Raw genomic sequence first — 72,089 nt, 5'->3', positions numbered from 1 at the left:
ATTTTCTTTCTTAAAACGAGTAAACTAATCATTATTTTACTAACAATAAGAAAAGTTTCCCTTACACATTTTATGCATACTGCCCCTTCAGTACCATAAACAGAATTCTTAAGCCCAGAACTATCCAAACATGTGTTTTGATCTGTTACAAAGGAAAAGAAAAAAAAATGACTCTAACTCAAAGAAAGAAAATCTGTGACTTTAAGGTGACAAGTAGTTCCAGGTTTTACTGTAAGGTAGATGTTTAACATTAAACCTGTAATTCTAATGAAAAATTAAATTTGCTCATTTTCAAGTATTCATACAGCCAATGCGACTTAATGATGTCCCAGCTTGTAGGAAAATATAATTACTGATTCTGCTTTTCTTCTGGTTTTCTCTCCCTCTCCTTTTCACAGCTTTGTCCATTTTATCTGCTCAGAAAAATAAGCCCAAGAGCTTACATACACAAAGAAAAGATAAAATGTCACCTCCAGAGCTTTCATCAAAGGCAGACTCAAACTAGATATCCTAACAAAAGGTAAAGGAACAATGAACTAAAACATGGTAACAAATATGTAATGAGCTGTAAAAAAAATAAATCGATAATTGCACTTGAGATCTGTCAAAATTTTACTGTCCCTGATCCAACCAAGGGACTCTTCTGCTGCAGTATTTTGTGAACATAGCTCTCTTGTGGGATCGGGCTGCAGAGGACATTTTAGTGGGAGGACGAGCGCAATAGGATGAGGGGTATGATTCATGTTCAGCATCTCAAGTGGAGGATGGAGTGCAAACCTTGAATAATGAAACAAAGAGAAGATATTCCGCATGCCAGGAAGGTTACTGTTAGAGAGCTGTTAGAATTATTTAAAAAGGTTAGTCTATGAATAAACATGCTTCATCAAGGTCTCTTACACATGCAAAGAGAGATGCTAATGAATAATAAAAGAGTAATGGGGACTGGAGAAGAAATGAATGTTAATCTTATCCAAAGCAGATACAAATTAATATTGGAGCAACATTTTTGTAATCACTTCTCAAGGCAAAAATTCAATTAATGTGACTCTATCAATATTTCAAATCAGTCCCTTGAAAATATACTTGTCGCTCTGCATATAAGCTCTGTGAATGGCTGTAACTCACCTTGTCAATGCTTGGGGAGACTCCTAAATGGTACAGTTGGAGGAAATTGGGACTAGTTTTATAAATCACAGGCCTATGATGCAGAATTGCCTGAGGACGCATTTCAGTTAGGAAGCTCACTAAAGAGTAATTTTCCTATAGAAAATAGATTATACGAGTCCAGAATAGCTTACCTTACTTCATGATTTTATTTTCTGCTATATATATACACACACACATATATGTTCTATATACACACACACACACATATATTCACACTCACACGTGGGAGTGTGGTTTCTGGAGAACAGGTAACCCTATGTACATGCTTACAGTCACAGAATAGATGTCTATATATTATATAATATATATGCATATTCACACCTATAATATATGTATTTAAATAACATCATGTCAAATGGACTAGCACAGGAGTCTATATACCACCACCAAAAGGAGACTAGTTCTACCAGTGGGAAAATAGTCATGTAAAACACAGCTGAAAAAAATGCTCAATTTTATCTTTTGTCATGGCCTGCTTTGGAGATAGGAAAAGGAAATTGAATATTTTCTTCAGAATTATTAATATATCTGATTTTTTCACTAGAGATTTATCTCGTATCTTCTTTCTTTTGTTGGTAGTCACTAGATACATTTTATATAGTGAGCTATTCCTCCTGTTTGGCATACAATATAAATGCCTGTCATAGTTTGTTTAAGGTGTCAGAGACTGAGAAAAAGTTTATGAAACTAAATGGACTCCTTGAATAAGTGTTTTGCAGCTGGGCAGAATGTGTTGTTTGTGTTGTAATGCCCTGACAGGTTTATATAATAAGAGGTGCTAACGCCACCATCCTATGATAGATTGGACTTATTTGAAGCATGGTGCTGTAGACAAATACACTTACATGCTGTGGTGTGCAAAACCCAATGCCGATCCAAAGTGAGTCACCCTATTAAACTAACTGTCGGGACAATCTCATTTCTGTACTTTTAATAGACAGCATATCATTCCCATAATGAAAGAAACATGAAATAGTTTCCATACGGAATGAGTTCCCTAGAGGGGCTGGGATTTGTCTCATTATACAAAGCTTTTCTATCACCATTCCAATACCTCTTCTCATCTTTGCTTCTCATCCGAGTAGAGAATTTTCTGTCAACAGCTTTAGTCTGGCTAAACCTTCATAACACAGGAGAGAAATATACTGGAGATAAGATTACTTTTTTCCATTTATGTAGAAAATTATATCCAGTATTCCTGCCTGAAAAGGATTACTCTCTGATGTGGACAGCATTCTGCGCTCTCATTAAAAAGAAGGCAGTCTGCAATTTTATTTTCTTTTTTAAAGAAGTTGGATGTGGTAGGAAAGACTATCAGAGATTTCATGCTGTGAAATTCACCAGGGGGAGAAAATTACTACTTGTGTATTCTCCTCGGATACCTTTGGGAGCTAACAGCCCTGTGCTGTACCAAGAGCATCCCGTGGCCAGCAATCCGACCACCTGCCTCAGTAATTTTGATGGGAGGAAGAAGGTTAATATGATGGAATAAAATGAACTTTGTCAAGTAATATTAAAGTTCAGTCAGTAGCTGTCAATTCCAAGGGTTTTCTGAGAAAGGATGTTCCTGTGCTGTGATTCTCCCTGACTTTCTGTTGCTTCTCTTTGCTTTCGTTCAGGTAGGTGCTTTGAGCAGCCTTTACCTCACAGCAGAGGGGTTTCTTCTTGCCCTCTTGTGCTCCTTCATATCCTCCCCACCGCCATCCTCATCATCTCAACCTCCTGCACTCCTCATCTTCATCATCACCAGTTAAGTACTTAAAACATATGTCAATATAATTTCATCATCAAAAATGCTTCTGTGTATTTTTATGCTCATTTCACATGAAAAAAAGTCACTTAGAGTAATTAACTTCTTCTAAATCACAAAGTCATAGATGGAAGAAATAAGATCCAAACCCATGTTTGAAACCAAAGATGAGGCTCAACAATGATGTTCCAATACCATTACTCTTCGAGCATACTTCTTCCAGGAATGTACCCAAATATCAAGTGCTGTTGTTAAGTTGCCAGGCTTGGGTACAGCTCCTTGAGATACAAATACATTACTTAACAAAGCACCTCTTGGACATCAGGCTTATGGAAAAATATCTCATGATTTAACATTAAGTAATAAGAACAAAGGGGCTTCCCTGGTGGCTCAGATGGTAAAGAAGCTGTCTGCAATGCAGGAAACCCAGGTTTGATCACTGGGTTTATTCTTTGACAAGTACTCAAGTGGCTTAACTTGATATTGATTTTCAACTGGTCATTCTGGACATATATTTAAAGGCAAGTATAGCAATGAAATGAAGCTTGCTTTTTTGTTGTTGTTATTTTGTCACATAGCAATGTAATATTTTCCTAGTATTTGTAAAAAGTAATTTAAGTTGTTATGGGAAAGGTCAAAATATGTTGTCCCATTATTGCTTTTAATAGAAGAACTGGATTAAACAGACTGAGGTAAGATAAATGGAATAAAAAAAAAAATCAAAGAACTTAACTCCTCAGTAAAGAAGGGAATTACTGAAAAACCATCAATAGCTAACCAAATCTGTAGTAAGTACTGTTATAGGTGAAAGCTGGAAGAAGGTATTCCTAAGACTTGTAGATAAACTTCATCAGCTAAATAAACACCCTCTCCAATGTACTTTAAATTAGTCCATATTACGTTTTATGGATTATCTTCTAGACCCTATTCTATGGATGAAATAAATATTTGTAAGATCAATATTGAAAATTGAAGCTATACAACCTACCAGTAGAAGTCAGCAGATGACTTTTTCTGTTATTTCCATGGATGTTTTTAGTTCTGTGGTTTCCCATCATCCATCTTCTTGGGGAGAATTATCTCCTCATGTCAAGCAGTAATAGTTGGACTATAATCTAAGGCATATATTGGGTCTCACTATACAGTTGAAAAGGTCCTTGAAAGTTCCTTTAACAAGTCCTTTCTTTTCAGCTCCATTATTGTGAAAGAATGTATAATCAGACCCCCTTTTGGGACACCAAATCTTGAGTGAATAATGCAAAGATGGAAAAAATCACAGAGTTTTATTTTAACTATGGTACCCCAGTAACTGGAGGGGGGAATCCTGCTCTAAAAATTTCTGGAACTTCCAGAACTCTCCCAAACTTAGATTACCTCTGTAATAGTGATATCTCTTGTATCTTTCCAATTAATTATGTGCTTATTTAAATAGGGTCACTTTCTACTGCTTGTATCCAGAACAGTAAAAGGATAAAATTCAAAAGGCTGAATATAAATAGCTTAATTTCACTGGTAAGCTGAATTTATGTTTCGTTAAAGACAATTCCATGCCAAACCATCACATACTGTTAAGGTGAAGGAAGACTAATTTGATTATCATCTTTTTTTTAATTAATTTATTTTTTATTGAAGGTTAATTGCTTTACAAAATTTTACTGTTTTCTGTCAAACCTCATCATGAATCAGCCATAGATATATATATGTCCTCTCCCTTCTGAACCTCCCTCCCTCCCCATGCCACCCCTTAGGTTGACACAGAGCCCCTGTTTGAGTTTCCTGAGCCATACAGCAAATTCTCGTTGGCTATCTATTTCACATATGGTAATGTAAGTTTCATGCGAAGAGTTGACTCATTGGAAAAGACTCTGATGCTGGGAGGGATTGGGGGCAGGAGGAGAAGGGGACGAAAGACGATGACATGGCTGAATGGCATCACTGACTCAATGGACATGAGTTTGGGTGAACTCCGAGAGTTGGTGATGGACGGGGAGGCCTGGCGTGCTGCAATTATGGGGTTGCAAAGAGTCAGACATGACTGAGAGACTGAACTGAACTGAACTGAACTGAATGTAAGTTTCCATGTTACTCTTTCCGTACATCTCACCCTCTCCTCCTCTCTCTCCATGTTAAAGGTAATTTACTTCCCCTGTCTAATCAGCCAGCAAAATCATGGTCCACACTCCCCAAACGAGTCTCCCCCAGATGCTTCCATCGTGACTTCCAGCACCTTTATCCACGGCAGTGTCTTCTCTCTGTGGCCCAGATGTCATCCGTTTTTATTTGCTCTTCACTTTTTGCTCTACTCCAATCTAACATCCACCTAGCACCCAAGGAAATACTTTAGAAACATAAATTCAATCATTTCACTTTGCTGTTAGACTTCTTTGATAGCTGACTATTAGGCTTCACATAGAGTCCAAACTGCTATGCTTTGCAAGGCCCTGGATGATCCAGTCAATGGCCCGCTATAAAACTCCATCTCATATCATACTGTTTCATGAGCCACTTGTACTTTCTTTGAGATCTCAGCAATTTTAAAACCGGGCCCCACCTCAGCTTCTCAATCTCTCACCTTAAGTACTGTCTCCTCAGAAAATTCTTCCCTAGCAATCTCTTTTTACTTACTTGCCCTTGGCTGCTTGCTTCGATGTCTTATATTTTTAAGTATATACTTTGTGTTTGTCACTCGTTTATTGTTTGTGTATTCACTGGAATGTAAGATCTTTGAGGGCAAATTGATTCACAAATGCATCCCCAGTGGGATAGAGCCCACTGTGGCCTCTCAAATATTTTGTGAAAAAATAAATGCATGTGTTCTATGTACATTAACACTGAATTGCTTTTCTTGTAAGAACCCAGCTTATTATCCTCTTTTCCTTAAAATCAAATAGCTTTATGTTTTAATTCCACGTTTCAGGGCTTGAAAATGTCGCACATTTATGTAAGCTTGTCTTTTATAGGATATAAAACGAATAGCATTTTGAACTGTTAATGTCTATTTCCTTTGTTTTGTATAACAGTAATGAGACTCCAGTACTCTTACCTGGAAAATCCCATGGACGGAGGAGCCTGGTAGGCTGCAGCCCATGGGGTCGCTAAGAGTCGGACACGACTGAGCGACTTCACTTTCACTTTTCACTTTCATGCATTGGAGAAGGCAATGGCAGCCCACTCCAGTGTTCTTGCCTGGAAAATCCCATGGACAGAGGAGCCTGGTGGGCTGCAGTCCATGGGGTTGCTAAGAGTTGGACACGACTGAGCAACTTCACTTTCACTTTTCACTTTCATGCACTGGAGAAGGAAATGGCAACCCACTCCAGTGTTCTTGCCTGGAGAGTCCCAGTGACAGCGGAGCCTGGCGGGCTGCCGTCTCTGGGGTCGCACAGAGTCGGACACAACTGAAGCAACTTAGCAACAATGAGATTAAAATGAATATAGTATAAGCAGGAGATCTAAAATCTCACCAGAGAAGAAGCTTATAAAATACTCCTGGTATCAGGGGAAACCTAACAAATCTTTCCTCTACCTGTAAACTGTTTTTCATCAACACGAGATTCCAAGAACTCCTATAGACAGTGGAATGATACATTTGAACTACTGTGTGCTGTATCAGTCAGAAAAACTTTGGTTTTCTTTTCTGAACAATACACTCAGAGAAACTCTCGTGGAAATGGTTATTGAGTTAGAAGGAGAAGGAGCACAACACCTTGAGGGAAAATTTTCACTTTGAGAGAAAATATCCAATTTCTTCCATTTTGGAGCAATTATGATAGTGATGAGAAATTTGTAAGACCTATCTTTTCTATGGAAATGTCAACAGATTTCATATTAAAAATAGTATGAGGTGTGCTATGCTTCTTTTTTCTTCATATTCCAGCAATATTTATCCATCCAGTGAAGAAGGAATAGAAGTTAAATGGGAATGTGTGAAGAACTGAGCTTGCAAGAAAATAATGTCCTAAGGGGGGGGGAAAGAAGTTCACTCTGATTTCCATTTGAGATATAATTTTCACATATAAGTTGCAACAAAGTGTCAAATATGATACTGGACACCATTTTTGGATCAAGTCTGGGCAAGAAGATTAACACAGACAAAGTGTATTAGTCTGGGATCTCTCTTTTTTAGAGAATTATGGTGAAGATATTTCTGTGAAGCAAACCTGCAACATTTCACTATTAGAAAGGGAAGTAGAGAACATGACAAACTCTGTTTTGTTTTTTTTTTTCAGATCATAGCATTTGATCAGAAATATCACTAATTTTAGATTTAAATGATCAAGTTTAAAAAGGTGCTACAAATGGTTAGGTTTCATGTGAATGAGACCAACGTTTGAAATTCAATTTAATAAGCATTATTACATATTTTCTATTGAGAAAACACTAGGTAGTGAAGTTTTTCAAAGGTGTGCAGACTTTTCTCAAGTCTCAATTTACTAGGACATATAAGACCTGCACAAACTGGGGGAGAAATCCAGTTTTCTCAAAGATTAATGATGATTATCTCTGGAAGGTCATGGTACAATGCAGCTTCTGTTTCCTTAGATTTACTGTGGAATCTAGAATCTGCATTCCTAATAAACTCCAAAGTAATGCCGATTTTTGCTGTTATATGGACCAAACTTTGAAGAGTGAAGTTATAAAAGATAACTGTCTGAAGTGGGTCTCAAAAAGTGAGCCTTCCCTTGACCATAAAATTGCACTTATAATACTTGTGAGATACTGATTGGAGATATTTGAGAAACAAGAAAAACATGTAAGTAAAGGAGTGAAAATTTACAATAGAAAATTTACTATTTTGGATGGAAATTGATCATTATGATGGCTTTTTTGAAGTGAAGGGTGTTAGTCACCTGTTATGTGCCAAGTCATGTGCAAGATTTTACTATATATAGTGGTTACATTTCAATATTTACTACTCATTAGTGAAAATGTTTCTTTTTGAAAGTAAAAAATCAGAAACACTGTCTTCTCAGGAAAATGAATCTTTTTCCAGGGTTCTTTTTCCTAGTACACCTGAGAATCCCCAAAGACACTTTCATATGTAACTACTAGATCACTTTGTGATGTTGTATCGAAAATGTAATTATCACCATCTGTCTCTTTTGTTCTATAAGCTCTTTCCTCTTTTCTTGTGGCTGGAAGGCAAGTATTCCCTAATTCCTGTGGTCAGTCAAACAAAAGGTATTTCAGAGCAGAGATATTAGGACCTTCACTCTGTGAAATTTCATTTCTCAGAGTAAACAGAACCTGGGGATGAGAACAGGAGCAGGTGGATCTTGAGTTTGAATGGTCAGGTGTATCCCTTATGAGTGATAAGTCACTTCAGTCATCTCCTGCTCTCTGTGACTCTATGGACTGTAGTCCACCAGGCTCTCTGTCCATGGGATTCTCCAGTCAAGGACACTGGAGTGGATTGCCATGTCCTCCATCAGGGAATCTTCCTGACTCAGGGATTGAAACTACCTCTCTTGCATCTCCTGCATTGGCAGGCGGGTTCTTTACCACTAGTGCAACCTGGGAAGTCCATATCCCTTATATGTCAACTGTAATCATTCTAGGTCCTGCTGCTCTGCTGGGCGTTTCTTCTAGACATCTCTCACATGTTATTCCCATATTATTTTCTCACTTATGGACAGCTATGCTAGAGAACACACCTGACTCCTTATTGCATCTATTTCTTTAGCTCTAATCTGTGTGCTCTGTTGCCTGTGCTTAGTCACAATGGCCCTGCAGCTTTGTCTAGTCAATCAGTAAGAGAATGTTGTCAGCAGCCTGAAATATACAGAATGGCCCATGCTCAGGGTTCTGATAATTAAAGTATAAAACTTTTCCATTTGTTATAGAGACTAAAAGATGCAGCACACAAAATAGCAATTTTCTTGTTGGAAGCTTATAGGGACACTGACCAGATCTACTTGGACAGCTGCAAGAACAAAGGATTCCAACACCAAGAAGTTTCAAACAACCAGACCCATGCCCTCCCCTTTTCGTACAAAAGAAACCTGAATTATCACACGGACGAGAAGACTCTTAGGGACACTAGTCCACCACTTCCTGGATCTGCTGGCTTTGTGAATAAAGTTGCCATTTTTGTGAATGGCAATATTAGTGAACTCCTTGCCCTAACAACTTATTGGAAGTAAAGTCCGATGATGTAAAAAGCAATATTGCATAGGAATCTGGAATGTAGCTTCATGAATAAAGGTAAATTAGAAATGGTCAAACAAGAGATAGCAAGACTGAATATTGACATTTCAGGAATCAGTGAGCTAAATTGGATTGGAATGAGTGAATTTAACTCAGATGATGATTATATCTACTAATGTGGGCAAGAATACCTTAAAAGAAATGGAGTAGCCCTCATAGTCAACAAAAGAGTCTGAAATGCAGTACTTGGATGCAATCTCAAAAATGACAAAATAATTTATGTTCATTTCCAAGACAAACCATTCAATATCACAGTTATCCAAGTCTGTGCCCTGACCAGTAATGCTGAAGAAGCTGAAGGTAAATGGTTCTATGAAGACCTACAAGACCTTCTAGAACTAACACCCCAAAAAAGATGGCTTTTACATCATAGAGGACTGGAATGCAAAAGTAGGAAGTCAAGAGATACATGGAGTAATAGGCAAATTTGGCCTTGGAGTACAAAACAAAGCATGGCAAAGGCTAACAAAGTTTTGTCAAGAGAACAGACTGCTCATAGAAAACACCCTCTTCCAACAACACAAGCGAAGACTCTACACATGGACATCACCAGATGGTCAATACTGAAATCAGATTGATTATATTCTTTGCAGCCAAAGATGAAGTTCTACAGAGTCAGCAAAAACAAGACCAGGAGCTGACTGTCAGACAGGCCATGAACTCCTTATTGTCAAATGCAGACTGAAATTGAAGAAAGTAGGGAAAACCACTAGATCATTCAGGTATGACCTAAATCAAATCTCTTACATTATACAATGGAGGTGAAAAATAAATTCAAGGGATTAGATCTGATAAGCAGAGTGCCTGAAGAGCTATGGATGGAGGTTCCTGACATTGTACAGTAGGCAGTGATCAAGACCATCCCCAAGAAAAAGAAAGGCAAAATGATTCTCTGAGGAGTCTTTACAAAGAGCCATGAAAAGAAGAGAAGGTAAAGACAAAGGAGAAAAGGAAAGATATACCCATTTAAATGCAGAGTTCCAAAGAATAGCACAGAGAGATAAGAAAGCCTTCCTTAGTGATCAATGCAAAGAAATACAGGAAAGCAATAGAATGGGAAAGACTAGAGATCTCATCTCTTCAAGAAAATTAGAGATACCAAGGGAATATTTCATGAAAAGATGGGCTCAATAAAGGACAGAAATGGTATGGACCTAACACAAGCAGAAGATATTAAGAAGAGGTGGCAAGAATACACAGAAGAACTGTACAAAAAAAGATCTTCATGATCCAGATAACCACGATGGTGTGATCACTCACCTAGAGCCAGACATCCTGAAATGCAAAGTCAAGTGGACCTTAGGAAGCATCACTATGAACAAAGCTAGTGAAGGTGATGGAATTCCAGTTGAGTTATTTCAAATCCTAAAAGATGATGCTGTGAAAGTGCTGCACCCAATATGCCAGTCTTTTCATACTGTTCTACTTCATACAATAACCTCAGATATGCAGATGACACCACTCTTATGGCAGAAAGTGAAGAGGAACTAAAAAGCCTCTTGATGAAAGTGAAAGTGAAGAGTGAAAAAGTTGGCTTAAAGCTCAACATTCAGAAAATGAAGATCATGGCATCCGGTCCCATCACTTCATGGGAAATAGATGGGGAAACGTGTCAGACTTTATTTTTGGGGCTCCAAAATCACTGCAGATGGTGACTGCAGCCATGAAATTAAAAGACACTTACTCCTTGGAAGAAAAGTTATGACCAACCTAGGTAGCATATTCAAAAGCAGAGACATTACTTTGCCAACAAAGGTCCATCTAGTCAAGGCTATGGTTTTTCCAGTGGTCATGTATGGATGTGAGAGTTGGACCGTGAAGAAAGCTGAGCACCAAAGAATTGATGCTTTTGAACTGTGGTGTTGGAGAAGACTCTTGAGAGTCCCTTGGACTGCAAGGAGATCCAAGCAGTCCATTCTGAAGGAGATCAGCCCTGGGATTTCTTTGGAAGGAATGATGCTAAAGCTGAAACTCCAGTACTTTGGCCACCTCATGCAAAGAGTTGACTCATTGGAAAAGACTCTGATGCTGGGAGGGATTAGGGGCAGGAGGAGAAAGGATGACAGAGGATGAGATGGCTGGATGGCATCACTGACTCGATGGACCTGAGTCTGAGTGAACTCTGGGAGTTGGTGATGGACAGGGAGGCCTGGCGTGCTGCGATTCATGGGGTCACAAAGAGTCGGACGTGACTGAGCAACTGAACTGAACTGAACTGAATATGCCAGCAAATTTGGACAACTCAGCAGTTTTCCACAGGACTGGAAAGGGTAAGTTTTCATTCCAATCCCAAGAAGGACAATGCCAAAGAATGTTCAGACTACCGCACAATTGCATTTATCTCACACACTAGCAAAGTAATTCTCAAAATTCTCCAAGCCAGGCTTCAACAGTACATGAACCATGAACTTCCAGATATTCAAGCTGTATTTAGAAAAGGCAGAGGAACAAGAAATCAAATTTCCAACATCTGTTGGAGCATCAAAAAAGCAAGAGAATTCCAGGAAAACATCTACTTCATTTTATTGATTATGCCAAAATCTTTGATTATGTAGATTACACTAAACTGTGGAAAATTCTTCAAGAGATGGGAATACCAGACCACCTTACCTGCCTCTGAGAAATCTGTATGCAGGTCAGAAAGCAACAGTTAGAACTGGAGATGGAAAAACAGACTGGTTCCAAATCAGGAAAGGAGTGTATCAAGGCTGTATATTGTCACCATGCTTTTTAACTTATATACACAGTACATTATGTGAAATTCCAAGCTGGCTGATGCACCAGCTAGAATCAAGATTTCTGGGAGAAATGTAAATAACCTCAGATACACATGTGACACCACCCTTATGGCAGAAAGTGAAGAGGAACTAGATTGCCTCTTGATTAAAGTGAAAGAGGAGAGTGAAAAGTTGGCTTAAAGCTCAACATTCAAAAAACTAAGATCATGGCTTCTCGTCCCATCACTTCATGGCAAATAGATGGAAAAACAATGGAAACAGTCAAAGACTTTATTTTCTTGGGTTCCCAAATCACTGCAGATGGTGACTGCAGCCATGAAATTAAAAGATGCTTACTCCTTGGAAGTAAAGTTATGACCAACCTAGATGGCATATTAAAAAGCAGAGACAATACTTTGCCAAAAAAGGTCCATCTATTCAAAGCTGTGGTTTTTCCTGTAGTTATGTATGGATGTGAGAATTGGACTCTAAAGAAAGCTGAGCATCAAAGAATTGATGCTTTTGAACTGTGGTTTTGGAGAAGACTCTTGAGAGTCCCTTGGATTGCAAGGATATCCAACCAATCCAGCCTAAAGGAAATCAGACCTGAATATGCATTGGAAGGACTCATGGTGAAGCTGAAACTCCAATACTGTGGCCACCTGATGCAAAGAACTGACTCATTGGAAAACAACCTGATGCTGGGAAAGATTGAAGGCAGGAGGATAAGGGGACAATATAGGATGAGATGGTTGGATGGCATCACCAACTCAATGGTCATGAGTTTGAGCAAGCTCTGGGAGTTGGTGATGGACAAGGAAGCCTGGCACCCTCAGTCCATGGGGTCGCAAAGAATCAGACACGACTGAGCAACTGAACTGAATAAGTGGTCTCCTAATCTATTGGCTTACCTTTCGGTGAGCAGTATGAATTTGGACTCAGTAACACTCCTTATTCTTTTCCTTCATCTGACTTCCTTCAATAGTTCATTGGATAAGTCTATTGAAAAGAAGGTTTAAAAAAAAAAAAAACAGAACAAAGGACAAATTCACCTTCTTTTTATGCTGTCCTCCTAGACCCTGTAAAAACTGAAAGTGTGGCTGGGTGATATTTTAGTAAAAGTACACAGTCCATGACATTTTAATGAAATAATAGAACTTTGTATTTCATTCAAGTGGTTGGTCTATACGGAGGACTAAGGGAACTTCTAAGAATTAGTCATTGTGGATGACATGCACTAGTCTGTCTAAGTCTCAGTTCTGACTCAAACATATGAATGTGTTAAGAATGAACTGTCATTTATCCTATCAACCACCTTACAAGTTAGACATTATCTCCATTTCAAGCAACATTTTGAGCACAAAAAGCAACTCATGAAGCAATCTCAAGAAGGTTGATTAACTTTTACATAGTCAGAGAGCTAATATGATGATCAAGCCAAAAGGATAAAGCCAAATCCACCCACTTGGATTTGGAAGATAACTGTGGACCAGTGAAATAATAACTAGTATTCTTATTTGCTCTAGGCCAGTGTTATAAACACTTGAGATATGCTAACTAGTTTATTCCTTACAACAAGCCAAGAGTTTTATAGAAGAGGCCATTGAAACACAGAGATTCATTCCAAAGTCACATAGAAAGTAAGTAGAAGAACTGAGATTTGAACTCAGGCATCATGGCCCTAAAGCTACATTTTTAACCACTAATTCATTAAAGCTATATTAGAGTACTCTGAGAACAAAGATACAAGATTAGGGTAATAGATAATTACTGAAATGTAGCCTAAAAAAATGCACTAGGTGATGGCAACTATGGTAAGAATCAGCTGATTACAGGTACTTGACCACTGTGCAAATCTTTTCTTTTTCTTTCTTTTTTAAAATATAAATTTATTTAATTGGAGGTTAATTACTTTACAATATTGTATTGGTTTTGCCATACATCGACATGAATCAGCCACAGGTGTACTCGTGTTCCCCATCCTGAAACCCCCTCCCCTCTCCCTCCCCATACCGTCCCTCTGGGTCATCCCAGTGCACCAGCCCCGAGCATCCTGTATCATGCATCGAACCTGGACTGGCGATATGTTTCACATATGATAATACACATGTTTCAATGCCATTCTCCCAAATCATCCCACCCTCACCCTCTCCCACAGAATCCAAAAGACTGTTCTATACATCCCTGTCTCTTTTGCTGTCTCGCATACAAGGTTATCATTACCATCATTCTAAATTCCATATATATGCGTTAGTATACTGTATTGGTGTTTTTCTTTCTGGCTTACTTCACTCTGTATAATAGGCTCCAGTTTCATCCACCTCATTAGAACTGATTCAAATGTTTTCTTTTTAATGGCTGAGTAATATTCCATTGTGTATATGTACCACAGCTTTCTTATCCATTCATCTCCTGATGGACATCTAGGTTGCTTCCATGTCCTGGCTATTGCAAACAGTGCTGCAATGAACATTGGGGTGCACGTGTCTCTTTCAATTCTGGGTTCCTCGGTGTGTATGCCCAGCACTGGGATTGCTGGGTCATATGGCAGTGGTATTTCCAGTTTTTTAAGCAATCTCCACACTGTTCTCCATAATGGCTGTACTAGTTTGCATTCCCACCAACAGTGTAAGAGGGTTCCCTTTCCTCCACATCCTCTCCAGCATTTATTGCGTGTAAACTTTTGGATCGCAGCCATTCTGACTGGTGTGAAATGGTACCTCATTGTGGTTTTGATTTGCATTTCTCTGATAATGAGTGATGTTGAGCATCTTTTCATGTGTTTGTTAGCCATCTATATGTCTTCCTTGGAGAAATATCTGTTTAGGTCTTTGGCCCATTTTTTAATTGGGTCATTTATTTTTCTGAAATTGAGCTGCAGGAGTTGCCTGTATATTTTTGAGATTAATTCTTTGTCAGTTGCTTCATTTGCTATTCTTTTCTCCCATTCTGAAGGCTGTATTTTCACCTTGCTTATAGTTTACTTTGTTGTGCAGAAGCTTTTAAGTTTAATTAGGTCCCACTTGTTTATTTTTGCTTTTATTTCCAATATTCTGGGAGATGGGTCATAGACGATCCTGCTGTGATTTATGTCATAGAGTGATTTGCCTATGTTCTCTTCTAGGAGTTTTATAGTTTCTGTCTTATGTTTAGATCTTTAATCCATTTTGAGTTTATTTTTGTGTATGGTGTTAGAAAGTGTTCTAGTTTCATTCTTTTACAAGTGGTTGACCAGTTTTCCCAGCACCACTTGTTAAAGAGATTATCTTTAATCCATTGTATATTATTGCCTCCTTTGTCAAAGATAAGGTGTCCATAGGTGTGTGGGTTTATCTCTGGGCTTTCTATTTTGTTCCATTGATCTATATTTCTCTCTTTGTGCCAGTACTATACTGTCTTGATGATTGTGGCTTTGTAGTAAAGCCTGAAGTCAGGCAGCTTGATTCCTCCAGTTCTATTCTTCTTTCTCAAGATTGCTTTGGCTATTCGAGGTTTTTTGTATTTCCATACAAATTGTGAAATTGTTTGTTCTAGCTCTGTGAAAAATACCATTGCTAGCTTGATAGGTAGTATACTCATTTTCACTATATTGATTCTTCCAATCCATGAACATGGTACATTTCTCCATCTATTAGTGTCCTCTTTGATTTCTTTAACCAGTGTTTTATAGTTTTCTATATATAGGTCTTCTGTTTCTTTAGGTAGATATATTCCTAAGTATTTTATTCTTTTTGTTGCAATGGTGAATGGAATTGTTAAAATCTTTCTTAGGAGGTAGAGAGGAGGTCAACGCCAGTCCCTTAAACTGAATACACAGAAGTCTGGGAAACAAAGAAAGGTAATGGAGCAAGACTAGGTTGAGAGAATCTTGGGGAAGGATGTGAACTGATAAAGCTAAAGACAGCTTATCAAAAATAATTCTTCTGACTGTAGAATATTGGAGACTATAAATATTGGGTGATAGTATGCAGTCAAAGTTAATCTATTCCAACTAGGGTGTGGACCCACTGCAAGCTTCAGTTCTTGCTTCTCAGAATTTCCTTCTTGATAATTTAAAAGAAAGAATTGTTTATATTGAAGATAGGGCTTCCCTGGTGGCTCGGATGGTAAAGAATCTGCCTGTAATGTGGAAGACCTGGGTTCAATCCCTGGGTTGGGAAGATCCCCTGTAGGAAGGCTTGGCAACCCACTGTAGTAATCTTGCCTACAGAATCTCCATGGACAGAGGAGCCTGTTGGGCTACAGTCCATGGGATCATTAAGAGTTGGACATGACTAAGTGACTAAGCACAGCACATATTGAAGATGTATAACATAATGATTTGATATATATATATATATATATATATATATATATGACTGCAGTCAATTTAATAAACCTGTCCACTGCCTCTCATAGTTACATTTGGATGTATGTGTGGTGAGAATCTGAAATCCATTCTCTTATCAAATTTCCAGTGTTCAATGGATTAGAGAATAAAAATCTGATTTCAAAATCTGCTATCCCATGAAATAGGCCAAATGAGAGGAAGTCAAGGTGTGAACTGCTATACAGTATATGGAAGAAGAGAAGCTCATAAACATGAGCAGCAGAATGTGGGGAAAGGAAAAGTTGGTGTGATTTCTCATGTGAGGCCTCATTCCGCATGTAGTGAGACAGAGAGATGAGTTGAAGGTGGAGATACACATTTCATCCACTGATTCAAACTCCTACCATCAGAGTTATTCTACCTGATTTGGTGCTACACCTAACTTTTCCACTAACTGTTTGTGCCAGTTAGTAAAGAATATCAGATTTAACCCACTATTCAGTAATCTGTGATGCTGGCGCTGAAACAGCCAACCACATTTTTGTTTTCCCACTTGGCTCCTTTTTGTGCTCAGCCAGCGAGGGACCCTGGAGGGGAATGGAAGAAAACAACTTGTTCCTTTATCATGTCAGGATTCTTCTAGCAACGTGTCTTCACTTGGAAATAGCAGTTCATTTTAGTTGGCAGTAGCTGAATCCAGTTTAAAGTTTTTCCCAACATTTGCAGAAACCGTGTCCTTGCTCTCTTGCCTTGGAGATATTAATACAAGCACAAGCCAACAATCCCAGCTAATGTTTCCATGAGTTTCCTGTTCTGGATTTATAGACATCAGTACAGACTTAATGGCATCTTCTGTGTAGCAGTTTGTGCTTCAGAGTCACAAAATTCTTCCTCGTGTCTTCTAAATTTCAATAATTTCAGACTCTTTCAGCCTCTTATCTGCCTCAGGGGTTGAAGCTTCCACCTCCCCCCACCTCACCCCGCCCCAATTACTACCTCTGGAGAGATATATATATATATGTATATATATATTTGTACTCATCTCACACGCTAGGAAAGTAATGCTCAAAATTCTCCAAGCCAGGCTTCAGCAATATGTGAACTGTGAACTTCCTGATGTTCAAGCTGGTTTTAGAAAAGGCAGAGGAACCAGAGATCAAATTGCCAACATCTGCTGGATCATAGAAAAAGCAAGAGGGTTCCAGAAAAAACATCTATTTCTGCTTTATTGACTATGCCAAAGCCTTTGACTGTGTGGATCACAATAAACTGTGGAAAATTCTGCAAGAGATGGGAATACCAGACCACCTGATCTGCCTCTTGAGAAATTTGTATGCAGGTCAGGAAGCAACAGTTAGAACTGGACATGGAACAACAGCCTGGTTCCAAATAGCAAAAGGAGTTCATCAAGGCTGTATATTGTCATCCTGTTTATTTAACTTATATGCAGAGTACATCATGAGAAACGATGGACTGGAAAAAACACAAACTGGAATCAAGATTGCCGGGAGAAATATCAATAACCTCAGATATGCAGATGACACCACCCTTATGGCAGAAAGTGAAGAGGAACTCAAAAGCCTCTTGATGAAAGTGAAAGTGGAGAGTGAAAAAGTTGGCTTAAAACTCAACATTCAGAAAACGAAGATCATGGCTTCCGGTCCCACCACTTCATGGGAAATAGATGGGGAAACAGTGGAAACAGTGTCAGACTTTATTTTTCTGGGATCCAAAATCACTGCAGATGGTGACTGCAGCCATGAAATTAAAAGATGCTTACTCCTTGGAAGGAAAGTTATGACCAACCTAGATAGCATATTCAAAAGCAGAGACATTACTTTGCCAACAAAGTTTCATCTAGTCAAGGCTATGATTTTTCCTGTGGTCATGTATGGATGTGAGAGTTGGACTGTGAAGAAGGCTGAGCGCCGAAGAATTGATGCTTTTGAACTGTAGTGTTGGAGAAGACTCTTGAGAGTCCCTTGGACTGCAAGGAGATCCTACCAGTCCATTCTGAAGGAGATCAGCCCTGGGATTTCTTTGGAAGGAATGATGCTAAAGCTGAAACTCCAGTACTTTGGCCACCTCATGCGAAGAGTTGACTCATTGGAAAAGACTCTGATGCTGGGAGGGATTGGGGGCATTAGGAGAAGGGGACGACAGAGGATGAGATGGCTAGATGGCATCACTGACTTGATGGACGTGAGTCTGAGTGAACTCCAGGAGTTGGTGATGGACAGGGAGGCCTGGCGTGCTGCAATTCACGGGGTCGCAAAGAGTCGACAAGACTGAGCGACTGATCTGATCTGATAGAGAGAGAGAGAGAGAGAGTTTCTCTCTCCTAACTAAACTCAAACTGATATACCACATTTATCACCTCAAAAAGTTTCTGAGACTTAATTATTTCATTATCAAAAAGCTATGTTTCTGCTGGATAAAAACCAATTACCTGCAAGTTCTATGATTGCTTGTACGGCCTTTGGAATTTCTTTCTTAAAATATGTGCTCACTGCCAAACTGGGTAAAAGAAAATATCTGCAGCTTTTACTTGGCTTTTTACTTACTATTGTCTTTACAAGGATTATCCATCTAGCTAATAGTCCCATCAAATACACTAAACATCTTGGCTCATGAGGATAATACAAAGTCACAGTAGATTTCACTGAAATTCAGAGGAACAAATGCTAGATGCATTCAGTGTTGGCACAGAGACTGAAAAGCTATCTGGGGAATGGACCACAAGTCAGGACATAGTAAGTAGAGAATAAGAAAGCAATCATTACTATTATTGTTATTTATTGAACACAGACTTGATACCTGACACATGGTTAATTTTTTCAAATATGTTTAATCCATCCTACAGTCCTACATATTGTGGTGGTGCTTTTTATTAACCTCTTATTACCAGGGAGAAAATCAAGGCTCAAAAATGTTATATGACTTACCCATCCTCCTTAATAAGAAAAAAGGGGGTATAGATTCTAATGCTAAACTATGCGGCTGCAAGGCCCACTCTCTTAATCTTTATACTAATTTCCTATGGTGAAGTGTTGGGCCAAAGGGGAAGTGTGGCCATTAACAGGGCCAAAAGATGGATCGTAAGAGAAAGATAATGCTGGTAGAAATGTTAACATATGTCAACTTCTGGTTCTCAATACATCTTTATTGCCACTTTTCTACTTGAATGAGTTACATTATCTTTGACCAATTCTGGTTTATCTGTTTTTATGTTCTCAGGTACAAATTTTCTATCAATGACCATGTCTAAGCCCTAGAAACAATTGCCCGGAAACACTACCAAGGTAGGTCCAGAACCTAAAATACATAGTGTTGTATGAATTTCTTTGTTTCTAAATGCTAAAGGTTCATAATTTATATTCACATGTGAACTTGCTGATGATCTGTTAAATTTTGATTCATGTATATTAACATCCTGTGTAAGTGGGTCCTGCAGACAAAGCTGAGTTTATTGGGAAACTCCAAAAAGAGGCTGATTTAGACAAAATTTTTACACTTTAGTCTGAGATAATGATTAATGGACAGAAACCAGTACTTCTAATTAACGAGCAAAGTATCATGAAATTTTGTCTCAATCAATGACCTATTTTTTACAAAGAAACTAATAGAGATAATAAGGTCATACTGTTTAAATTTTGAGTTTGTTTATAATACTATATTTTTGCACAGTAAAGCAGACGCTGTAGTGATGAGAATGAATCAGAACAAGTCTCTAAACTTTTCAATCCCTCATCTAAAAACTCCTCATCTAAAAATTCAGGATGATAGAAAAAGATTATATTAGGGAAGTTACTGGGTTCGGTGGGTTGGCATCTATGAAGTGCTCAGAGTTGAAGAAACCAGTCTGCATAATCATCAGTTATTACTATTATTATAAAGCAACAAATGGTCCTGGGCATGTGGTTAGCCTACTATGAAACTTGGTGTTAAAAAGCAGCAAAAAAAAAAAAAAGAGAGAGAGAGAGCAAGAAAAGAAGGGGGGGGGAAATAATTTTAACAAAATGAAAAAAAATGCTGTTATAAGAATTAGTTAGAACTAAAAGTCAAAAGATAGATATTTATAGGTTATTGGTGAATGCTGCTCTTTCTCCTTTGAGCTCTTCTGGTTCCTGTGCAAATGGGCTGGAAATCTAATGAGGACCATCTTCCTCACAACATATCAAATACCCCACCCTGAGACAGCGCCAAAAATACCACACAAAAGAACAGCCCTTCTCAGAGTATCCCAGCCTTCCTTTTCCAGATGGATGGTATAATAAAAATATTCCTCCAATTATTTCAGGGCTTTAAAAGAGAAAAAGAGAAGATACAGCTTAAGTTCGATCCTGAAAAGGCATGAAGCTGTCAGGGAAGCTATTTCTGAGCAGGTTGGCCCTTCCTAGTAAAGATTCTTTAAAAAAAATTTCTGTCTTGTTTAAAAAAACTATTAGAGGTAAGGTAGAAGAGTCACCTCCTTATATCTTAGTAGTCACAGCAGAAATACAGTGTGGAAGTTTGTGAAGCCATTTAAAATCCTGAGATTCTCAGACAAAAGACACAAGGTAAATACAGGAATATACAGGAATACTGAGCTCAATTTGGCAGCAGCATGAAAGGCACTTGCTTGTAAGATTTCTTCAGACAACCTATCTAAGGGAGTAACTGCTAAGGATATTCCTTCTTAATTTCTCTTTCCAGAACACACAACCTCCACTTGTGCAAAGTCTCCTCACAATGTGAGTCCATGTAAATGTCTATCAGAAGTAAGTAATAGAGTATCAGTACCAAGGACCAAGCTGAACCTGTGGAGGGTGCCCCCAGTGTAGACGGTACTCCCATCCAGTTCTCCGTCCTCTAACAAGTGAACTTGCAAAGGTCACTGTGTCCTCAGTCTGCATAGAGAGACTCCTCTTCTACAGTACATATCTTCTCTGAATACAAATTCCCTTAAGTAGAGTAATGCTGCTCATAACTGTATTATAGAGAAGTTCTATTTTCTAAAATTAAATCCAAAAATGAAAAGGAAGTTAAGGGGATTAACTTAGTAGACTATTGCAACAGAGACTGCATTGGCCCTGGAAAAACACTCATCTTTTCCATGCAACTGACACTTATGATTAAATGGGACAATTCCATTTTATCTCTGGATAGATGCAGAGCAAAATCCTGTGATCATTCATGACAGAGTAAAGACACACGAGACAGTTTATTTGATACTTAGTGTTCAGAACCAAATTTAATAGTTCTGAGTGTTTATTCTGGCTACAGTTAGTACATGATTAGCAATCAAGAAGAGATGCAATCCTTTTCAATTAGAATAATCTTCTGAAAGGAGTTTCCATCAATCTTTTAGCCTCAGAGGAATTTCTCTTGAAAATTATTAAAAACTACCTAAGAAGTAAGGGTTCTCTGATTCTGTGTGGCATATGTGCAATTTATTTATTCAAATGCATTATTCTTTGTTATGAACACACCCCTGGTCTGCATTTAGGACCCTAAGCCTTATTTAGCATTTACATGGTGCTTCCCTGGTAGCTCAGATGGTAAAGAATCTGGCAGCAATTCAGGAGGCCTGTGTTGGATCCCTGGGTTGGGAAGATCCCCAGGAGAAAGGAACAGCATGTGTGGATCATACCAAACTCTGGAAAATTCTTCAAGAGATGGGAATACCAGACCACCTTACCTGCCTCCTGAGAAATCTGTATGCAGGTCAAGGAGCAATAGTTAGAACTGGACATAGAACAGACTGGTTCCAAATTGCAGAAAGAATACATCAAGGCTGTAGTGTCTCCCTACTTATTTAACTTATATGCAGACCACATCATGCGAAATGCCAGACTAGATGAAACACAAGCTGGAATCAAGATTGCAGGCAGAAATATCAATAACCTCAGATATGCAGATGACACCACCCCTATGGCAGAGAGTGAAGAACTAAAGAGCCTTCTGGTGAAAGTGAAAGAGGAGAGTGAAAAAGCTGGCTTAAAACTCAGCATTCAAAAAACTAAGATCATGGCATCCGGTCCCATTACTTCATGGCAAATAGATGGGGAAACAATGGAAACAGTGAGAGACTTTATTTTGGGGGGCTCCAAAATCACTGCAGATGGGGAGTGAGCCATGAAATTAAAGATACTTGCTCCTTGGGAGAAAAGTTATGATCAAACTAGACAGCATATTAAAAAGCAGAGATATCACTTTGCCAACAAAGGTCCATCTAGTCAAAGATATGGTTTTCCCAGTAGTCACATATGGATGTGAGAGTTGGACTATGAAGAAAGCTGAGCATGGAAGAATTGATGCTTTTGAACTGTGGTGTTGGAGAAGACTCTTGAGAGTCCCTTGGACTGCAAGGAGATCATCCTGTCAAATCCTAAAGGAAATCAGACCTGAATATGCATTGGAAGGACTGATGTTGAAGCTGAAACTCCAATACCTTGGCCATCTGATGTGAAGAACTGACTCATTGGGAAAGACTCTGATGCTGGGAAAGAATGAGGGTGGGAGGAGAAGGTGACGACAGAGGATGATATGGTTGGATGGTGTCACTGACTCACTGGACATGAATTTGAGCAAATTCTAGGAGTTGGTGATGGACAGGGAAGTCTGGTGTGCTGCAGTCCATGGGGGTCACAAAGAGTCGGACAGGACCAGGCAAGTGAATTGAATTGAACTGAACCCAGGCCAATATTCTTGCCTGGAGAATTCCATGGATAGAAGAGCCTGGCATGTTATAGTCCAAGGAGTTGCAAAGAGTCAGACACAACTGAGAGACTTTCATTTTCTACTTTTAGAAATGTATGCTACAGGCATTTTTACTAGCTATTCCTTACAGCACCCTGGTGCAATAGAACAACATTACTGTATTACTTCCTAGATGTAAAACAAACTCAAGCAGTGCTTGGAAGTATGGCCATTCTTAACTGATACATTCAGAATTAAAGATGTGACTTCAAGGTACATTGTTTTACTGGATGAGCCAATAAAAATGTTTTAAAAAAGAAATGAGGGATTTGGATGTGCTTCTTGTCTTGATTCACTAAAACATTATATATATTGGTTACCTTTTAGGACACCAAACGCATATGTTAGTAAAACAGTATGTTCAAAAGCTCACAAAATATCTTCCATACACAAACATATACCTATCTTCCAGAATTCAGCTGGGAATGCATTCCTCCTAAAAGGAAGGCTGGATGAATCAGTTACTATTTTTGTTGTAAGATTATCTTTCAATGATTGCTTTTTGAGGACATAGCATCTCCCAAGGAAGAGGCTAATACTAATCTTTTCGAAAACTGTCCATTTGTCTCCTGTTGTTGTTTCTATATCAATACATGTGGTTGTTAGCTACTTCTGCCTACCCAAGACACACTAGTTGCACAGATGACAGATTCAGGCATAGTTGAGCCCCAGTAAACCAATCATTTCAGTGCTGTCAAACCAATAGAACACTTAATCAAGGTCATTACTTCTCTTTGTTATTCTCTTGTTACAGCTGAGAGATAATTTTATTTATTTCATTGGTTTCTTAGTTTCTGAGCTATACAAAACAGATGTATTGAACTACCACTTTGTGAAAGGAACACTGTAAATGGTGGGGATAAAAATTGATGAGTGGGTCTAAGCAAAATCTCAACTAGTTAAAATCATAATGATATTTTCTCTGGGTAGTTTGGCCATTTACTATTTCTATATGGTTTTATGTATTTTCAGGCACTTTTGATTAAGCAAGCAGTCTCATACACTTCATCGCTCTAGTGGAGTGGCATGAGCCAGTGGAAAAGTACTTGGGAGTAAGGACTGGGGGTTGATTGGTGGGGTGTGTTGAGCACATTGAGTTATTCCTGTATTTGCAATTTTTTTTTTTTTTTTACTCTACGATTAGGCCATCTGTATTTGGTAATCGGTACCCATCCTACATATATTAGGCTCCTACCTGCCCATAGAGACAGAGAAATAAGGTTATCATCTCCTTTGAAGTTTAGATTGTAACGACAGAGTTCCTGGGTCCTCAAGAAAGACCTGGAGAATCCCATGGATAGAGGAACCTGCAGGCTGTAGTCTGTAGGTCACAAAGAGTCAGACATGATTGAAGTGACAAGAAAGACATTCCCTGGGTTGGAAACTGCCAAGAGACTGGGAAAAAACTTACATACACATCAAAGGAACAGAGGAAGGATTTACAGTTGTGATTTTTCTAAAGGAAATGCTCCAAGGGAATTCCCTGGGGACCCAGTGGTTTCAATTTGGTGCTTTTACTATCACGGCCTGGGTTCAATCCCTAAAGGGGGAACTAATATCCCATAAGTCACTGGAGTGGCCAAAAATAAATAAAGCAATTGCTCTAAGAAAAGGGACATCATGGGCCTGTGGTTGAGAAGGACCTCGAATAATCTTAAGCGAGTTGAGGGGAATTTTAAGACCATTTTGGTCACCACTGTTTGTGGAGATCATGAAAGTTGGCAAATCGATTAAACTCTGAAAGGGGGAGAGACTCCTGCAGTCATCAACTTTCCAGGAAGGTGAGAGAGGGCTTAACGAGGCCCCTACATGTTACTGTTAGGGCGGGGCTAAAGTAGTAGTCTTTTTCATGGCTCATGGATCAGAGGCTTGCCTATTTATTCAAATAAATAGATAGCTTTTGTTTTGAAGTAGCTGAGAATTCTAGTTATAGAGTCAGGCTGATTTTTCACTAAGATTCTGTCCTTGAAATGTATTTGCAGTGAAATCTGGAAATTTTACTTAATGTTTCTACTATGAATAGATAATTATACCTATCTCATAAGTATATTGAAAGAACTAAATGAAAATGTTTCTAAGGGACATTTTCCATACAGTTCTTGGCACATGATGAATGCTCAAGAAAGGGTATACACTTGATGTGTACCTAAATGAGGTATCAGCCTACTGCCTAATATTATTCTCATTCTATGTCTCAAACCCAGCAAAATAAGCACTTTATATTTAGCTCTGCTCTTGGGAAAAAATGCAACAATCTCTTTGCTCATGTGTTAATTTAATTATTAATATTTATCATTGTTATTAATTATACTTTGCATTCACATATAATTTATGAATTGATTATCACAAGTGGAAGTGATCTTAAAGGAACTTATTCCAAGAAAGCAGGTTTTTATTTCTTTGGAACACTCTCATTTCTTTAGCCTTTAAAAAATGTTATTTGAATAGTGATTTCATCAAAGCTTTTTATATCCTTGTTACCTTACCATTCTGAATCTTAAGAGAAGCTATTTGTAAGCGTGAAAGGCTTTAGAAGGGAAAACCAGTACAACAGAGTTAGATTCATTTCTAAAAAAAAAAAATCCCCAAACTTCTGTAGGCCACTAGCAGAGGAGGGTTTTCTTTATAACAAGAGCCCTGCCACTCTATGGGCCTTTTTTTTTTTTTTTTTGCAAATAGAGAATTTCTGGGTTTCCAGCTTTCCTTAAATGCCAAGCTTCCTGTATCACTACTACTAATTGCCTTGGCAGGAAAGACGTCAAATAGCCTCAGTGTAGAAAGCAAGGCTGTCGTTTTTGCTCAGTTGTTGGAAACCAAACATTAACTAGAACATCAGTATAAATATGATCTGGATGCAGTGACTCATTCTGTTTTAACTTAGTTTCACTTAAAATTTAACAGGGCAAGAAAATAACTATTTTTTAAATGCCTCCTATGTTCTCAGTACTTTTTGATGTATCTACAAGATATCCTTGAAGAGAAAGGATAGGCTGTAGGCTAGATGTTTACATTCCCATCATATTCACTGGTTGACATCCGAACCTTCATATATTGGAAAGTGAGTCTTTTAGGAGATACTTAGGTCAGGATGGTGGATCCAATCCTGATATATATGTCCAATATATATTCATATATTGGAAAGTGAGTCTTTTAGGAGATGATTAGGTCAGGATGGTGGATCCCTAATGAATGGGGTTAGTTCTCTTGTAAAAGAAGCCCCAGAGAGAGCTCTTTCGTGCCTTCTGCTGTGTGAGAACAAAGCAAGACCATGGCCATCCGTGAACCAGGAAGCAAGCCTTCACTAGTCACCAAATCTACCAGTGTCTTGATCTTGAACTTCTCAGCCTCTGGAACTGTAAGAAATAAGCTTCTGTGGTTTAAGCATAAGCATAACCATTTGCTTATGCTCAGAGAAGATACAGATCTTTGTTTACTTCTCTTATCAACTAGGGTTTAAATGAATGGTTTTAAAATATGTTCTTCTCATCTCTGAATCAAGGAAAAGACATCACTCTCAATTTTCTTTTCCAAGAGATATTAAAAGAAATGTTAATTAAAAAATAAAAAAGAAAATAATTTGGTATGTAGGTGGGAAATAAATATTCAAAGTCGCTTACCTCTACTACTAAGCAAAAACAAGTGGCTCTCTGCAAGTGAAGACAATAATGTACTCCCAGATGCTTTAGATAAAAAGCAAAGAATCACAATAATTAATCTGATTAAATATCTAGCTCTGGAGATATTAAATTTTGTTACTTCTTCTATCTCGTATAATTAAATACTAAAAAGAAAATGCCTGCTATTGATAAGCTATTTAGAATTCAAAAAGCTTAGTTTAAGCAAAGTACAAAAGACTTAACTCTACAAATCATGAGTGGAAAAATCTCAAGGTATAAAAACCTTTAAATGATTTCCATTGCAACTTATAAGGTGTGCCACTGGTAGCCATCGGTCTAGAAGAAGCTCCAACAAGAAGAAATGTGTTCATGAAACTTGTCATGAATAAGAAAGCTTGCAGCTGTTAGACCTGCAAAGAGAGAATTACAATAATGTAGCCTGCTGGCAATTTAGCTTAGCCAAAATCACGGAAAATATATACATGATATTAAAATTCTGATATCTTGTTCTTGTGTCAGAAATGACGGTGACAGGGGGAAAAAGAATCCATTGTTGTGACAAAAGCCCTAGGACCACACGAAACGGCCAAGTATGTCATCAAAATGAAGACAGTATGAGCTTATCTGCCTGAAATGCTTTGTTCACACCCTAGCTAAAATTAGTTGAAATGTGATTCTACTCTATTTAAAACAGTTCTTTTTTTCATTTTCAGCTTCATTTAGAGAAAAAAGTTATTTTTCTAAAGAAAAATTCTCCTGGCAAGAACTGATACAAGTTCATGAAACTGTAATCTCAACACCCAGGTAATGGGCAAATCTACAGTTCACAGTAATTTATTCTGTTTTGTCTAGTCATCCGACCTGGTTACATCTGTTACTTTATTTACTTACTCATATCTGGGGTTAGTGAGGGATCAAAACAGTAACACTGTCACAAAAAATATATCTTATAGTAGTGTTCTTGTTTTTTGATACATACAAATTTATAGAGCTCAACAAATCAACACAAAATAAAACACACCCAGACACTGTCACTTGACTGTCTGTTCATATTAATACTATACTTAATGCCGTGTTAAATTGTCCCTTCTACTGTTTACTTGCTTCTGGTTGAAATATGATATTTTATATTTATCCTTTACATGTTGCTGATATTTAGAAACTTGTAATTATCTATCTTGTAACCTTTATGTTAATGTCATCATAATCACAACCTGGTTTGAGTGCAAATTAGCAAAACTCTACTGGAATTCCATTTGGAAATATATGTCAAAATTTACCCAGAAAAGGTCTCCCAGTGCTTTTAGCTCATCTGGGAGCACTGATGGCAGACTCAGAGCATCCTCTCTAAGGCTCTGGTGTTCACCTGCTCTGCTCTGTACCCATCTAATGTTGGCATGGCAGCTGTCGTTTATGGTAGTTTTAACTTTGTGAGCAGCCAGTGATACAATAGGTCTTGCATGGCAGAAGTTTAGACTAATTTGGGGGTCCAGACGTCTGTGTGTGTTTATTAATAAAGCTTATTAGTTGAATTCTTCAAAAAATTGACCAAGAAATTCTGCTTCTAAGAATTTATCCGATGGATACATATTTTCAAAATACTTTATGTATAAGTTCAGTCACTGAATCATTCTTTCTAAGGCAAAACACTGGAAACTAAATAAAGTTTAACCCTTAGAGAAGATGGGTTAAGCTAACTAGGGTAAAATCACAAAATTAACCATTACGCAGTCATAGAAAACGGCAAGGTTGCTTATTTATGTGCTGATATGGAAACATGTCTAATATATACTAGTAATGAAAATATATCAATTATTAAGATATCAAACATTGTATAGAATAGTACCTAGAGAGGAAGATATATACACATTGCTGAAAAAATTTCGTTAGAAACAAATGCCATTTTCTTCTATGTTTTGGGAAACTAGTTGGACAGATAAGAAAGCACTAGTAGGACTAACTTTCCATGAATGTTCTTATAGTTTTAATTTTTTTTTTCCATTTTGTGAATGTATTACTGGGCAAGGAAAGTTTAGTGCAGCTGTCCTAAGTTACTCAAAATATGCACATTTCAAGGAAAGATCTGTCTTCAGGACTGGCCTGTGGTGGACTCCCGGGAGGTAGCATCCTAGTCTTTGGTATATTCTTCCTGAGAAGAATGATTTTTGTGACTGATGCCTTAGATGACACTGTATTTATGCTAAATACCTGTGTTTGTATACAAGATGCTGAGTCACACTCTATAACAACCTGATCAAATACAGTTTTTCCTAGCAATGTCATTGATAATGAACAGTTGCTTTATCTCAAGGAGTGTGGTGTGGGAAGACTAGGATGTGAGTTGTTAAGGTCAACCACGCAAATACTACATGCCTTGGTGACTGAGACTTAATAAATAAACAGACACCAAGCTCCGGGCTGAGCCTCTGTGGCTGCCATCACCTCACACACACTGTCATATAATGTTGCTGGGATAACTGGGTGTGTCCTCCTTTGACTCTACTGGGAGGAAACACCACCAAGAGCTTGCAGAGGGCTTCTTGTAATCTCTGTCTCATCTGAATTTTCCTTTTGCTGGTTTTAATCTGCATCCCTTCACTGAGAAAATCACTTTTCTGAGTCCTAGGAAACCTTGTAGCATATCGCTGTGTCTCAGAATGATCTTGGGGACTCTGTATATTCATTCCAAAAATCAAAGGAAAACATTTTAAAGTTTAAATTGCTTTTATCGAAGTCAACTCAATCAGTTTATTGAAATCCTACTATAAACAGATTTAGTGCTAAACATTGGGAGAAATCCTAGACTAAGGCCTTCATCAAGTTTATTGGCCAACTGAGGGATAAAATTATGACAGTGAAATTATCTGCAATGCAAGGAGTTATGACTATTTCATACATAGAGTGAATTAGAGGAGTTCCTGGAGTCTACAGATTATTTTTGTTGTGGAAAGAATACAAGCACTGTTTATGAAAGCAATCTTCTCTTACTGAACATTTAATGTGCTCTGCTGTTCTAGCTGTTTGTTTTATTTTCATGGTCTCTAAATCACTTCAAGGTAAACATTTACATTCTTATTTTACGTATGAGGAAATCAAGGTTCTGAGAGCCTGAGGCCAAAATTGATCACTTAATAAGTGGTGAAAGTAGGTTTCTGATTAAAAATAAGTAAATAACATTTCTCTTATATTTATTAGTGTACTATAAACACAATATAGTCACTTGATATTATATGAATACATTGTCTAAGATTTAAAGCTTTAGAAATGAAACATTCTCAGGGTTAGAGAGATTAAGTAACACTTAGCTAGGAAGAGCCAGACCCCAAATTTGATGTTCTGTCTTCTTGAATCTGAAGATGGCATTTCCTCCCATTGTGTTAAAGTGTCCTATGAAGCTAAAACATTATCTATAAATAAGATATTCTTTTTTCAATTTTAAAAATTTTATTGATATATATGGCTCAGATGTTAAAGAATCTCCCTGCAATGTAGAAGACCCAGGTTCTATTCCTGGGTCAGAAAGATCCCTTGGAGGAGGGCATGGCAATCCACTCCAGTATTCTTCCCTGGAGAATCCCATGGACAGAGGAGCCTGGTGGGCTACAGTCCATGAGGTCACAAAGAGTTGGACATGACTGGGTGACTAACACTTTCATTTTCATAATTGATTTACAATATTGTGTTAATTTCTGCTGTATAGCAAAGTTAGATATAGATATATATTATTTATATATATAAATAATATATATTATATATTTATTTTATTATATATTATATTTTATATACATTATATATATAATATATATATTATTTTTCACATTATTTTCTATCATGGTTTACCACAGGGTATTGAATACAGTTCTCTGTACTGTACAGGAAGACCTTGTTGTTTATCCATTCTGTATATAATAGTTTGCATCTGTTAGACCCAAATAAGATTTGTAAAACAGACCACACTTATACGATTCTAGGGAAATAACAATACATCTGGTCTTAACAAGAATTTTCAGTAATGCTATATTTATCTATGAATATAAACTAATAGTACAGGAGAAACTATTACAGTAGTAAACTTTAAATAGTATGAAAATAAATGCATATAAAACTGCTGAATATTTCACATAAGTGAAATACATGTGTTTTATAAACAAAAGAAGGTGAAACAGTGGTAGTATTGCCTAACTTCAACTAAAAATAAATGAGGGAGTCCAGATATGCATTTATCAGACTTTCACTTTTATCCTTGAAATATCTTTTGTACTTTGAATGTATTGATATATGTCACAAGTAATCACAGAAACAGTAAAAAGTTGTCAGATTGCATTAATAGATAGTGTGCATGTAGCAACATCATCGTTATTAACCTAGGTATTAATTTCCAAGCAATTTCTTCAAAACTCTTAGATGTAGGCTAAATGCAGCTTTGTTTGATGACCCCCATCATTGCATTGTTATTGAAGGATCCAACAGAAATTTACATTGCTAACTAAATTAAGCACATTAAAAGCTTATCTAAAACTCCAAATTATAGCCTTTGAAGATTCAAAAAGTCAGAAACACAAAGACAGCTATATTTAACTGATTTAAAAGAAAAAATAACACAGCTGGAAATTAATCATAAAATGCAGTGCTCATAATACAGAACTGCATGTCGTTTTCATTAATGTCTATCCAAGCATTCAAATGATGCTTCAACTTAAGACAATATACATTTCCCTTAGGACATACACTGTATTAAGAGTAAGGTTGTTTTTATGTTTAATTGGGAAGAATGAAGAACTGTTTGAATCTTGCCATACTTTATAAGCAATAAGCCTGTATTACCCCCAAAGGCAAGTCAGATGCAAAGATTTTCTTAAGAGGAGATTAGTGAAACACATGCTTCTTATGATAAGAATTGGTATGGAGGAAACTGATGAGATAACATAACTCTTAACCATCAAAATTTTCCTGAGAGATGTCCATAAATTCAGGATTACAAATCTGATTGATCAAGGCTGTGGGACTGAAATAGTGTCACATGATGAGATTTTGCATCCATTGAGGTAGGATCATTGCACGTGTACCAGGGAAGCTAGTTGATGCTTATATATAGTTGCTGTTTAGTTGCTAAGTCATGTCTGACTCTTTTGTGACTCCAGGGGCTGTAGCCCACCAGTTGTCTCTGTCCATGGGATTTCCCAGGCAAGAATACTGGAGGGGTTGTCATTTCCTTCTGCAGATACTTATATATCAGATCAGATCAGATTAAGTCAGTCGCTGAGTTGTGTCCGACTCCTTGCGACTCCATGAATTGCAGCACGCCAGGCCTCCCTGTCCATCACCAACTCCCGGAGTTCACTCAGACTCACATCCATCGAGTCAGTGATGCCATCCAGCCATCTCATCCTCTGTCATCCCCTTCTCCTCCTGCCCCCAATCCCTCCCAGCATCAGGGTCTTTTCCAATGAGTCAACTCTTCGCATGAGGTGGCCAAAGTACTGGAGTTTCAGCTTTAGCATCATTCCTTCCAAAGAAATCCCAGGGCTAATCTCCTTTAGAATGGACTGCTTGGATCTCCTTGCAGTCCAAGGGACTCTCAAGAGCCTTCTTCAACACCACAGTTCAAAAGCATCAATTCTTCAGCACTCAGCCTTCTTCACAGTCCAACTCTCACATCCATACATGACCACAGGAAAAACCATAGCCTTGACTAGACGAACCTTTGTTGGCAAAGTAATGTCTCTGCTTTTGAATATGCTATCTAGGTTGGTCATAACTTTCCTTCCAAGGAGTAAGCGTCTTTTAGTTTCATGGCTGCAGTCACCATCTGCAGTGATTTTGGAGCCCAGAAAAATAAAGTCAGCCACTGTTTCCACTGTTTCCCCATCTATTTCCCATGAAGTGATGGGACCAGATGCCATGATCTTCGTTTTCTGAATGTTGAGCTTTAAGCCAACTTTTTCACTCTCCACTTTCACCTTCATCAAGAGGCTTTTTAGTTCCTCTTCACTTTCTGTCATAAGGGTGGTGTCCTGCCTCAAATCTTTCAAGGAAGAGAGTTAGCATAAGTAAGGCAGAAAACATTCCTTAATCTTCCTTTTAATTTCATTCACACTCAAACAACAAAGGAAAATCTGACTCTCTTGGAAGAATGGAAGCAATTTAGTGACTGAAGGCAAGAAGGAACAAATAGTGATGGAATAAAAAGTTTTTTTAAGGAAACTGCAAAATTGGTTTAAAAAGAGATTTTATTAATACTTACTGCAATATATTTTGTCCTTTTTGCAATTTTCTTATAAATTTAAGGTACAACATTTTATTGAAGTATAGTTAATTTATGGTATTTTGTTAGTTTCAAGTGCACAGCAAAGTGATTTAGTTATACACACACACACACACACACACAAACTTGTATATATACTCTTTTTCAGATTCTTTTCAGTTATAAGGCTATTACAAGATATTGAGTATATTTCCCTGTGATACACAGCAAGTCTTTGTTATTGATCTATTTTATTTTATATAGCATGTAAACGTTAATCCCAAACTTCTAATTTGTCTCTCCTCTCCCTCGCTATACCCTTTGATAGCCATAAAATTGTTTTCTACATCTGACTCTAGTTCTGTTTTATAAGAAAGTTCATTTGTATCAATTTTTAGAGTTCACATATTAAGTGACATCATATGATATTTGTTTTTCTCTGTCTGATTCAGTTTACTTAGTTTGATAATCTCTAGGTTCATCCATGTTGCTTCAAATGACACTATTTCATTATTTTTATGACTGATTAATATTTCATTTTGTGTGTATATATACATTTTTATTCATTAAGTAAGATACAACATTTTTGATTAAAATAATGAGAATACTTTCTCTGACTTCTTTTAAATATCTATTTTAATTAAGAAAATTATACATTTTAAAAATGTATAGGAGGTGCCAGCAATAATTCACTTTTTTTAGAAATCAAAAATAAATGAGGTACAATCCTTTAAAGTCACTAGAGATAACCTACCCTTAAAATTGAGAATCAACTGAGGCTTTTATGAGTTCAACTTGACTTCTAAATAGTTTCATCAAAGTAATACACTGATGAAAGCTAAGGATCTTTTGGGATGATGTCAGGTCTTTACTGTATATTTTTTTGTCTTGTTGAAATTGCCTTTAACTTAATATGTTCTTCTTAGTTCCTTGAGTTCCCCTAAGCAAAACAATATTATAAGCTTTTTAAAATAAAATTTTACAAGGAAATATATCAATTACTGTGAAAGACCAAATGTCATAGCACAAATATTTTGTTCGCTGACATTGCAAAGGAAAATTTTACTAAAACTATGAGGCTGTCTCTATATAAGATTATTTATCCTCCCCACTAAGCAAATTTAAGTCTCCTTTGAATTCTTTTCTTTCTTATTTTAAACACTATTATTTAGCATTTATTGAGTGAATATATTATTTTATTTAACAGCTTAATTATATGTGTACTTTATGAAACATCCCTTGTTCATGTTTATTGCCCAGACCTACTTTTGTTGTTCAGTCACAAAGTTGTGTCCAATTCTTTGTGACCCCATGAACTACAGCACACAAGGTTTTCCTGTCCTTCACTATCTTCCAGAGTTTGTTCAAACTCGTGTCCATTGAGTCAGAGATACCATCCAACCGTCTCATCTCCATTGTCCCCTTCTCCTCCTGCCCTCAATCTTTCCCATCATCAGACTCTTTTCCAATGAGTCGGCTTCCCTGATAGCTCAGTTGGTAAAGAATCTGCCTGCAATGCAGGAAACCCAAGTTCAATTCCTGGGTTAGGAAGATCCGCTGGAGAAAGGATAGGCTACCCACTCCAGTATTCCTGGGCTTCCCTGGTGGCTCAGTGTAGGAGACATGGGTTCTCTCCCTGGGTTGGGAAGATCCCTTGGAGAAGGGAAAGGCTACCCACTGCACTATCCTGGTCTGGAGAATTCCATACACTGTATAGTCCGTGGGGTCCCAAAGAGGCAAACAGGATTGAGAGACTGGGACATCACTTGAATCAGATGGTCAAAGTATTGGAGCTTCTGCTTCAGCTTCAGTCCTTCCAATGAATATTCAGGGTTAATTTCTTCTAGGAATGACTGGTTTGATCTACTTGCTGTCCAAGAGACTCTCAAGAGTCTTAGCTAGCACCACAGTTTGAAAGCATCAATTCTTTGGGTTTTGCTGGTGGTTCAGATGGTAAAGAATCTGCCTGCAATGCAGGAGACCAGGGTTCCATCCCTGGGTCAGGAAGATCCCCTGGAGAAGGGTATGGCAACCCACTCCAGCATTCTTACCTGGAGAATCCCATAGACAGAGGAGCCTGAGGGGCTACAGTCCATGGGGTCATGAAGAGTTGAACTTGACTGAGCAATTAACATTTTCAGTTTCAGCTTTCTTTATAGTCCAACTCTCACATCCACACATGACTACTGGAAAAACACATGCCTTTGATTATACAGACCTTTATCAGCAAAGTGATGTGTCTGCTTTTTAATACACTCTAGGTTTGTCATAGCTTTTCTTCCAAGGAGCAAATATCTTTTAATTTCATGGCTGCAGTCACCATCTTCAGTCATTTTGGAGCCCAGGAAAATAAAATCTGTCACTGCTGCCATTTTTTCCCCATCAATTTGTTCATGAAATGGTGGAATTAGATGCCATGATCTTAGATTTTTGAATGCTGAGTTTTATGCCAGCTTTTTCACTTTCCTATTTCACCTTCATCAAGAGGCTCTTTACTTCCTCTTTGCTTTCTGCCATTACAGTGGTGTTACTTACATATCTGAGGTCGCTGATATTTTCCCCTGCAATCTTGATTCCAACTGGGGATGTGTCTGCTGTTGAAAGTAAAGTCCGATGGTGTAAAGAACAATATTGCATAGGAACCTGGAATGTTAGGTCCATGAATCAAGATAAATTGGTTGTTGTCAAGCAGGAGATGGCAAGAATGAACATCAAAATTTTAGGAACCAGTAAAGTAAAATGGATAAGAATGGGAGAACTTAAGTCAGAGGGCCATTACATTTACTATACTGAGCAAGAACCGCTTAGAAGAAATGGAATAGTCCTCATAGTCAACAAAGGAGTCCAAAAAGCTGTACCTTGGTGCAATCTCTAACACAACAAAACGATCTCGGTTCTTTTCCAAGGCAAACCATTCAACGTTATAGTAATCTAAGTCTATGCCCCAACTACTAATGCCAAAGAGCTGAAGTCAAATGGTTCTTTGAAAACCTACAAGGCTTTCTAGCACTAATACACAAAAGAGATGTCCTTTTCATCATAGCAGATTGGAATGCAAAAAATAGGAAGTCAGGAGATGCCTGGAGTAACAAAGTTGTTACTCTGTAACAACTTCATTGTTACAAAATGAAGCAGGGCAAAGGCTAATAGACTTTTGCCAAGAGAACACTGGTCATAGCAAGCACCCTCCTCCAACAACAAAAGAGATGACTTTGCACATACGTTACCATCACCAGATGGTCAATACCTAAATCAGATTGATTATATTCTTTGCAACTAAAGATGGAGAAGCTCTATAATGTCAAAAAACAAAAAAACAAAAAACAAGACCTGGAGCTGACTGTGGCTCAGATCATGAGCTCCTTATTGCAAAATTCAAACTTAAATTTAAGAAAGTCAGTAAAACCACCAAGCCATTCAGGTATGACCTAAATGAAATCCCTTATGATTATACAGTGGAAGTGACAAATAGATTAAAGGGATTAGATCTGACAGACAGAGTGCCTGAAGAACTATGGATGGAGGTGTGTGACATTGTACAGGATACAGTGACTAAAACCATCCCAAAGAAAAAGAACTGCAAGAAGGCTAAATGACTGTATCAAGAAGTCTTACAAATAGCTAAGAAAAGAAGAGAAGTGAAAGGCAAAGGAGAAAGTGAAAGATATACCTCATTGAATGCAGAGTTCCAAAGAATAGCAAGGAGATAGAAGAAAACAAAGAAATAGAGGAAAACAACAGAATGGGAATGACTAGAGATCTCTTTAAGAAAATTAGAGATACCAAGGGAACATTTCATGGAAAGATGGGCACAATAAAGGACAGAAATGGAAAAAAACTTAACAGAAGCAGAAGATGTTGAGAAGAGGTGGCAAGAATACACAGAAAAACTGTACAAAAAAGGTCTTAATGACCTGGAGAACCACAATGGTGTGGTTACCCACCAACAGCCAGGCATCCGTGCAAGGTCACGTGGCATTAGGAAGTATTACTATGAACAAAGTTAGTGGAGGTGATGGAATTCCAGCTGAGCTATTTCAAATCCTAAAAGATGATGCTGTGAAAATGCTGCACTCAATATGCCATCAACTTTGGAAAACCTGAAGTCACTGGAGGCACTCAAATTAGTAAATATGATTTGAATCTTGAGTGAAGTCAGCTGAGATTCCATTTTGAAAGAATTATTTGAATTAAGAATACTGTTTGACCACTGATTTGCAAGGAATATTTAAAAATACAAACATTGTGACTGGAGATTTAGACAAAAAAAAAAGACAAATAAATGTGTGTGTGTGTATACGTGTGCACACCTACCTGTGTGTAGATTTAAAACCAAAGAGATACTGTGAGTTCTGTTTCTAAACCTTGAGGGAGATCACACTTGGACAGAGATTAAATAAATTGTTGGGATATGTTAGCAGTGAAAACTACTGTTTTGATTTTCACATTGGTAAGTGCTGGCAGGAAATTTTGGGAGATTTCTCATCATAATCTCATTCTGTCTTTTCTGCTGACAAACATGTTTTCTAACAAACCTGGCATAGCTTTACTTTATAGTAATGAGTCATTACTTCATTGGTGTCTTACACAATAGCACAAGCACTAATAAAGTTTTGAATTCACTTAACTAATGACCCATTAAATTCAGCAACCTACTCAAAGTTGAAATTAAGCAGACTGATTATTTGTTTACATATATTGTAATATATAGATGAAATAGAGAATCTTTACTCTGAATTAATAAATCTCTTTTGGAAATAGAACCAGATTAATTAATTTAAATTTTGTGTTGTTTAGCCTAGATTTAGTTTCAAGTTTTCATGAAAAAACAACTTCTCATACAAAATTTGTTTACATTACTTTGTCTGAATCACCCAATCCCAGTATTTGAACAATCTGCTCAAAATAGAAATTTAGCTGACTGACTATTCATGTACCTATATTTATAATATATAGAGAGAATTGAATAGAAAACCCTTGCTTTGAGATATTAATTCTCTTTTGAAACTTGAGGATGCTTCCATCAGTTAGATTTTTCAAATATTTGCTTATTTATTTGATTTTGGCTGCACCGGGTCTTCATTGCTTTGGTCGGCTTTCTCTGGGTGCGGTGAGCGGGGTCTACTCTTCATTGCGCTGAGCACGCTTCTTATTGCAGCAGCTTCTACTGTGGGCACAGGCTCTGGGGTGCATTGGCTTCAGTAGCTGTGTCACACGGACTTAGCTGCTCCGAGGCACGTGGATTTGTCCCGGACCAGGGATTGATTGAACACATGTCCCCTGCATTGGCAGGCAGATTCTTACCCACTGTGCCACCAGGGGAGTCTCATATATTAGATTTTAAGATGTTTCAATTTGAATTTATTTTCAAATTTAAGCTTACAGGAGAAAGCCTTCTCACATAAATTCTGTTTAAATTGTTATGTTTAAATTACCCAGTCCCAGTATTTGAACATGTTAAAAAGTTAAACTCTTGATCTATTTTGCTAATCTGTATAGTGGGGCTACCAACAGTCACTACTGCATAGGCTCTTCCGTATATGAAATTAGAGGCAAAATAAATGCATCAATATATGGTATACAGCAATCACTCAATATTTGCTAATATTTGCTATTGTTAGCACCACCATCATTATCATTTTATTAAAGTTAGTTGTGAGTAATTTATATAATTTCAAATAAGTTCCTTAGGGTCATTATAGAAAGGCTTTATTATTATTTAGAGATTGATCAAATGTTTGAAGGCAATAAATTAAAATAAAAGATGGACTTTTTCCATACTCATTGGACTGGAGCTCCTGTTTAGGCTGTCAAATAGAAAACTACAAAGTAGATAACAAGTGTTATAAAAAGAATGCTGTTCTGGTATCTCACAGTAAGGATACATACACTGACCTGCAAGTTTGAAGGTACTTCTCAAACAAAACGAAATACATTCTGAGTTCTGAAAGATAAGTAAATCTTATTCAGAAGTTAGAGATTTTGGGAAATCCAGGTAAAAGAAACAGTATGTGCAATGGTGTGAAGATTGAAGAGGACTTTTAAGTGTAGCAGTTCAGTATAGGGGAGGTTAGGAGGAGTAAGAAAACAAAGAAAACAGGGGAAAAAGAAAATTGAATGCAAAATTTGAATTATATAGAATCTTGTACGTGTTTAAATGTATTTGAAATGTATCCTATCGGCAGTAAAGAATTAACCGAGGTATTTTGTTGGTTATATAGCTTTTAAATTGTTCATGTATAATTTACATAGGTAATTTCTTTAATGCTCAGTTTGATGTGGTTTACAACTGTCTATTCACATAGCAGATTCCCAGGTGGTCCAGTGGTAAAGGATCCACCTGCCGATGCAGGAGATGCAAGAGATGCAGGTTTGATACCTGGGTGGGGAAGATCCCCCTGAGGGGGAAATGGCAACCCACTCCAGTATTCTTGCCTGGGAAGTCTCATGGACAGAGGAGCCTACTGGGCTACAGTCCATGGGTCACAGAGTTGAACACCACTGAGCAACTGAGCACACATTTAGCAACTGCTCCAATTAAAATACAGAACTTTTCTACCAGCAAACAAAATCCCCTCATATCTCACCAATAAATGTCCCCTTCCACCTCTCATCTCATTGTAACATGTTTCTTTTCCTTGTTCTTGTTCTGTATATAAATAGAATCATAGAGATTATATTCTTTTGCACTTGGTTTCTTTTGTGTGATATAATTTTTAGAGATTTACCCATGTTATTCAATATATCATTATTTTATTCTAATTTATTTTCAATAAGTATCCCACTATATGAATATTTCAATGTATTTACCCATACTTCTATTGATTATTAAGACAATTATGCAAGAGATTGTGATTAATGTTACCTATAAATCTTTTTTTGTGGGTATATGTTAAGCACGTCAAAGTGGAATTGTTTCATCATTGTGTGAAAAATATGCGTAGTTTTAAAGAAAACACCAGTTTTCTAAATCTATTGCACCATTTATGCAATCAAACTCTTAGCAATGAATAAGATTCAGTTGCATCAATCTTGTCAGTGTTGTGATCTTTCTTGATATTAAACACTGTAGCAGGGGAAAAATGATGCTTTATTTGTATTTGTTTAATCTGTATTTCTTTAGTGACTAATGCTATTGTACTTTCATACATGTATTGAACATTTATATATCTTCTTTTTCAGTTATTTTCAATTAATTTGTCCATTTTTTAACTGAGTTTATTTTTCATTGTTGAAGTTCTATATAAATACTGGATTCATCATTCTTTGAATTTGTGACTTTTCAGATTATTTTCTTAATGGTGTATTTTACAAGCAGAATTTATCAGTTTTGATAAGGTCAATTGATATGTGTGTTCGTATATGTGTGTCTATGTGTATTTTCTAAGAAATATTTTATCAAGTTATCAATATTTTATCTAATCATCTTCATCAATCATGAAGATGATTAGATTTCTTCTAGCCTGTGTTTTTCTGGTTTTCATGTTCCAGTCTATACCACTTCAAATCAATTTTATTTTACTGGATCAAAGAAGAAGTTAAGGTTATTTTTCTCTATTTTCTATTTTTTAAACTTGAATATCCTGCTGTTTTAATATTTGTTAAACGTTAAACACACACACACACGAAGTCCTTCCTTTTCTCTTTAAATTGATTTAGTACTTTTATGTAAAAAGTCAAGTGTAATATATGTCTGGATTGAGACTTCTATTCTGTTCCATTGATCTGTGTGTTTATCCTTAGACTAATATAATACTATTTGATATAATTTTATAGTATGTCTTGAAATCAGGAAGCAGAAAACATCCAGCTTTGCTTATGTTTTTAAATGGCAAAACAGATTCTTTTAGATTCTTTGTATTTATATATCAATATTAGAATGAGCTTACAGATTTTCCTTTTAAAAGTCTACTGGAATTTTCATTGTGATTGTATTGAATCTGTATGTCAGCTTAATAGAGAATGTATATTCAAAAATGTAAAGTATTGTAATCCATGAAGATCGTTTATCTCACCATTTGCTCATCACCATCGTCAGTCACTTCAGTCGTGTCTGACTCTTTGTGACCCCATGGATTGTAGCCCGCCAGGCCCCTCTGTTCATGTGATTTTTCCAGGCAAGAACACCGGAGTGGGTTGCCAAGACTTTCTTCAGGGGATCTTCCTAACCCAGGAATTGAACCGGCTTTCTTATGTCTCCTGCATTGGCAGGCAGATTCTTTAACACTAGCACCGCCTGGGAAGCCATTTACTCCTATCTTCTTTGATTTAGAAATGTTTTATACGTTTCAGCAGAGATATTATGTATTTTCATTATATTTATTTTGAGATTTTTGAGTATTTTGTTGCTATCATGTGTTATTATGCTAATTTTCTTTGTTTGTTGATTGTATATAAGATAAAATCCATCTTATATTAATCATATTCTGCAATTTTCCAATATCATTTATTTCTAATAGCTATTTTGCATGTTCCAAATGATTTTAAAATATATAACTTTAGCTTTTTCTTAGTTTAATCTTTACACTAAAATATTTGTTTTCTTGCCTTATTGTATTTGTTAGAATTTTCAGTACTATGTTGAATAGAAGTGATAAGCACCTACCAGATAGTCTTGTTTTTTTATTCCCTTTGTTTAAGAGGGATATATTTGATGTTTGCCATTAATTGTGATGCTAGCTGTAGATTTGTGTAGAGCCCTTTTTTTAGATTGAGAAAGTCTCTTCTAACTCCAGCTACTGAGAATTAAATATCTATCTATCCATCTATTCATCTATCTATATATAAATATGAATAGGCATTGATTTTTTTCAATTCTTTTGTCTGTATGCATTTTAATTATCATTATCCTTTTAATGTGACAAATTATAATGATTGAAGATATTAAGCCAATATTATATTTCCAGATTAACTCTACTTGGTCATGATATACTACCTTTTTACATATTGTTGGAATCAATATGCTGACTTTTTGTTAAGAATTTTGAACCTATGCTCATAAAGTTTAATTTATCTGATTTTTTGTGTGTAATATCTTCAATATCAAATTTATTCTGTACAAACCAATTGAGTTAGAAATTAGTCCTTTCTATCTTTGTAAAAGTTTTATTTATAATTTGTATTATTTCTTTTAAATATGATTGATGAAATTCAGTTACACATCTGGACCTTGATTAGTCTTTATGCAAAAGTATTTGAATATGAATTCAGTTTTGTTAAATAGATATATTTGAGTGTTTACTTCTACTTATTTGTTGTTGTTGTTGTTGTTGTTTTTCAAGAACTTTTCCCATTGTACTTAGTTGTCTAACTTACTGGCATAAAATTTCCCTTACGTTACGTTAAGTCACTTCAGTCGTGTCCGACCCTGTGTGACCCCATAGACTGCAGCCCACCAGTCTCCCCCGTCCCTGGGATTCTCCAGGCAAGAACACTGGAGTGGGTTGCCATTTCCTTCTCCAATGCATGAAAGGGAAAAGTGAAAGTGAAGTCGCTCAGTCATGTCCGACTCTTATCGACCCCATGGACTGTAGCCCACCAGGCTCCTCCATCCGTGGGATTTTTCCAGGCAAGAGTACTGGAGTGGGGTGCCATTGTCTTCTCTGAAAATTTCCCGTAATATTCTCTAATTGTTGTCTATCTGCAGAATTTATACTATTGTCCTCTATTTCATCCCTGACTAATAGTTTCTGTTTTCCCATTCTGTTTTTTTTTTTTTTCTTTATACATCTTACTATAAGTTTATAAGAATAATCCACTTTATTAAAAATATGAATTTTTGACAATATGATTTTTTTATATTTGACCTATTTCCTATGTCCTTGATTTTCACTCATGATTTTATTTCTAATTTCTGCTTAATTTACTTCAATTTGTTCTTATTTTATAATTTCTTAAAAAGGAAACTTGGGTCATTAATTTTTATATATTTTAAAATATAGTCTTTAAATTTTCTCTAAGAATTTAATTGGATCTCAACATTATATGTTCTCACTAAAATTTAATTTAAATTATTTTGTAATATCTATTATGATTCATTTGATATATGTATTATTTGGAGGCATGTTGTATAACTTTCAAATATTTGGGGATTTTTTTTAAGATGTCTTACTGCTTTTAATTGCTATTATAAACCTTCTAGTTTTACAAAACACATTTTGTATGATTGATTTTTAAAGAATTTTTTAGAATTGTTTTGTGGATAAATACATAATCTATCTTGGAGAGTGTTCCATGTACCCAGGAAAATGATGCTTATTCTATAGTTTTTGGGTGCAGTATTTTATAAATATCAGTTTCAAGTTAGTGGATAGTGTTCATTCTTGCTAATTTTTTGTGTACTTTAAGGTACAGTAATTTAAATTACTGATGAAAATTGTCACGTCTTCAAATATGATTTACATTTATCTCTTTTTCCTTCGATTCTGTATTTTGCCTCATTCACTCTAAAGAATGACACAATTGAGCTAGATTATGAACAATTAGCTCACATGCAAATTTGCAAGGATTTCATAAGAAATTTCTTAGACCAACTACTCAAGGAATTAATAATTTTTAAATTCTAGGGGCCATACCAATTTCAAAATCATATAAAACAAGATCATTCCTCTTCAGGGAAATGAAGTAACATTATTCACCAAATTTAAGAAACAGAATGAAACTTGACATATTATATGTAAAACTCTATAAAGAAAATAACTGAACTTTAATATCAATAATATAAATAAAAGATCTTTGAAAATTGTGGAAAATACAAAAATTATTACTTTTTGTACAAGCAATGACTGTGAAAATCTCCCACATTTTGAATGACTTGGGTGAATGAGTTTGAGGAATTAAAATTGATAAGGTGTCAATTTCCTAAAAAATAAAATTTACATTATTGTGTTCAAATTATTTTTGTTTTGAAATAAGAAGAATAAATACAAAAGTCAAATCTACATGAACATTCAAACCTACAAACTTAATACTTTCCCAAATTAATATCCTACTATTTTCAAAATATATAGACCTCACAAGTAATTTCTAATGAATTCATTGTATTATATAGCTTTTAAATTAATATTTAAACTCATTTTATATGTGCACTTTAGTTGGTCAAAATATCTGTAAAGAACTAAGCTTACTACATTTCATCATTCTCATATAAGTTGATCAAACTATGTAAGTGCATTCTCCACTTAGTATTTTACTTAATGGCAATATAAGCGATAAAAAAATAATTAGTACATTTATGAATGCCATGTCTATTCTCTGCTTAATTATTTTTTTTGGAGGGGGAAGGGTTGTTACTTGTCAATGAGATTGTGCTCAATTGTGTATATTATAGAAGCATAAACCTCTGTATTTAGAACTTTCTGAAGATAAATTCAGATAGTCAAATGTTCAAAATAGAAAATAGTTAGCATTTTAATCACTATTGGTGTCCTTGTGCACTAAAAGGATACATTTTTAAAGTATGAGACTTTTCCCTAAGCTCTGAAGCAGAAATCTGAACATGATTTAAATATCACTTTATTTTCAAGGGGATGACAGTCATCCTCAAAGTTTGGCCATTGCTCTAATTACTATGTAGAAGCTTATGCTAGTGATGTTGTACGCCATCCAAAAGAAATTGTGACTGCATCAATTGTCCTTGAAAATTTACTTTTGACCATTTACTTTTGAGTCTTTTGCTGTTAATTGTATAATTGACCACACAATGAATATAGCACAAAAGAACTACAACAGGTCGTTACATTTTCAGTGTATTAGGGCTTCAGAGATACAATATCGGTCCCTGACTTCAACAAGCTTGCTTTTTTGTGGAGTGGGTATAGTTGCCTTACAATACGTGTTACTTTCTGCTGTACAGTGGAGTGAATGAGCCGTAGGTATCCATATATCCCCTCCCTCTGGGGCCTCCCTCCCACCCGCGCATCCCGCTGATCTAGGTCAGCGCGGAGCACTGAGCTGAGCTCCCTGTGCTACACCGCATGTGCCCCGAGCTGCCTATTTCACACATGGTAGTGCATATTGTCAACCTACTCTTCCGATTCATGCCTCCGTCCCCCATTTCCATACGTCCATTCTCTATGTCTGCATCTCTATTCCTGTCCTGCAAATAGCTCCTCCCATATTTGCTTGTCATACAGAATGAAGTAAGTCAGAAAGAGAAAAACAGATATCATACATTAACACATATACACGGAATCAAGAAGCTTTTTTTTTTTTTCCCTTTTAGAGCCGACCCTGTCCATCCAAGCCTAATGATGCTGCAAGGTGGGGTTTTATACTCCAATTACCTAGGAGAAAATTGGGACTTGGAAATGTTAGATAACTTAGCATACACCAGTGTTGAGTGTAAGAACCAAATTCAAACGCAGTTCTGACTTTCAAACTTGTGTTCTTTCAATACTTCTGTGTCCCCAAGGGCTTTGATATACAGTAAATCATCTTCCCTTCTTTCCAGTCTTCTCCCACAGAAGACAAATTCCATGAGGATGGCTGCTTACCTCTGCACTCCTGACCTTCTGAGGCAGCCAGCGATGCCTCCTTTCCTGTGAGAACTGCGAAATTCATCACATCACAGATCTTCAGCATTGGGAAGGTCCTTACAAGTTATCTAAACAAGCCCTTTCCTGTGCAGTTTAAAGCACTCAAGCTTAGTGAAGGAGACTTCACAGTCAGACCTCTGTTGGCAGAACCAGAAACTGACTGAATGTATTCTCTAGACTCCTGGGAACATGTCCTTTCCCTCTGTTCCTGCCATTCTTCCTAGGATGTATTCTCTGTGCTCTTCCATTTCCTTGTCACCAGTCCGTTAGATGACTGCACTTTTCCCTATGAAAGAAATAACAGTAGTGTAAGCATATCCTTCTGCCTTTTAGCACTTGTTTATATTAGTAGATGCTTCTCCATGGTGAATTTGGTAAACAAGATCTGTCTGTTCTCTATAATTAGGCCAGTGTGCCCATTTACACTAGGTATGAGTTAGCCCTCACAGAGCTAAAGTGATGTAGGATCATGCTTCTAGCACAATCTAGATTGTTTCAATTCCATTTTTAGCACTGTTGCCCCTGGCTGATTACAAGAACAGCCTGAGAGTGTGTTCATTCTTGACATAATTCAGAGGAAATTGTGTGTGTGTGTGTGTGTTATAGGATAGTTTTGCTTCTGAAAAATTTTACTGTGATTAAAAAAAAAAACACACAACTATCTCTATTATTTTATTGGCTCTCAGTTTTACTAACATCCTAGTCATAATAAGGGAACTCCCAATAGGAACAGTCTTATCTCAGCCATCAGACAGTGAAAAATCTCCCTGAAATGCAGAAGACCCAGGTTCGATCCCTGGGCTGAGAAGATCCCCTGGAGAAGGAAATAGCAACCCACTCCAGTCTTCTTGCCTGGAGAATTCCACGGACAGAGGAGCCCGGCAGGATATAATCCATGGAGTCGCAAAGAGTCGAAATGACTAAGAATTTCACTTTCAGTCACAATAGCAACTAAATGTATACTTCTGTATACATTCCCCAAAAATAAATCTATCCTTTCACTGATAAGTTGAAAAAACACAAAAACAAAATAGTTCTTCCTTCTAGGTCGACAAGCTCCAGGTCCAGTCAGGTGGGAGCCAAGACTTGGTACCTGGACCCAGGTTGGATTTAAGGCTCCACGTCTTGCTTTGGTCAGGTGTCTCTTTGCAGTAACATACAGGGAGTAAGGTTCCCACCGTGTGGATTAACCAGAGGTTAACTTGGCAATACCCAGGCATGTCCCTCAGTGATGTTTTTGACATAGAGGAATAACACATAGGAAATCGTAAGACAGAATACGACAAGTGCATACGGAGAAGGTCTTTTGATAAAGGTTTTGCACAATCTAGATCCTACCTTGATCATCAGTCAGTAGGGTGTTTATGATTTGAATATGTGTATGCATTTTCAGATTTATTGACACTGACTCTCTCTGATTTCACATTGAATACATCTAATATGTCATCATTTTATCGCCTTTTACAAGATGATGCTTTCACTGTCACTCTTTTAGGAGAGTGTTAGGTAAACGATGAGTCTGATCGTGAACAGACTTGTGATGATAGTCACACAGACTCTGAATCACAGTCCCCATTCCATTGTACTTTTCCAAGTGTTTTCAAAGGCCTTTATACTTATTGACTAGCCGAGCATCTCTAAATACTTCAGTAGGACCAGAGGGTTTTATTTATCAATTTAATTTGGATGCTATCTGCTAGAAGTGCATAAGTTATTTAGCATACTTGATAAGTAATTTAGTATGCTTGGTATAGCTCCTAAAATATTATTCAATGTGAAGATTACACTATTCATTAAGATTCTTGGAGTTATGTTTCATATAAAAACAAACACTAAAAGAGGTGTAAGGTAACATTATACATTCTTCCAACCTCAGCAGAGTGATTGAAACCATGAAAATGTGGGAGACTAGTCTCTTTTATTGTTATGTTAATGCAAAATATTTGCCTCTTTGGCATTCTGGATAGCATCACATTGGTAGATTTTTTTAAAATTGCCCTTCTGTGTGTGTACAAGAATTAGGTATCCAATTCTTATAGAAAAAGATCTACTATCTTTTCACTGTCAGTGCACTTTATGGCCTTATGTCTTGTCTCTGTATTCAATGGCTGTAGGACTTTTTATTATTTCCTAAGATATAATATGCTCTGAAAATTGAACTAAGATTTTAAAAACCTGGGCCCTCATTTAAGATATGCTACTTACCAATAAAGATCAATAAACCTTGAACATTTATAACTTTTATGATGCTCACAGTCACTTCAGTCAGTTCAGTTGCTCAGTTGTGTCCGACTCTTTGCGACCCCATGGACTGCAGCACGCCAGGCCTCCCTGTGCATTGCCACCTCCCGGAGTTTACCCAGACTCATGTCTATTGAGTTGGTGATGCATCCAACCATCTCATCCTCTGTCGTCCACTTCTCCTCCTGCCCTCACTCTTTTCCAGCATCAGGGTCTTTTCAAATGAATCAGATGTTCGCATCAGGTGGCCAAAGTATTGGAGCTTCAGCTTCAACGAATATTCAGGACTGATCTCCTTTAGGATGGACTGGATGGATCTCCTTGCAGTCCAAGGGACTCTCAAGTCTTTTCCAACACCACAGTTCAAAAGCATCAGTTCTTCGGTGCTCAGCTTTCTTTATGGTCCAGCTCTCACATCCACACGCTACGACTGGAAAAACTGTAGCCTTGACTAGATGGATCTTTGTCGGTAAATTAATATTTCTGCTTTTAATATGCTGTCTAGGTTGATCATAACTTTTCTTTCAAGGCGCAAATGTCTTTTAATTTCATGGCTGCTGTCACCATCTGCAGTGATTTTGGAGCCCAAGAAAATGAAGTGGTGCTCCCATTTCCATCTATAAATTGGGGCAAGAAATACTTGTCCCCACTTGCTTCCTAGGATTGAATTGTTAGAAGCAAATGAAAGTAAGATATGAAAGCATTTAAAGTTGTAAAGGTCAATGCAGAAATAAAATGTAATTGTTTGAAATCTATTAAGTTGAACTTTGAAAAATGACTTGACTTCTGTTACTGACATCATATTATACATGGAATGTGGTCAGTCAAAATATACTTCTGAGTATCTTTTAGCTAATCTGCTCTTATCATCATGAGTTTGTCAATAAATTATGCACCCACATTTCCCAGTGTGTAGATTCCAAGTTTATCATGACATCCTCCAAGGCTAGAGTGTTGAGTCAGGCTTCTGGCCTCAAGGAATGGTGATCACTTGTAGCATGTGATTGCAGCTCCCAGAAGGGGCAAGGATTTGGTCTGTTTTATTCACTGAGGAATTTCAAGCACCTAAAACAGTAATTAGCCTTTCAGCAAGTACTTGCTGAATGAATGAAAGAATTTCTCCCCTAAAATACTGAAAAGATCTGACTACAAGTGGAAAAATGTGGTCAGCTGTCCACGGCTTTTTCCAAAACAGTGGTTCAAATGCTGGTAGACTTAGCTGTTTCATAAAGTTCATTTATATACAGATCACATTCATGCCTCAAGGCTTAAAAAACAATCAGTGAAGTTCAAGGGAATAAACGGCACATTTCCTTACAAGCTCTTTTCCCATCATTGAGATCCTACATTTGCTTATATTATTTCTATTAGTAAGCATTATGTGCATATACATATATATATGTATGCTGTGCATGCTAAGTTGCTTCAGTCATGTCTGACTCTGTGTGACCCCATGGACAGCAGCCCACCAGGCTCCTCTGTTCACGGGATTCTCCAGGCAAGAATACTGGAGTGGGTTGCCATTTCCTTCTCCAATATATATGTATGTATATATATAGAGAGAAAAAAAAATGGAAGGTGTTAGTCATTCAGTCGTGTCTGACTCTTTGTGACCCTGTGGACTGTAGCCCACAAATCACCTCTGTTCATGGAATTCTCCAGGCAAGAATACTGGGGTGGCTTCTCATTCCCTTCTCCAGGGGATCTTCCCTATCCAGGGATCTAACCTGGTCTCCTGCATTGTAGGCAGATTCTTTACCATCTGAGTCACCAGGGAAACCCCATGTGTATATAGTGAATCTTATATGAATTTTTCATATACTTTAAATGGTTCACAGGGCATGTGTCTTCCTTCACTTCTCTCTGTATCTCCAATCTTTTCCAGAAATATCCAGTTAGCAATGATCTGTGAATCATTTCAGGTATCTCTCAGAATATCCAAACAGTATCATAATACACTTGCTCTCTTGCAACTTACTTCTTCCCTGAATTACACATCTTGGTTGTTACTGATATCAATTTACAAAGATCTTTGCACATTTTAGTGGCCATAATAACATATTAATCCATTATATGCTTATGTGTAATTTTAAACCAATAATCTTGTGATTATTTCTGTTGATTTTAATCTTATGCTACCACAAACAACGTTGAGATAAAGATGCTTATGCAAATGGCTGGTGCTAAAGTGTGAAAACACAGTTGCAGGATGCATTCCTAAAATGAAATGACTGTATCAAATGTCATGTATCACTTTTATTTGGCACTTAAAAACAAGTTTCCTTGCAAACAGTTTCTAATAAGTGAGTCCACCTACCTCTATTTCAGTATCAACATCAGTGTATAATCATCCTTTCACACTTTGGCAACTGTGATAGTTGAAACATCAAGTCTCATCAATTTTGAATCAGTGTTATTATGATGGAAATTTTACATGATATCTTTCACATACTTAAAAGGTTTTTGCATTTTTTATGAACTATCTTTCTGTATTCTTTCCCCTTTTTTAATAGAATTTTCACAGATTTTCATTGGTTTTTAATTGCTCATTATAAATTAAGAATTTATTTTTGCCTATCCAGATGGCCAAGTATCTTTATTTGATGAGTCACTCATTGTTAATTTGGATAATAATACTGAGTATTACTCAGCCATTAAAAAGAATACATTTGAATCAGTTCTAATGAGGTGGATGAAACTGGAGCCTATTATACAGAGTGAAGTAAGCCAGAAAGAAAAACACCAATACAGTATACTAATGCATATATATGGAATTTAGAAAGATGGTAACAATAACCCTGTATACGAGACAGCAAAAGAGACACTAATGTATAGAACAGTCTTTTGGACTCTGTGGGAGAGGGAGAGGGTGGGATTATTTGGGAGAATGGCATTGAAATACGTATAATATCATATATGAAATGAGTCGCCAGTCCAGGTTCGATGCACGATAATGGATGCTTGGGGCTGGTGCACTGGGATGACCCAGAGGGATGGTATGGGGAGGGAGGACGGAGGAGGGTTCAGGATGGGGAACACATGTATACCTGTGGCGGATTCATTTCGATATTTGGCAAAACCAATAGAATATTGTAAAGTTTAAAAATAAAATAAAATTAAAAAAAAAAGGTATGTAGTCAAATTTATCTATACTTTAAGACATTTTAATTTTGCATTATATTTAAATGATTGCCACTCTAATATTATGAAAATAGCTTCATTTTAAATAATGTTTTATCAATTAATTTTCCATTTAATTATTTTATCGCCCTGTTATTTATTTTGTATTAAAGACTGATATAGAATTCAAATTTATTATTGTGTTTTTTCAGGAGTTTGGCAAGGTTTCCTAAATCTATTTATTCATGGATAAATTGTTACTTCAGGAATTGGTGGTTACCTTTATGAAAAACTAAATTTTTGTTTAAGCATCTGTTTTTGAGTCCTTTCTGCTATTCCATCTATTTTGGAGTCCTTTCTTCTATTCCATTGATATGTCAGTATTTTTATGCATAAGTACCTGATGTTTTGTTTTATAAAACTATATACATATTGAAATATCTTATAGTTTGTTTCTACACATTATTCTTTTTAAAAAGAAACTTCCTGGCAATTCTTGCAAGACTTTGATTCCAAATATACCCTATAAGTAGCTTGCTCAGTTGCAAAGAGAAATCACTTTGATGCTTTGCATTGATACTGCATTAAATTTGTGATTGGTTTATGTAAAACTGGTCACAGGAAGTTCAAGTCTTTCTATTCAAGTATTCTTTTAAGTTCCTCTTTTCATTTTTATCATCTACTTTTCCTGTTAAGACTTTCCAAAGTAAGTTCGTGTTACTCTTACTTTTTAAAAATGGGGGATTCTTCCATTATGTTTTCTAGATGGTTGTTCTTATATAGGAAATACATAAATGTATGCAAAATTATAACTAACATTATTTTATATTCCATTATAGTTTTTAAGGTTATTCACATATTTATTCAAGATATAGCTCCAACACTTCAAATATGTATCTAAACCGTTGATTTTCTTCTCCAGTCTAAATGTGTCAAATAATTGCTCCCCAAAATATGTATCAGTTCAGTTCAGTCACTCAGTCGTGTCCGACTCTTTGTAATCCCATGAATCGCAGCACGTCAGGCCTCCCTGTCCATCACCAACTCCCAGAGTTCACCCAAACTCACATCCATCGAGTCGGCGATGCCATCCAGCCATCTCATCCTCTGTCATCCCCTTCTCCTCCTGCTCCCAATCCCTCCCAACATCAGGGTCTTTTCCAATGAGTCAACTCTTCGCGTGAGGTGGCCAAAGTACTGAAGTTTCAGCTTTAGCATCATTCCCTCCAATGAACACCCAGGACTGATCTTCTTTAGAATGGACTGGTTGGATCTCCTTGCAGTCCAAGGGACTCTCAAGAGTCTTCTTCAACAACACAGTTCAAAAGCATCAATTCTTCGGTGCTCAGCTTTCTTCACAGTCCAACTCTCACATCCATACATAACCACTGGAAAAACCATAGCCTTGACTAGATGGACCTTTGTTGGCGAAGTAATGTCTCTGCTTTTCAATATGCTATGTAGTTTGATCATAACTCTCCTTCCAAGGAGTGAGTGTCTTTTAATTTCATGGCTGCAGTCACCATCTTCAGTGATTTTGGAGCCCAAAAAAATAAAGTCTGACACTGTTTCCCCATCTATTTCCCATGAAGTGATGGGACCAGATGCCATGATCTTAGTTTTCTGAATGTTGAGCTTTAAGCCAACTTTTTCACTCTCCTCTTTAATTTTCATATATATAATGAATTTATTTTTAATTGAAGAATAATTGCTTTACAGAATTGCTTTGGTTTCTGCCAAACCTCAACATGAATTAGCCACAGTGTACATATATCCTCTCCCTCTTGAACCTTCCTCCCACCTCCCTTCTCATCCCACCCCTCTAGGTTGTTACAGAGAACTCAAACTGGGACTCTATAACAACCAAAAACATATTTTTGATATTAGAATTGCTCTAAGCCATTCTTGCCTTTACAAATAAAGCTTCTAATTCTCCATTAAAAGTTACACTTGATTTTACTTTGTTTGTATCAATACATAGCAATACTTATATCTATTTATATGTACATATATATAATAATACAGGTTTTAAAATGTACTCTAAAGCTATGCTTTTTTTCTTTTCTTATACCATGTGCTTTTCACTACATTTGTCATCTGTGACTCTTGAAGGAAAGTACCAAGGCAGGTTAAGTCTTATGGGGCTCAGTTGATAAATCCTATTTATGTTTCTATCCAAGGGCAATGGAGAATTCCATGGATTGTATAGTCCATGGGGTCACAAAGAGTCGGACACAACTGAGTGACTTTCACTTTCACTTTAAGGGCAATGGAAAAGTAAAATTCATGAGCCCTTAGCTCTAGTTTTCATAAGATCAGGCTTCTCAGGGTACAGTGAGTGCAGCATTGTGGTAAAAAACAGAATGTTTGTTTGCGGAAGGAGTTTGGATGATGAGAGATGGATATGAGAATTTTTGTGTCTCAATAATAAATGTCCCTTCAGTAGCAACGTGAAATGAAAAGACTTGTAGCCCCAAGTCCGGGACTAATTACATGCCTTTAATATAGTACTTACCATTTTCCTCATTTGAAGAGTGAGAATGTTACAGTACATAGTGCCAAAATATTTTTTACAGTTAACACTATTTGAATTCTATCACTTAATGCAACCTAGAAGGAGACAACTTGGCAAGCTGAATCACCAGACTAGATTATAATCTCCCATTTATGCATTTTTATTCCCTACAGCTTTAAAATGCAGAGAAATACGGCACTTCAAAGCTTCTCTTTCTGCTTTTTTGGGCTGCATTTTCATTTGTATGGAAAATGAATTCAGAATATATTTCTGCTTAATTTTATATTCTGCCAAGCTTTTTTTCCCTAATTTGATTGAAGAGTTTAAATTTTTATAGAAAGTGAAGCTCTACTAAGATGCAGATTTTTTGGTTGTGAAAATAAAGGATTGGAAAATACATGTTTGGTTGACCAGCAGAGGGTAGGTCCCAATATTTTTAGCTTTTTGGGGGGAAAGTAAACCTCAGTGCTTATAATAGTTTAACATAATGCTATTTAAGATTATGAAGAGATATTTTTCTTCTCTAAGTAGGTACCCTAAAGGAATTCTCTGGTAGTCAAGTGTTTAAGCCTCTGAGATTTCACTGCCAGGCTTGGGATTCAATCCTTGGTCAGGAAACTAAGATCCTGCAAGCCACACAGTGTGGCCAAAAAAAAAAAAAAGTCGGTACTGTCATCGTTATCTTTGCCAAGTCATTTCAGTGTATAGGATTTGAAATACAAGATATCTTCCTGTGCTGCTCTGTGCCAGGCAGGTGCCGGTCACCAGTGGCACGTGAGGTTTACTGAGTGGAGGCAGTGAAGTCTGGGCCCACCACAGCTTTCTGTGGGATTTCCTGCAAACCTGATTCAGCGTCTCCCAAGAGCCTGTGACACACAAGCAGCAAGGAAGGATGAGGAACAGTGAAACCCTGGCGAGCAGCCAAGCCCCTGCCATGAAGCTCTGCTCACTTTAATGTAGCTCCACTGGGCTGGATACACGTGGAGGATGGATGGCTGCAGGATGCTGAAACAGCTGCTGGGGGAGATCAGCTGAAGTGGACCACATGGAACTGTGCTGGGAAGGAGGCGTGTGGCTGATAGGACATTTGCTAAAGGGCTGCTCAAACCACACCACAGCATCATGGTGCTGTCACCTCGTAGACTCTTATAACAAATAACATCAAGGAATCCATCTCGGCCTATAAATTTCAAGGGTTGGCGGTGGGGGAGGTGCATTTCTTTTAAAATAAGGAAAGGAAAACAAAGCCACAGAGACGAAGTTCTTCCTGAGAATGCTGGACTGACTCTTACTTTGACATGCACTCCTTTAAGCAGTCAATAGACAGATATCTAAATGTTTTTATTTTTCTTTGATAAAATCAGCAGGTTCCACAGTTTCAGCCTTCAGAATGTGCTCTTTTAGCTTCTTTTTCAAATCCTGTAAATCAGCATGAGCAAAAGTATGGCATGAGCTAAGGCAAGGTAATAAAAATGAAGGAACAATTAAGAAGTTAAAAAAAAAAATCTGCACTACTTTTCTGACAATTAAGTCCTCTCCTGGAGGGCTTTGTGTATTTTTGGAGATTAAATTAGTCTTAAGTTGGTGCTAAGGCTTGAAGTTGTTGTCTGAAAGAATAAGCATTTTGTTGGTAGAAAAATAAACTGAAAAAATAAACTCAAATACTGGAGAAGGGAATGGCAACCCACTCCAGTATTTTTGCCTGGGCAATGCTATGCAAGGGGAGCCTGGAGGGCTATAGTCCATGGGGTTGCAAAAGAGTCAGACATGACTTAGAGATTGAGTACACACACCCACACACACACACATCTCAAATACCATAGAGCATGACCCATTCCTTGATTCCAAGTTTAGGGCTGACTGCAAGATTTTGTCTTATTTATTAATGTGCAGTGTGTATATATGAGGACTTCCCTGGTGGCTCAGATAGTAAAACATCTGTCTACAATGTGAGAGACCTGGGTTCGATCCCTGGGTTGGGAAGATTCCCTGGAGAAGGAAATGGCAACCCACTCCAGTACTCTTGCCTTGAAAATCTCGTGGACGGAGGAGCTTGGTGCAGGCTACTATCCACGGGGTCGCAAAGAGTAGGGCACGACTGAGCGACTTCACTTTCTTTCTTTCTTTGTATGTATGACCAGATTGAAGTCAGTTTGTTTATTTGGAGGTTTCCTTATTCAAGATATTTCAAATACTTGCCACCACACCCTGCAATCATAGCCCTAATCCATTTATTTGCTCATCTACCTTGTATTTGACACAATGCAAGGGAGCAGGAACACAATGATGGATAAGAAAAATATAATTCTTCAACTCCTGGAACTTGCATGTTAATTGTTTAAAGCTTACTCTGCTTGTTACTGTTCAGTGATACCACATCATACAATACCTGATGCTGTTGTTTAGTCACCAGGTTGTATCAGACTCTTTATAACCCCATGGACTGTAGCCCGCCAAGGTCCTGTGTCAACGAGATTCTCCAGGCACGAATACTGGACTGAGTTGCTATTTCCTTCTTCAGGGGATATTCTTGACCCAGGGACTGAACCCATGTCCCCTGCATTTAGAGGTGGATTCTTTACTGCTGAGCCACCAGGGAAGCCCATAATACAGGTACCCCATAATAAAAGGTCAACAATTTCACTGGAGAAGTATGAACCACCTGAAAAGAAAATAAGATGAGACAATGTGTAACAATTACCTAAAGAGTTCTTCAGAGCAGACAAACTTTTTCTACAAAGGGCCCGATGGTAAATATTTTGTGCTTTATGGGCCAAAGGGTCTCTTTTATGATTATTCAACTCTGCCATTAAAGCACAAAAGGAGCCGTAGACAACGAACAAGATAATGGATATGATTTTATTCCTGTAAAATCTTAGTCACACAAACATGTAGTGAGCAGGATTTGGTCAACAAGTTGTAAATAGCTTGTCAATTCCTGCCTCAGAAAATAATTTGCATAAGGATAGGAGAAGAGAAGTCAGAGAGGAAGGAGGTTCACTGGACAATAAACACTGGAAAAAAAAGTGGTACACTCGCATTTGCAGAATTTCAACAAAATAATTAGAATGTACTGTACATCTTCTTGGGCTTCCCAGGTGGTGCTAGTGGTAAAGAACCCTCCTGCCAATGCAGGAGATATAAGAGACATGGGTTTTATCCCTGGGTCAGGAAGAACCCCTGGAGGAGGGCATGTCAACCCACTCCAGTCTTCTTGCCTGGAGAATTCCATGGACAGAGGAGCCTGGCAGACTGCAGTCCATGGGGGCGCAGAGAGTCAGACACGACTGAAGTGACCCAGCACACACATGCATATATCTTCTTGGAGCTTTCCAGGTGGCTCAGCAGTAAAGAATCCACCAATATATTCTAATTGACAGTATGTGAATTCAATTATCTGGATCCAAACTCTGCTAGACACATCAAGTTTAATTCCATGTTTTCTAGCCCAGCTCTTTCTACCTGAGGCTTTATTTTTTCCTTTGGTTTTGAGCTTGGTCTCTGGAATAGACTTGGTTTCCAAATCTCTTAAGCACTTAACAGACAAACACAGACTGACTGTTTTATTTTTTTTAATTTTATTTTATTTAACTTTACAATATTGTGTTGGTTTTGCCATATATCAAAATGAATCTGCCACAGGTATACATGTATTCCCCATCCTGAACCCTCCTCCCTCCTCCCTCCCCATACCATCCCTCAAGACTGGATTTTATATTGGTTGGCAGCCATAAAATTCTGTACTGGATGGTGAATGAAAATAAGAAAAATAATGAAGAATAGGGTGTATGTACTTAAGGGTGGTTGAAAATGGACAGTGATGGGAAGAATAAAACCTTAGGAAAAATTCTCAGAGATCAAGAGAATGTCAGTGAGGCACATTAACTTTCTTCAGAAGGTCTAGATTACTATCACACACCATTCCCATGGGTAGAGATAATTTCATTAAGAATTTGATGATGTTACAGTTGGATAATGCCATCTCTATAGAGAGTACATGGTAACTATATATTACTGGTGAGTTTATGAATATGTCACTAATTTGAATATACTTTCTTTTCCCATAATACTCTCCATAGGCTCTATAATTAAGCATTAATCATTTAAGTTGCTCTTTGAGTTCTTTGAGGTTTTGCAATTACAGTATAAGGATTATAGAAATTTACCATCGAATTTTTCTTTTTTACCGAAAGTTGTTAATCAAGTAACAAAGAACAAATGATTCTTTTTTAAGTACCAAATACATTTTAAATAAATGCACATACAAAGTATATACTCTTATATTGCTTGGGCTATTCAGGCAAAATGTTTCTAAAAGACCTTACCATTTTATGTTTTTGCCTACATCCATATTTTCCAAATTAGCCCTCTTCAGCCTTGCACTTTCCCTCACTTTCACATAAAACTGAACTGTTCAACTCACTCTATCTCCTTCTTCAAAGGAGTTTTCCTTGGCCTTTCTAGGAGGGTTAGAAGGTACAAGCCATATCTACCTGTTTAGCACCATCCTGGTATATGTCACATTGATTTCTAATCACTTATGTTTGTCTCTCCATTAGATTATGAGCCCCCAGACACAGATATTCTTTCTGGTCTCAGGAGTCACTGCTTTTCCCTGGTATATAGTAGGTACTCATCACATATTTGGAGTGACAAATGAATGATAATTTCCCACTGTATTGTGAGAGTATCATTATGAGTACATCCCAGAAGTTCAAGAAAGCTTTATTTTTTTCCTCTTTAGCATGATAGCTAATATCCTATGCGTCTCACCTTTGACTTATTCATGTTACAAACAACATCATCTATAGTGGTGGCGTTTCTGATCTTAGACAAAGACAATTTAAGGTCATTACTGTCACCATCAACTATGGTACTTCAGGTAAGTCACAGAGTCTCTCTCAACTTTAGTTTCCACATCTATTACCAGAATAAAAATAGTATTCTCCACAGTTGTGCCAGACATGAAATAGGTAATTTCAAAAATGGTTTCTAAATCACATGATGAAATATAAACCATCATGGTTATTTCATTTCTGTTCATATTCTGCCCTGTGTATCACCCGGTAAAACATGGTTAAGTCTTAATGAGCAGGACCTGCCTTGGAATATATGGAATATTATTTTCAATCATTACATATTTGCCCCAATTGTCACCTTTACTGTTTCTACCAGGTATTAAAAATGCTGTGGCAGATACACATTTCCATATTATTATTTATTTTCTACTTCTGGTGTGAAACTCTAATGCCAATTAAAGAATTAAGGTAGAAAGTAATATAATTTTCTAACTAAACTAGAGTAGGAAAAGAATCATGGTTCTTTCGTTTTTAATGAGAACGGTCGGTCTTTAGGTAGAAATGTGTTAAGTGATCAGTTTATGAAGAACAGTTACCGGGAATCAGGTATGTGGCCGAGGGCTCCTTTCCCAGGTATTCACTTGGCCAGCAGAAAAATGGTTCTCTCTCTTGTTTGAAATGAATATGGCTATGCCTCTGGCAGATTCATGCTGTTTAACTCTGCTTATCCACTATCTGTGAAAGACAGTTTGGTCTCCAGAATGTTAACTCACATTTAGAGTGTTGGCAGGAGCTTGCAGTGCAGGAGTGAATCTTTACAGAGACTTACTGCCACATTCACCACCCATCCTATTTAATAAAATAGAGCAATAAAGGTGCTTTAAAGTCACATATGGTTTTCAGATTAGAAGAAAAACGGCACATTTCTGAAAGCAGAGGGCTTGGATGGTAGAAGTAATTGCCTAGGTCATTCACACACATCTAATGGAAAGAAAGACCCTTGTTATGCTATAGTTAGTTTGTGCAAAATATTTTTCAATTACCTTTCCTAATTTTGACTGGGAACAATTGGAAAGGAGGTAGCAAAGTAGATATTTTCAAAAGGTGAGACCAAATCTCACAGGAAGACACAATTTTTCGTAACTGAATAGATCAGACATAATCACAATTTAATCCTTTTTAAAGCTAACAAAATTTGTAAGTCCTTTGTCTGGAAGTAAGTCTTCTATCTATTCCTGTCTCATAAATTGCAGAGGAATGGAATGGGAACTGGGACGGGGTAGAAAAGTGGGAAAGATATTACATGGCTCTTAGGCACAGGGATGCTGAATTATGAGAATCAAGGAGTTAGTCCCCCTTGAAAGAATATTGACAGTGAGACTATCCTTTCAACAATGTAGTCTCCATGTAGGAGACTTTCTAAAAATATGTTGCCAATTCCAGCTCTGTCTTTCTAACTTTCTAGACCAATCTTCCAAACTAGAGTCAATTTGGATGCCTGGATGGAGCTGCTAACAAATAAGCATTTTGTCTTCCATTCTGAACGTTCTATAGCTGGAAGTGCAAGGAATAAAATAAAACAAGGCAGGATAACATAAGAGGCATGGGTGAGGAATCAGGGGAGGAGCAACTTAAGAGAAAGTGCTCTGGAAAAACATATTTGAAATTGTGACAGGTGAATCATGAAAAATGAGTAGGGATGAGCCCTGTAGATGGCCTGTGTAAAGGCCCTGAGGCTGCACATAGTTGGCATATTTTGTTTTTTTTTTTTTTTTTTTCAGAGTTGGCTTTAAGTTTGGAGTATAGTAAGGAAAACACAGGAATGAAGAGCCCTCTCTTGGGTCTCTGAGACCTTGAGGCTATTATAACTGGTTAAATAAAAACCCTCAAAGGATAGTGAATAAACATAAACACTTATTAAAATCCGTCACTGTATTGAATCATGTTCTAAAAAATTCATTCCCTTTTGCACTTGAGAAGCATCTGTCTGATTAGAGTTTATAAAAATCTGTCCAGTCCTCATTCAAACAGTTTCATATTTGAAAGCTTCATTTCAAAGTTCTACCTGTCTTCTCCTTCTGAGGCTGGGTGTAGTCCCCCAGAGTTCAGAGTAGGGGAGGTGGTGCATGAAGAGGAAAAATGGCTCTTTGGAGTCACATTTGGGTTTTGGCCCGTCCGTGCCAATTTTCAGTACGTTTCCAGTTGCCACTGCTGGTTCTCAGCCTCTGGGTGGTGGGCACTGACCTGCTGGGTACTACAGAGTGTGGGAGATAGACCTGGGGATTTTGAGATCCCATCGATCAGGTCTCTGATCTGAGAGTTCTGCCTTACATTCAGTCCCTTTCCATCCACACTGGTAGCCCAGCTGCCTCGAGATGGGAGTGCAGATTCCTAGACTGCCAGCCTGCCTTGCTCTGACTGCTCATTTTCCCTGCTGAGAGAGGCAGAGAGGCAAGTCACCAAGCTGACTGCCTAAGCAGATACCCAGCTGAGAGACAGAATGCCAACCTCCCTTTACAGCGACAGCATCAGAGGTCATTTTGCAGTCTTTCTGTCATCTCTTTGAGGAGATGGATGCCTCTCGCAGCCAGGAGGGCTCTATCTTTAAGTCCGACGATACTGACCATCTTGTCTTCCTTAACCTTCTAAGTACATCCATTGGGGAGGGTTGAGGAAGTGGAAACAGCTTCTGCCATTTGATGGCTGGTAAAACTCAGAATCAACAGACAGAGATGATTTTAACAACACTTGGGAAATGATGGAATGAGTCTCCAGCAGAGTGGTAGAAGTATCAAAGGCTTGGTCGTAACTGACACATATTCTAACCCTGGTTGCTGTATTTACTAGATATTCACTCTTGTGTAAGCTAAATTCTTCAGGGCTTTAGTTTCTAATTTGTGGATATGGGGGAAATAATAATACCTATCTTCATAGAGTTATTGTGTAAAGTAAATGGGTTAATCCCTTTAAATTATGTGCATAAGTACTGGCAAATAATAAGGGCTCAGTAAGTTTAGCTATTATTAGGGACTTTGGTTAATAATGAGTTCATGCAATCTGACTACTAAATGAAAATTAGACTGGGTGAGGGAAAGAAGGGCAAGATGGAAGCAGAGAGATCATTAAGGCAGATAGCAGAGCAGGCCAAGAAAAATCTTATAGGGATTTGGAATAGAGTGGTACAGGTAGAGATAGTGAAGTAGTCATTTTCATTATTTGGTTCTAGGCATTATTGTAAGGACTTGTTGAGAAATTTTTCATTGGGCTTGAGACCAAAAAAAAGTGGAATCATGCACAGCTTTGACATTTTCAGTCTGAGAATCTAGGAAAGCTGTTAGCTGTTTAAGGCCAGGGCGCTACATGACATCAGAAAATAAAAAAGAAACAAAAACATAAGAATATAAAGAAAAAGAAAACAACTAAATTCTCAATATACATAGATGATGCAATTTTCTATTTAGAGAGTTTCCATATAATAGCATATGGTGAGTTCTAATAGCAAAACTTTATCACATGATATAGATTTTAAAAAAAATTTAAAAACCGCCATATAAAAGGAGGCTTTTTGTGTGTGTGTGTATGTGAATAAGGAATCCCTTATTAAGATGTATTAATACCTTGAACTGTGAATACATGGTTTTACATGGCAAAAAGACTTTGAAGATGTGGTTAAAGTCAAGGACTTTGAGACAATAAGATTATTAATGGGATAAATTTAATCACACGGGTCTTCAAAACCTGAGAGTCTTCTGGATCAGGAGATATTGCCTTGATGGGGGAAGAGTATGAGACTTGGAAGGATGAGAAGGATTCCATGCCCAGTTGGTTTGGAGACACAGGGGGCTGTGTGCAAGTGCTGGAGAGAGGCCTCCAGCACTCTCAGAGCTAAAGGTGACCCTAAGCACAGCCAGCAAGGACACAGAGACCTCGGTCTCACAGCAGAACTCAACTCTGTCAGTACCGGATGAGCACGGCACGAAGTTTCAGACTTCAGATTTGCAAAACTGTAAAATAAGGAATTTGTATTATTTTAAGTCAAAAGGGCTTTTTGCCACTTGCTGCAGCAGCAAGAGAAATTAATCTGCATATTATAAAATTCACCCACTTTTTTTCTTACATTTAGTACATTTATAGAGTTGCGTAGCTACAGTCCAGTCTTATAACATTCTCCTCACCCTGAAAAGATGCCATGTGACTATTTACCGTCAACTCCAGTTCTGCATCCCAGCTCCAGATAGCCACTATCTGCTTTCTATCTGATATGCTTGGTTTTTCTGGATACTGCATATAAATTAAATCATGTGACATGTAGTCAGAATTTTTACGACTATGAATAAAGTTGCTATGATCACAGGTCATAGGGTGGACCAATGTTTTATTTCAGGTGGGTATGTAAGAGTGAAATTGAGATAGTTCTGGGACTTGGGCCTCTTTGTGGCAATGCTAAAATGCTTGCACCTAGACACTCCCCTCTTCTAGCAATAAAATACAAAGAAACTACATGGGACTGAAAATAACTGCAGGCTTTACAGTTGGGGCAACTTCTGGACAAAAGATACACAAAGACCAAAACCCACTACTGCCACTTCTAAGGAGCCAGGAGCAAATTCGGTGTTGGGAGCTAAAGCAGGGTACTGCACATGCCGCCTGCACTCAACACCACCAAAGGAGTGGGCAAAACACTGAAACCATCCCTCCAGCCAGAGCCCTGAACACACTCATATCCTCCCCCCATGTAAGGAACATGTTTCCCTTCCCTCACCTTGGGGATCTTGTGAGCAAAGGAATCTGCTGTTTGTTCACTCCCTCCTGCTGCAGCAGGGGCTCTAGTAAACCTCGTCCAAATTTCTTGTCTGGCCTCTGATCAATTTCTATTGATTAAGGAGGTCAAGAACCCTGGTTGGCAACAAAATTGCCAGGTCATATGTAAGTTTATATTCAGCTTTTTAAGAAACAGCTCAAAGTGATTGCATTTATACCCTCATAAGCAATATAGGGAGGTTCTGGTTTCTCTGTTGTCTTTGCCTGTACTGATGATTGTCTGCCTTTTTAATTATAGCTGTTCTAGAGGGTGTGAATTGATGTTTCACGTGTTTTTTAAATTTGTATTCCAGTAGTCTTGCCTGGAAAATCCCATGGATGGAGGAGCCTTGTAGGCTGCAGTCCATGGGGTCGCTAAGAGTCGGACACGACTGAGCGACTTCACTTTCATTTTTCACTTTCATGCATTGGAAGAGGAAATGGCAACCCACTTCAGTGTTCTTGCCTGGAGAATCCCAGGGACGGCGGGGCCTGGTGGGCTGCTGTCTATGGGGTCGCACAGGGTCGGACACGACTGAAGTGACTTAGCAGCAGCAGCAACGACTATTAATTGGGCTTCCCTTGTGGCTCAGCTGATAAAGAATCTGCCTGCAATGTGGGAGACCTGGGTTTGATCCCTGGGTTTGGAGCATTCCTAGAGAAGGGAAAGGCTACCCACTCCAGTATTCTGGCCTGGAGAATTCTATGGACTGTATAGTCCATGGAGTCTTAAAGAGTCAGACACTACTGAGCGACTTTCACAATGACCATTAATGCTAAGTATCTTTTCAAGTGCTTATAAGCCGTTCATATTTTCTTGGTGTAATGTCTATTCAGTTTATTTGCCCATTTTTAATGTGATTGTTTTCTTTATTATTAAATGATGATTTTTTAATATTCTCTGGATATAATGGTGGTGGGAAATTGGATATTCTCATGAAGGTTTTGTAGACATATCAAACAGAGATAAATAATTTTAAATGAATCATATGCCAAAACACAAAGGTTGTGTACACAAAGAGTTAACCCTTAAACAGTGGGGGGAGTTGGAAGCTCCGATCCTCCATGTAGTCACAAATTTGCATATAACTTATAGTCAGCCCTCTGTGTCCATGGTTACACTGAACTCACAGATTCAGTCATGGGAGTTGTTTATACATGATATGAAGTACCTGAGTTGTTTTTTTTTTTTTTTTTTCAGAAGAACATCCAATGTGCCCAGTATTATTTGTTGAAAATATCCTTTCATCCACTGAATCGTCTTAGCACCTTTCTGGAGAATTAACTGAACATAAATTCAAAGGTTTATTTCTGAACACTATTCTAGTAATCTATCAATCTAGATATCTGTCTTTCTACCAGTACCACGGTGCCTTGATCCATATAGATTTATAGTAAGTTTTTTCACTGTTCTTTTTCACAATTATTTTGGATGTCTTTTTCATTCCATTTAAATGTTAGGGTAAGCTTATCAATTTTTGCAAAAACACATCAGCTGTGTTTTGATAGGGATTGTGTTGAATCTGTACCTGAAAGTGTGGAGAATTACCAACTTGACAACATTGGTCTTTCCAATGAATGAACATGAAACATTTTTCATTTATTTTAGGTCTTCTGAATTTTATTTCAGCAATGTTTTGTTGTTTTGAAAAAGGTCTTGAACTTATTGATAAATTCGTTCTCAAGTATTTTATTCTTTTCGGTTCGACTTTAAATGAAACTGTGTTTCTTAATTTCATTTTCAAAAGTCATGCATTCTTATAAAAGGGATGTTTGATCATTCAGGAGGCAAATGATTGGAAGAATTTATGGCTTTTTGTGTGGGATTTGAGAGTATATTTGGAAAAATATGCTGATTTAGATTGTAAAAGACAGCATATTAAGGCAGAGGCATCACTTTGCTGACAAAGGTTTGTATAGTCAAAGCTATGACTTTTCCAGTAGTTCTGTACAGATGTGAGAGTTGGACCAAAAAGAAAGCAGAGCACAGAAAAATGGATACTTCTGAGTTGTGGTGCTGGAGAAGACTCTTAAAAGTCCCTTGGACAGCAAGGAGATCAATGCAGTCAATCCTAAAGGAAATCAACCCTGAATATTCACTGGAAGGACTGATGCTGAAGCTGAAATTCCAATACTTGGGCCACTTGATGCAAAGAGCTGACTCATTGAAAAATACCCTGATAATGGGCAAGACTGAGAGCGACAGAGGATGAGAAGGCTGAATGGCATCAACCACTCAATAGACATGATTTTGAGCAAGCTCCAGGAGATGGTGAAGGACAGGGAAGCCTGGAGTGCTGCAGTCTGTGGGGTTCAAAGAGTTGGACATGACTTAGCGATTGAACAAAAACAGGATTTTAAAATATTTTGCATATAAATTCTGACCTACGCAAAAAAATGATTCACACAATGGGAAAGAGAAAGTAGAGCTAGAAAGAATGAGACTGGGAAATGGGGATCTTTGCAAAAAAAAGTGAAATATTAGCCAGGGATGATTTGAAGAGGGCCTGGACAAAACAGTAGTAAGTACAAATATGCATTTCAGCTTGGGGTCTGCATCAGCCCTATGCCTAAAGTGAAAGTGAAAATGAAAGTCACTCAGTCATATCTGACTCTTTGCGACCCCATGGACTATACAGTCCATGGAATTCTCCAGGCCAGGATATTGGAGTGGGTAGCCTTTCCCTTCTCCAGGGGATCTTCCCAACCCAGGAATCGAACAGGGGTCTCCTGCATTGCAGGTGGATTCTTTACCAACTAAGCTACAAGGGAATGGCCAGCCCTATGTCTAGTGAACCAAAAAGATAATTTGCCGTTCAAAACCCATCACCTGTGTGGCCTATTCGAGGGGTGGAGGAGTGCTCACATAAGTAAAAGACTGAAAAAAAAACAATCCTGGAGATTTCACTTTAAGCAATATATTTGACAAATAATCAAATTTATGTGTCTCTTTTTTAACTTTATCATTTTATGAAGTGCTTTCTGTACTTCGTTTACCATGTAGACATTTGCAAAGGCTTTGTTTATAGCTTTAAAGTGAAGCAAAAACACAATAAATAAAAATACCACTCTTCATTGACTTTTGTTGAACAGTCCTCAAACTGTGAAAAGGTGTGGCAAGAACCAAATGAGGTAAAAGCTAGCACAGTACAAAAAAAATTGGCAAAAAATTTTTCCCTCAGAAAATGTTCATTTCTATTCTTTCCCCTAATCATTCATATTCAGTATTTATTGAAATTAAAATTATGCTTGACATTCAGGAAAGGTGTTTCCTCTAATGTTTTTTTATATTATGAAGGCAAAATTAAGAGAAAAATACCAACAGAAATTTCACAGCACACATCCTACAAGAAGGACAAGAAAATGAACCTGCAATTAGATAAAGCTGCATCCTTTTCAAAGGATTATATTATTAAATATTCAAGATTACGTACATTAGGGAGGACGTCAACTCAAAGACATACCTTTTTGCAGGGCTTCTGACAGTAACTAACCATTAGAGAAACATTAAATGAAACATTGAAAGGGGAAAGCAATTCAAGAAATGGACCAATTTGAACAACTTAAAGTACTGCCTTAGATGGCACATTTAGAGAACAAAAGACAAAAGAGAAGCAGAAAGAAAAAATCATTTAAAGACCAAGTGGCCATTGTCCATTGATTGAGAGGTCACACTTTAAATCATTTTGACAGCTGAAAAGGAAGAAGGATATAGTTTTCCCAAAAGATAGTTTAAACATTTTTTTGAAAATAATATAAAGAAAAGGACACCAAAGCTGACCCAGAAATGACTAAGAGACTTAGTTGCAGATATGACCAAAGGACTATATCCAGATAAAGAACATTTAAAAACTGGATGCAGAATAGATGAAGGGAACAACTCACTCACTTGGTATTTTCTGGCTCCTATAGAAACTCTATCTCCCTCTAGCAATATTCTACCTTTCCATTCAGTTTAACCATAATCTTATTTTTTCCAGCATGATCTGGGTTTATGACAACTCCCATTTTTTCTTAGCAGAGGCATTTATTAGATGTATTGCTTATGACAAATTCTCTCAAGATTTAGACAGTGAAAACAATAGCAGCGCTGAAACCCAGTTTGAGCCATTTTCCTGCTTCATTTTATAAACCCTAAATATGTGCATGTTACCTACCATATTTGCTGTATATTGTATAAAATTGTATTCAAGGTGAATAGTAAAATGAAGTATGATTTCCTTTGCACCTCACAAACTTGTGATCAAACAGGGTTGGCATTTGTGTTACAGCTTGGGAGATTTTTTTCTCAGTTTTATTTTGAAATTTTCAGCGATTCTGCAAGTTGAGCTTTATGCCACATAGACACAGAGAAACCTTTGAAAATGAAAGAATTATTAGGATGATTCATGCAAATGCCCAGTTTTCATCTGAATTACATGTCTATAAGCATGACTTAATGATTTGGTTCTCAAGTTTGGAGTTTAACATATCTCAACATGAATTTAATTTATGTCACTTAAATTCATTAATATTCTATTCTCCTTTATGCACTGAGATAATAAAATTGATATGATAATAAGTTCATATAATAATAATAATTTCTATAAAGATTAAATGAGATGATGCTTAGACAGTCATGAGAATGATGCCAGAAACAGCAGTGATTCAGCAAATGATAAGTGATAGTAGTCATAATAAAAATAAATACAATGTTAATAATAGTAGTAGTAATAGTAGGATTACTAGTCATAGCCATGGTATTTTCATGCTTGTCTTGAATGATCAAAAATATTTTGTAACTTAACTCTTGTTCTTGAACCTCAGGCTGAGCCAACTTTTGCATGAGAATCTTTGCATGTGAGGTGAGGAAGGAGAGCAAATCATAATAAAAATTGCCTCAACTTACATTGCCTTTAGTCCATTACTGATATATTACATGGACTCTCTTAACTCCAAAACAAAGCCCAAGAAAGGAATATTAGAGGAACGCGAGTTATAAATGGCTAAGGCATCTGTAACTGGATTCATCTTAAAAGGGAGGTTGTTCATCTTATGCTTGAAGCCATGGGATGGAAGTGACCTCAGAATATCTCTGGATTCCATGTCCAGCTTCTACGCTATCGTAGGTAGTTCCGTCCTCAGAGGAGTGTCTGTAGTCACTTCAGGTCCAATGCCTTGCAGATCCCTGACCACAGGGAAAAGGGCTCTGGTCTCCTTCATGTCTAGTATAAATGCAGGAGCAGAGGAAATCTGCTTGGCTCAGCTTGGGTAACACTCCCACCCTTTGGCAATAATTGCTCTTGGAGATTGGAAGTAGGGTTGAGAGTTGATTGTGGACGTAGGCTTGAGGGTTGATTAGCCTCGTTTATGGTCATGACCATCCTGTGTCCAGGATGGGCTCTGTAGCATCAAGATTGTAAGACACCAGGGAAGACAGCCACTGTAGCATGTAATCAGAGCTCTCCATTTATAGATGGCAAATTAAGGTTCTGAGAGAGTGCGTATAATAACCTTGAGTGTGATAATGGGAATTCAAAGTTGTGTTTCTTTCTCTGCAAAACATATAGTCTGTCTACTGTCTCATGCTGCTCTCATATTTCCACAGGTAATATTTATATAATGAATTCAAGAAATAGACATTGAATATCAGGTTAGGGAATCCATACTGGGTTAAGCAATGTAAGCACTAAGTATTCCCAATTCTCTTGATAATTGAAAACCTTCATTTAATGCTACAAAAAGTTTTACTAGGCTTCATTAAATTTACACAAAACTGACATGTTTTTCTAAATATCCCAGATGATATTCACTAAGCATGCAGCCAGTTGCTATTTGTCTTTCAGTTGGTCAGTTTTCAACAGCATGCTTAGTGGACTTTGACATTAGTAATGCCTCCCCCAAATCTAGAGAATGTTTGCATTTTCATTCCATTTTCCAGACGATCTCATGGAGCCCCTGAGCAGGGGGTATTGTTGTTCAGTTGCTAAGTTGTGTCTGACTCTTTGTGACCCCATGGACTGCAGCACACCAGGCTTCCTTGTCCTTCACCATCTCCCGGAGTTTGCTCAAGCTCATGTCCATTGAGTCAGTGGTGCCATTCAACCATCTTGTCCACTGTCGTCCCCTTCCACTCCTACTTTTGATCTTTCCCAGAATCAGGGACTTTTCCAGCGGGTCAGCTCTTTGCATCAGGTAGCCAGTGTGCTGGAAGCTCAGTCCCAACATCTAAGCAAAGTATTGGAAGGACCCAGTCTCAGTCCTTCCAATGAATATTCAAGATTAATTTCCTCTAAGACTGACTGGTTTGATATCCTTGCTGTCCCAGGGACTCTCAAGAGTCTTCTTCAGCACCATAGTTTGAAGGCATCAGTTCTTTGGTGCTCAGCCTTCTTTATTGTCCAGCTGTCACATCAGAACATGACTATTGGAAAAACTGTAGCTTTGACTATACAGTCCTTTGTCAGCAAGGTAATGACTCTGCTTTTTAATACACTGTTTGGTTTGTCATGGCTTTTCTTATAAAGAGCTGCTGCTGCTGCTGCTAAGTCGCTTCAGTCATGTCCGACTCTGTGCGACCCCATGGACTGCAGCCTACCAGGCTTCACCGTCCACAGGATTCTCCAGGCAAGAACACTGGAGTGGGTTGCCATTTCCTTCTCCAATGCATCAAAGTGGAAAGTGAAAGTGAAGTCGCTCAGTCATGTCCAACTCTCAGCGACCCCATGGACTGCAGCCTACCAGGCTCCTCCATCCATGGGATTTTCCAGGCAACAGTACTGGAGTGGGATTCTCCTAGTGTCTTTTAATTTCACAGCTGCAAAAACCATCCACAGTGATTTTGGAACCTGAAAAAATAAAGTTTGTCACTCTTTCCATTGTTTCCCCATCTATTTGCCATGCAGTGATGGGACCAGATATCATGATCTTCGTTTTCTGAATGTTGAGTTTTAAGCCAGCTTTTTCACTCTCCTCTTTCTTCCTCATCAAGAAGATATTTATAGTTCCTCTTTATTTTCTACCATTAGGGTGGTGTCATCTGCACATCTGAGGTTATTGATATTTCTCCTGGCAATCTTGATTCCAGCTTGTGCTTCATCCAGTCCAGCATTTCTCATGATGTACTCTGCATATAAGTTAAATAAGCAGGGTGACAATATACAGCCTTGATGTACTCCTTTCCTGATTTGGAACAAATCTGTTGTACCATGTCCGGTTCTAACTGTTGCTTCCTGACCTGCATACAGATTTCTCAAGAGGCAGATAAGATGGTCTGGTATTCCGACCTCTTTAAGAATTTTCCACAGTTTATTGTGATCCACACAAAGGTTTTAGTGTAATCAATAAGTAGGGGTATATATACATATTAACACATAGATGAACCATTATTATCTGCTTTTTCAGCATTTTTGAACATGATTAAATAACAAGTACGAATTATCTTTGGAACTGTTTTGGAGATCCTTAAAATATCCAAATGCACACAAAAGAAAACTGTTTAATTCATTGGATTATAAGACCCAAGGTCCATAAATTGAAGAGTCTGAGAGTATCAATTCATTCCTTCTTTGTGGTTTTGTTTTGTTTTTGACCCCTAAAGTCACTGATTTAATCAGTTTTATCCCCCTAGCATTTGACCTTGTTATTTGGTTTTGGTATGAACTCTAAAACCATGTTCTTTCCCCAAGTGCCTCTTGACATATTACAACAAAGTAACACAGTAATAACTGGTCTATTATGCTTTGTGGCATAATCAATAATATAAATAAAGTGTGCCTTGATGTAATTTGCTCTTTGAAATGTTAGTGGTTATACTTTATTAAGCTGTTTATAAGATAAGATTAAGTTTTGCTATAATTACCTGCCTTTTCCTCCTGTGTCTACCATAATATTCTTTACTGTTTCTACTGGATCATTTGTGAATGTTTCCTTTTGTTTGATAAATTTGTATTTTATTGTACAGACTGATGTGATCATCACCCTTTGATTTAATTGCAAGCCTGTCTTAAAATGTATTTACTCTGTTTTCCAAGTGGTTAAGAAGTTCAAATTTTGCATAATCAAAAAAGTTCTTTTTTTAAAGGAACTCAAAGTTAATGTTATCATAATCCTAAATAGATGAAGCAATGGTGAAGAAAACTACAGAGCAAATATGAAATTTAATAATGGCCTTCCAACAGCTTCCCTTTCAAATTGTTAGAAATTCATTAAACAATGGTTGAGCAGCACTGACAATTAAATTACTCTCATATGAGGTATCCAGCCATAATATGAATATTGCATACTACATAGCTCACATTTCTAAAGGGATGTAGACAACAATTGGATTTCAGATAATTAACATGAGGCTTGAGTTTAGTCTCCAGATGCCTCCCACTCTGTTTCCAAGCAAAAATAATTGGGATGTAACTGTAGAAAGAAGGTTAGCATTAAAAATGTTAAAGACGAAAAATACAGAGCTGTGGCTGCATTAGAAGGAGCTTCCCACACCGTAGAAGTGTAGAGAGGGGGAAGTGGTAATAGGTGCTCACCTGATAGAATTGCAAATATTCTGTGTGCATTAAGCCTTTTAAAGCTCATGTTCTATGAGGAACTCTTTTACCCACAGACAGCCAAGCCATTGGTAAAAGTCATGTCAGATTGAAATCTATAGAGTTTGAATTTAATATCCCTTTTACATAGATCTTGTAATACACATAGCTAAGCATCACCCACATTCTAGCAACTGGATCATTTTTTAATATTCATGATTGGTGTCTGCATACGTCCTCTAAAACAATGAAAAGATACTAGCAAGGATATTTGTAAAAAACAAGACCAAAAAATACTCAGAATGAGCACTTCCTGTGACGCTGCCTTATCCTTCTTTGGGTGGAGGCCATAGGAAATGGGAAAATGAGATGAAATGCAGATGTCAGACCTGACTATGGAATAGAAGTTATAGAGAACAGTGTTGGAGGCTGTCTTTCCTGTGGTGTGCTCCCATTAATTGCTTTTTAAATTACAATTTGAGTTTTAGAATAGCTTTAGAGGGACTTCCCTGGATATACAGTGATTAAGACTCTGTGCTTCCAGCATAGGGGGCATGGGTTTGATCCCCGGTCAGGGAACTAAAATCCTGCATGCCATGAGGCAGGGCCCCAATTATTAAAAAAAGAAAATAAAGGCAATGCCAATGATATGAAACTGCATTGAAACCATCAAAAAAGAATAGCTTTAGATTTACATAAAAGTTGTGAAGAGGGTACATCCCTCACCTTCAATGTTCCCTATGCTGAAGAAGACTCTTGAGAGCCCCTTAAACTGCAAGGAGATCAAACCAATCAGTCCTAAGAAAAATCAACCCT

Source organism: Bos grunniens, chromosome 12, assembly GCF_055505025.1.
Source record: "Bos grunniens cultivar Pamir isolate PY7600 chromosome 12, Bosgru_T2T1.0, whole genome shotgun sequence".
Classification (NCBI taxonomy): Eukaryota; Metazoa; Chordata; class Mammalia; order Artiodactyla; family Bovidae; genus Bos; species Bos grunniens.
This window is presented reverse-complemented; position numbering follows the sequence as displayed.